Consider the following 72089-nt stretch of genomic DNA (forward strand, 5'->3'; position numbering starts at 1 on the left):
CAATTTCTATGAATAAATACCATCCTGTTTCTATTTATCATAGGACTAGATTGCATAAGATACAATAAAAATATTATTTTGGGGTTTGGACCCACAAGATCTACATTCAAATTCTCCTATCTGTGTGATCTTGAGAAACTTATCCTTCATTAGCTTCAATTTATCTGTAAAATAAAAATGAAAAACTTCACAAAGCTGTTAGGAGGGTTGAATGACATAACTTATGTGAACCTTGTTTTGAGTCTAATGGTATGAAAATCCAACTTTCTTCCACTGGCTGGAAAACAGAAAAGGCAGGTATATTCAAAAAAGGGATGAATTTGGAGTTTTCTCCAGAACTGCACTCTTCACTAAACTTTAGCCTTTTTTTTCCTCTTGACTTTCTACATGTTGTTTAAAATTCTACCTCAAATTTATTTTTTTCTAACTTGAGTTAAAGGTAATATTTAACATTTTTTTTCTCATTTACTACATTGTAAGGGTCCAAATGGCAGGGTTTATATTTATTCTGTTTTTTATACTCTAACCAGGCAAGTGTCTTGTCCAGATACTTTGTCATTTTGTTAAATACACAAATGAAGTGGTACGGGGACACCTTTATGTACGGTGATCTCATTCTATACCACGTTTATAGTAAGCACTTGTTCGAAGCCTTGATGGGTGTCATTCTCTGGGCTTATCACTAAAGTGACAAAAAAAAATGTTTGATGTCTTCAATGATGGCCTAAAATGCCAACTATGAATATACCTCTCTAAAGACTAAAGGCCGCATAACCATATACGTTCCTGAAACAATTTTTTAAATGTCATCTGTGTGAAATCCTTCTGTGCTGATGTCTCTTTTTCTTGGCATTTAGTCACTTGTTGATTCACCAAAGAAGAATTTAATTCTTAGCACAAACCAGGAACATTCTACATGCTGGGGATATAGTCATGAACAAGACTTAAAAGCCCTTTCTCCAACTCTAATGACAAATGAGGACCATGTTAAGGAAACAAACAGCAACAAACAAACAAAGTATGATTTCAGGTGGTTCTAAGTATTCCTAAGAAAATAATGGAGTGACTTTGGAGTATTGTAAATAAGGTCAACGGGGAAGAGGTGAGCTTTAATTTCAAGATCCAATGATACAAGACAATCAGGCACTGTAAAAACCCATGAGAAGTTGGATTTGGGCAGAGACAGTAAATCCAGAAGAGCATCTGTGTGGGCCTGAGGCACAGCCAGTACAGCTGGAGCCAGGGAGGAAGTAAGGCTGAAAAGTGCAGGAACCAGATGCACAGGGCCTTAGGGGCCACAGGAAGACGCTGGGTTTTATTCTTGTATTGAGCTAATATCAGAGGACTTTTTAAAAATTGAAGTATAGTTGATTTACAATGTTGTGTTAGTTTCAGGTGTATAGCAAAGTGATTCAGTTATATATAGTCTTCAGATTCTTTTCCCTTATTGGTTATTAAAAAATGTTGAGTATAGTTTCCTGTGCTATACAGCAGGTCCTGGTTTTTTGTTTTATACAGAGGAGTGTATATATGTTAATCCCAAACTCCTAATTTATTCCTCCATCACCCCCCACCTTGGTAACCAGTATGGAGGTTCCTTAAAATACTAAAAATAGAATTACCATATGGTCCAGCAATCCCACTCCTGTGCATATATCTGGAGAAAACTATAATTCAAAAAGATACATGCACCACTGTGTTGATAGCAGCACTGTTCACAATACCCAAGACATGGAAACAACCTAAATGTCCACGGACAGATGAATGGATAAAGAAGATATGGTACATATATACAATGGAATATTACTCAGTCATAAAAAAGAATGAAATATGCCGTTTGTAGCAGCAAGGTTGGACCTAGAGATTGTCATACTAAGTGAAGTAAACCAGACAGAGAAAGACAAATATCATATGATATCGCTTACATGTGGAATCTAAAAAATGATGCAAATGAACTTATTTACAAAACAGAAGTAGACCCACAGACATAGAATACTGGAGGATTTTAATCAGAGAGATAAATCATCTGAATTAGACTTTAGAAGTCCCTGTTTCCTGCTGTAAGAATACCTTTTAGGGGATGGAACAACAGTGGGGGCAGGGATTTCACTGTTGAGTCTGTTGTAATCACCTACAGCGATCACTGTGCTTTGGCATGGGTCTGTCATTGACTAGCCGAGCGACCTTGGGCAAGTAATGTATCCTCATCTGTAAAATGAGATAAAAGTATTTACCTCATAGTGTTGTTGTGGAGATTGATCAAACTAGGGTATAAAAAGTGCATATAACTTCCTGATATTTTAAATGTTCAATAAATGCTGGATTTTTTAAAAATTAGGATTACTAGTTAAAAACAGACACATGAGCCTTAATACACAGATTGATTGCAATTCTCTATTTCTCTGATTGTGTGTAGACATTAGGTATTTCCCTGATTGTGTGTAGACATTAGGTATTTTACTTTTCTAAATTTGTTTCCCATTCATTAATTGTTTACTATATTAATCAGTATAGGTTAACTATACTATAGGTATATTATGGTAATAAATAAGCCCCACTCCTAGTCCATGGGTCTTAACACAATGAAGGTTTCTTTCTTCTCACATTAGTTTGATGTGGTTACAGGAATACCCCTCCATTCTTGTCACCCCACATCTGGAAACTACTGCTTTCAAGTCTGTCTTCTCAGAGAAATTGTGGAATAAACGAAAGGTCTTATTCCCATACTACAGTGTTCATTTAGTATTATCAGTTCCCACAAATTTATAATAATTGTCATTTTCTCTAGCTGGTCATTTTTCCCTGCAAGGCTCACATTATCTCTATATGTTTTTGGCACATTAAAATGTCAGAAAGTCTGTGAGTCATTGGGAAGGTGGGTGTTCAGGACATGAGGGCTTCAGGGACCCAGATCCTTGAGTCCAGATTTGCCTTCAGCGACTGTGTGACTTTGAACAAGTCATTTAACCTTGCTAGGATTCTTCATTGCAGCTCTTCCAATAAAATATACTATCAAAATGCAAATTATTATTATATTACCCTACAAAAAATTAAAACAATGCAAATAGAATCATTTAAGTTAATCATTTTGTCTACCTCTTTGCCTAACCATGAAGGATCCCTGTGGTACATTCTAGTGAGGTTTGTTCAGTACAGGTTGAAATGACCTCATCAAAGTGATTTTTATCATTTGTTTTGAGAGGTGGTATCATTAATCTTTTATGCAACCCCCTCCTTTTTGGGCTCACTTCAGTTAAATAGGCAGGGAGAAGAGAATGTTGAACAACATTATAAAAATGTTAATTCCTAATGTCACTGACTAGCTCTTAATCACGCTATTAGACATATGTTCTGATTTAATGATCCTAATCAGCATGCAGTCAGACCAAGATTGACTTTGATGAATGTCTAACATTATTTTGTGATATGGAAGAGGTTGTTTTTATTGTTGTCTAAATCTTTCCTTAGAAATTACATTCTATTTAGAAAGAAAGAGAATGTAAAATACTTTCTTTGGTTTCCAGAATCTTCTTTCCTAAACCAGCATCTTGATGATTTGTGTTTTGATCATAGAATGAAACATTTGGGTGCAGTCATCTGTAATTATTTGTCCTTACAACTTTGGTGGCTCCTTCCTCTTATTTTTAAGCTCAAAATACTTAACTACAGTCAATGAGATAAGATATCTTTAGAATGTGCAAAAATCTTATTATTTCAAACCATTGCTTCCTAACGATGCTGTAGTGAAAATCGGATCCCTTTTCCTTGTGCCTCTTACTTGCACCCTTTTCCCTGGTGGCACCATTTGCTGAAGTCCTTCTCAACACAAAGCCTCCAGTCAAATGTCACCATTTCCATGAAATTAAAATCATTTCCATAAACTATTTCTCAGGAATCTTGGACAAAATTCATAGCTTCTTCTTCTGGACTTTCCTAGCATTTTATTCACTTCTATATTTTGACCCTAATCTCATTCTGACTTACATTTCTTTTAGCTGTGTGTATGTCCTTCTTCCTTAAATGTTATGAACTCCCTTGGGGCAGTGATAGTCTATTAAAATTTGTATAGCTAGGATATCTCCCTGTGACCTTCACACAGCATAGAATCAAGCAATAATTGAATGGAATGATTATATATATGTATATATATAATATATACACTCATAATTATTTCATTTAATCACAGTTTTATAAATCATACATATACATATATGTATGCATGTATAGGTTTTATAAATCCTATATATACATATGTGTGTATGTATGTATGTGTGTGTGTGTATATATATATATATATATATATATATATATATATATATATATATATATATATGGCTTTGAATCTTGCGTCACCTAGATGTGGAGGCTGTGACAGGTCACAGTCAATGATCAGCCATGGGAATAGTTTCTCCAAAGTTCTATGCAGAATTTCTAAAGGAATACGTGGGTGGGAGCACTGAGCCAGGAAGAGCTAAGCCAGGACTGTGAGTACTGGGGAAACTGCTCTCTAAATTTCAGGAAGATCCAAGCACCATATCTGAAGGGGACAAAGGTGGTGTGAGAGTCCGGGTTACCCTGCCAATAATTGGGACTTGAGTTGGGACAGACTCAGAGTGAACACAGATTGCGTTCAAGTAAAGGGATATGCAGGAGTAATGAAGGGTCTTCCTAAGGGACTGCTAAAATGTCGGCTCTAACTGCTTACATTTATGGGCCAAAAGATAGATAATTAGTTGAGCCAAACAGAATTGGTGTTTCTCTTTATTTTCCTCATTCACTGATGTCTCTTTATTTATGTTTCCAACCAAACTGCAGTTGAAAGCAGGACTGTCCTTAATCACTGTGTTTTACTTCCTTAGAATCCCTACAGAATTTTTGTATGTGGTTGATATTTGCTTTGTGTTTTATCAGCGATTGCCACAATAATGCTATACTGCCAGCTGCCACGGCTCAGCGGCATACAGTGTTCAGGACTTTTTCTCATGCTCACAGGTCTGAGCGTCAGGCAGGATGGCTGTGCTCCGTGTGCCACATCCTGAGGTCCACCAGGAGAGGCTGTGACCATCTGGATTGTGTTCTCCCGTGGTGTCAGAGGTGCTCCCAGGAGCAGTGGAAACATGCATGCCTCTTAAGCTCTAGACTGAGCTGACATGCCATCATTTCAGTCCGTGTTCCAGCAGGGAAAGCAAGCAGCAAGACAAAGACATCAGTGGGGCGGGGATATTTACTACTCGCGTGAGCCCATTATAACACATGCAGGAAATCCAATTTCTCCAGTGGCCAAAATTTGGAGAAAGGGTGCCGATTCTCTTCCTGACTACATCATTAGAGTCATGAATGAAAACAAATCAGTCACCCTTTTTGATTGTCAGTTTCTTCATTTGTTATGTTCCAGCTCATACTCTGTGGGGGAATAATCACAAACCTGGGACATCTAAGAGGAAAATTCTGCTGTAACCCTCCTGCTCTCAAATATATGTGTGTGTTTCTTCTTTATTCCCTATATTTCCTTTTCTTTCTTCTTGCTCATTGATATTCAATCAGTCAAAACAGTTTGCAACTTTTATACTAATTGTCAGACATGAGGAGGGGATCCCAAGCCTCAGTGACACAAGGCACTGGTAGATTTGAAAGAAAACAAAGTGTTGAGCGGCTAGGGGCACTTCTAGGGATTTAAGGCACCAAGTAAGAATTGGTAAAACTACTAGAAGGCAACATTTGCACCAGAGTGTACACAAATTGGTTTTTCAGAATTTGAGACCATTGATAATAATGCTATTAATAAGATCACAACTTTGATTCTGCTTATAAACAAAAATAATTCATGATGACATTGAATTTCACCATGTGATCAGGATTCTTGATTATGGAGGAGAGGTCTGGGAAGTGCCAGGAGGGAGAAGTGGAGAGATTTCTTCCCATATCTTGTGCCCAAAGCCAACATTAGCAAACATCTGAACACACTATGTTTTACCCTTGTGTTACCTGGACTCACACACTGGGACGATCCACCTAAGCTTACCTCAGTCCTGAAAGTGCTTTTTGTTCTAAGTAAACCCACCAGACCTCTACGCCACTTGAGCATGGCTTATCTGAACTAGTGGTTAGAAAGAAAGCAATTCATTTGAACTAGTATCCAATGATTTATAGCTGTTTGGAAATAGGTTAAATGGATTTGTACCGTTTAGAATTATTCTTTAAAAAGAAGATACAGTTAACAGACATCTCTAACTGGGATTCTAACTTAAAAGCTAACAAAGGGACTTGAAACATTTTAGACAGTGTGAAGAGTAGTATTTTGGGGTGAGTATAGTCCTTCAGGCTGTCTGCCCCCTGACTCAGCACCCCTAAGATACTTTTGTGTTTCTTAGTATTTGTTTTATCTTCTTCTCATTACTTACAGGTTCTTGGAAAACCCAGATTGTCATTCTCTTCCTACTTGCCTCAGTGACTTCCATAAGGATGTTAGTAATGAATGCAATTCAGAGAAAGTTGTTGCTATTTGTATACATGAATAATTTGTAAATTATATGTTTGTACATCAGGAGTTGTATATGAAATCAAATCTTGACTAGGAAGAATACCAACCTAGTGCCATCCTCAGACAAAAGTTACTATTCTATTTTAAAATGATAAATCATGAAAAATGGCTCTCAATAACTATTTCTTTCATTTTTAAAAATTAAACACATATTAAGTGCCTGTTGTATGCCAAACAGAAACAGACCAGTGGTTTCCAAAGAGGAACTAGGCCAAACCCCATTCAGCCTAAGGGTGTATAACACCTCTATCTCTGCCTACATCTGTTGTTTTGGATATCTTATCATCTTCTGGATAATAATTTTTATCTACTTAAATATTCCCAATTATACAAGATAACTTCAACAGATTTTACTAAACTAAACTTTGCAAAGAAAAAAAAATTGAAAATTGACAAGGACAAGACTCAAAAATAGTTTTCTGTTAACTACATAAACCAGAGATTAGAGGTTGCATCCTAGCTTTGTATGGGTTAAATATGACATACAGAGGGATTTCATTGGCCTATGCAGTATTGACCTTCATAATATTTCTTTTGTCCAAATTTTTGAACTTCAAATATTGTGACTTCTCTTTAAAAAATTCAAAAGATATGGTAACCCTGGCGTTAATCTTTGTCATGACAAAAATCAGTGTGAGGTAAGACAGGGCCACCCTGTCCTCTGAGCCAACACTCTCCCCCTCACCTTCGTGTCCACCCCTCCCCACGGTCTACCAGAAACTGAGGACTAAGGTCGGACTAATATTGGCCCTCATGCTACTATTTATCCTTTTGTAGTTTTAAAAGGAAATTAATTTTTGTATCTATATATTCAATATTTTTGGTCTAAGGTCTAGCCCAGTTTACTCAATTGTGATGCCTGCCTGATTTGGTTAGCATTTGAGCTTGTGACCCTGAGTCTAAACATTGTGATTAATAAATATCCTATTATAGAAATGCTTTTCATGAAAGTGTTGTTTATATGAGCACATGTATATAGATATCTATTTATGTGTGTGTATATATATATATATATAGAGAGAGAGAGAGAAATAAAAGGAAGGAAGGAAGAAAGAAAAAGAAAGAAGGAAAAAGAAAGGAAGGAAGGAAGGAAGAAAGAAAGAAAAAAGGAAAGAAAGAAAGGAGAGATAACAGAAGCGAAGGAGAAAGAACAGAAGGGAAAAGAGGAAGGAAAGAAGGGAGGGAGGGAGGGATATATATACATTGTACGTATGTATGCACATATGTATATATATATATGTGCATACATACGTACAATGTATATATATCCTTCGAGACATTTTCATCTCAGTTTCTGTGACATCCTCTGTGCTATTTCAGGCTTGCTCCACTCTGACTTGTGAAGCATCTTGTCTTTCAGATGGAACCCCATTGACCTGGTGGATCGGACGGTCCAATGAAAGACACCCCTACTGGGGAGGCGCCCCTCCCGGAGTTCAACAGTGTGACTGTGGCCTAGACGAGAGCTGCCTGGACATTCGACACTTTTGCAATTGTGACGCTGACAAGGACGAATGGTAATGGGCGTCCTGAACCCTCTGCACTCGTGGAGGATGCCCACGAAGGGATGCATAAAATGTCCCCTAAGATAAAAGAGAATGGATGAGAGATTCAATATGAACTAGGGCTCCTGAATAACAGTGATTGCTTTAACTTTGGAAATTTCTAGTCCTCGTACTTTCAGGGCTATTGCTGAAGTTTGTAACACAAAGCATGTTGCCACACCATCACCCCTTTATATTCTGAACATTCCATTTTCAACAGGAGAATGAAATGTAATATTTAGCTTTGTGATTTAGTCAGCATTTCTGTAATGTGTAGAATATAGGCTTTGGGAGAAGATGTGGGAGATAGGGATGTGTAATTATACAGACTGTTTCTTTATTCTCCCATTGTCCCACTGATGATCCAGTCACTGGCCTGCCCTATTATTGCCACTAAAAATAGAGAAAAGAAAATTTCTATTTATTAAACACCTATTTAATCCTCATAACAATCTATTAATTCTTTTTTTGTATTATTTTTTATTGAAGCATAGTTGATTTACAATATGTTAGTTTCAGGTGTATAGCACAGTGATATATATATTCAGTTTCTTTTCCCTTATAGATTATTACAAGATATTGAGCATGTATCTTGTAATAATCTATAAGCATATATCTTGTGATGATCATATATTTCCTGTGTTATACAGTAGGTCCTTTTTTATGATTTTTTAAAAATTTTGTATTGGAGTATACTTGTTTACAATGTTGTGTTACTTTCAGGTGTACAGCAAAGTGATGCAGTTATACATATACATATATCTATTGTTTTTCAGGTTCTTTTCCCATTTAGGTTATTATAGAATATTGAGTAGAGTTCCCTGTGCTATACAATAGGTCCTAGCTGATTGTCTATTTTATATACAGTAGTGTGCATATGTTAATTTGAACTCTCCTAATTTATCTCCAACCTCCTAATTTATCCCTCCCCTCCCCTTTCTCCTTTGGTAAACATAAACTTGACAGAGAAAACAAACCTATTAATCTTTCATAATTTTCTCACTTTTGCATCTTAAGGTAGAGGAATGTAGATTACAGAGAGGTTAAGTACTTTTCTCAAGGTCGCACAGGTCTATTAAGAGGCATATCCAGAATTTGAATTCAGGTATAGCTGAGACCAGACTCTCCCTTCCTCCCCCACAGCAAGTTACTTTTGTAGATAAAGTTTAGTTTTAGTTCTCATGGCCATCACATGTAGTTTTCCTTTGCCCTCCAGGTCAACTGCTTATTTTTTTTACTGTACTGATTATGAAACTATGCACAGAACATTTCCAAACCCACTTTGGTTTTGACTGAATTTAAGACATTCTTTGGTTTTGGCTTTATAATTGTACTTGCTTCATCAAATGCTGCTCAAGTATAGTTAAGAATTCCTATGTCAACCTGCTCTCAACCTAGTGCAAATGGCTTTTAAGTACTTTCCCTTCACTGTTTAGATTGATAACAGCAGGAATGTTTCAAATAAAATTTTAGGTCCACTTGAAACCTCAGTTCAGTGAGGAAAAGACCAAGAATGTGGTTCCATCAGGTTACACTAGATGGACCACAGCTTCAGAATGTTGTAGGGCTGCTTGGCCCACAAGTCATGTGACCTGAGTCTGGTCTCAGAGAGACAGCAGTGAGCAGTCTTGAAGCAGGATCTTAGTTCCCTGCCTAGGAACTGAACCTGAGTAGCCTGGATGAAAACTAGGAATCCTAGCCACCAGTCCACCAGGAGGTAGAGACTGGGAATAAAATTGCCCTGGCTCTTTCCCTCATTTGAAAGCAAGACTGTTTCAAGGAGGCAAAAACTGCAGAAACAGGTACAAAGTTTATTCTTAGAAACACAGCACAACATGTGGGAGAGCACACAGGGAAGCAGTTTATTTAGACAGAAGCAAAACAGGAATACACACCCCGGGAGAAAGGGTGTGGGCGTTCTCTCTAATGAGGAGGACCACAGTAACAACGTGCTTAAGTCATTTATGTAGAGGCAGTTTTTCCGGGTCTTTGTTCTCCTCTGGCCAATTATTTTGCTTCTTTTCCCACATCTGACCTGTCTTAAGGCCCGTCCCAATATGCGTGCACATCTTTTTGCCAAGATGGATTCCAGCATGGAGGCCTTTGGGAGCTTTGACAACACTTGCTATGGGATGGCGCCCCCTCCCTTTTTGACCCCAGAGGAGCCTCCCTGCACATGTGCTGTCAGGGAGGTCTCCTTGACCTCAGGAGTGATAGATGTGGCCCTCCTATCTCTTTACTCCAGCAGAGCTCAGCTCCTGTCATTAACTTTGTCCTTGGAGTGTTAGGGAAAACAGAGCCCCAATTTACTCTGTTTGACAAACTTCCCAACTGCTCAGCCCAGGGGCCCAGCTATCTTCTACCTCAGGTCCTTTCTCCTAACATTGCAATCTTCACAGCAGTCAAATCAGATGCAGTTGACTGGACTTCTCCATTCTGTATGCTCCCGCTCTACCCTGCAGAGCCCTCTATCACATCTTGGAGGCCTACAAACCAAAAATAACTCTTGTTCTGTTTGGAGACTGTGTCTTTTTTAACATTATATCCCTGAAGACCTACTCTTTGTAGAGTAGAAGATGATGGTAGTTAGCTGAATAGATGAATGTAGAAGACCTTTGAGGAGGAGGAAGGATCCCAAAATGGCACCTACAAGCTTGAGAGATGTGTGGAAAGGCTAAATGGTTGTGTGGCCAGGAAAACATAGTCAAAATCCTCTGCAGCCAGCAGCTTAGATTTGCTCAGTTTATTTTGATTTTTTTAATTTCCCTTCACTATGCTGACACTAGAAATGTATAGATTTATAGACTTACATGGAAACATGTTCATTTTATTCTGTATCATCAGAGAAGTTGGTAAGGGGGGTAGAATATAAAGAGTTATTGAGAAGGGGAAGTATTTCTCCTAAGTGCCTTCAATTCTCACTCTCTTGTTGGCTGAATTCTTGATCTTTGCTCACTGTTTCCTTTCCTTTGATGAAACTCTTTCCATACCTAATTATGCCTCAGTGCCTTCCCTTCCTAGAGTTCAAATGACCATGCCTGGGCTTAATTTAAGGAACACTGAGGAGCAGGGCTGGAGAATCACATCACATCACTTAAAAGTGGAAAATTAGACCATCATATTGAAATGCCACTACTCTCTCTTCTCCAAGACTTCCCACTGATCGTCTCTTCTACTCTGATTCCAGCCTCTCCCTCCTTTGACCTTCTTACTCGTTCCCTAACTTTTGAACCCCTCCTATTGACTTCATCATTGAGGTTGTGCTCAGAGAAACTTTTCCTCAACTCTGGTGCTGTCATACCTCTTCCAACATGGGTTATTGCATATTTCATAAGCCTTTCCCCTTCCTTTAGAGACAGGGGAAAAGCCTCATCATGTACCACTTTCTGTGGCCAGCAACCCTTTTATTTAATTTTAGATGTAGGTTTTGTTCAACAATCAACCTACGAAGGATCAAGAGAAATGATCTGAACTTCCCTTTGTAAAGATGCCCACTTTACCATGGCTGTTGAATATCTCATATATATATATATATATATATATATATATATATATATATATATTATACAGGGTATAGTATATAAAATACTAAGAACATTTCAGTGTATGATTGTTAAGTGACAATGTTTCCTAGGAGTTGCAATATAGTAAACTGCTATCTACTAAATACTATACAAGCCTAAAATCAGCTTTCTGATTCACTTTACCAATCCAGGTGAGATCAGGAATTTCCTTTTATCATTCTCATGAGGGAGCAGCTTCAGATTTAACTCTTCTAGATTTCACTGTTTTAGGACAAGTCATAACCTGTCATAAACGATTCTGGAAAATAACTTATTATAGAGGCAACTGTACGTACTATTCCAGCTGACATTTACTCATATATCACATGTCTAATGAGTGCCTACTCTGTGCAGTCAGGCAGTCTGCTGTGCAGAGAAAGTCAAGGGCATTACAATCCCTGCCCTTGAGGAACTCGCAGGACAGTGGAAAAGAAAAGGCTAGTTATTTAGCAGTAAATGTAACAGTGTGATGACTTCGGTTATAGACAGAAGTACACATGTGCTTCTGTGTCAACCTGGGGTGCCAATGGGTGGGGATAGTTCGATTTCAAGGAAAAGTGTAGTTAACTTCTGAAGGATCAGAAGAAGTGAGCTAAAGTTAGTGTAGTACAGGTAGGTGCTGCCATGTATTCAGACACGGAAATGTGAAATAATATAAAAATCACTACTTCCCCAAAATATAAGTATCTTGGTATGGTTTCTGCATGGTTTTCATGTGGGGAACTTATAGGAGATGTAGGCAGGGAAGAAGGTCAAATCCAGATCACGAAGCTTCTTGTATGTGAAATAACAATGAGAGAGCTTTGCTTTGTCTGTAACAGGGGTTGTGGACATAGAACATACATTCAGAGTGAAACACAGCAGAGCCTTGTGGAAATGCATTCATTATTTAAATATCCAATTCTATTATTTACTACAGAAAGGTAAAGCACAAAAGCTGGCACTACTATGAAATGGTCATGTTCTTTAACATTCTTTCAACCTGATTCTTAGATAACATGTGGTCCAGCTGGCTTTCCATACATTTCAAACTTTTGTTTCAGACAAACATGCCCCTTTTGGTGTCCGGGTGCTTCTAAGAAAGTTCAAACATATTTACCTTATAAACTTCCCTTAAGTTTCTGCTCTTGGTAAAGTTAGTCAGAATACTGATGTGGGCTGGTATAAACAAACTCATGGTCACCAAAGGGGAAAGGTGGTGGGCAGGAATAAATTGGGAGTCTGGGATTAACATATACACACTACTATACATAAAATAGATAATCAACAAGGACCTACTGTATAGTACAGGGAACTCTACTCGATACTCTGTAATAACCTATAATGGAAAAGAATCTAAAGAAGTATATATATATACTCATATATATATCTGAATCACTTTGCTTTACAACTAAAACTAACACAACATTGTAAATCAACTATACTCCAATAAATTTTTAAAGTTAATCATGAAAAAAAGTAAAATTAAATTACAAAATGAAAAAAATGGGAAAAAAAGTTAAGTACCGTATGCTGAAGTGTTCTTAGTATTGTATATACTATATCTCATATCATTATCCCAACAACCCCTGAGGTTGGTTTTATTAACTCCTTTCCCCAGAAAAGGAAACTGAGGCTCTGAGATGCTAAGTGGCTTGGATAAGGTCACATGACTAAGGGGGTAGAGTTGGAATTCCAGATGAATCCAAGGATGCCCTGCTGACTACATCCAACTAGATGCTAAGTTGGCATTTTGGGTTACGGCAGCTGGTGAGGATGCCAAAGAGACCTCTCCCAGGGCATCTCAGATCATATCACTGCACTGTGCATGTTGCTTTCTGCTAAGTCAGGGTGCTCTGAGAGCCTCAGCTATCTTCCAAGACTCTGGTATTTGGTAATTTATTCTGTTTTAATTAACCTCTGTAACTGAATCACCTGCTGTCATATATTTCAGTGAGGCCCAAGTAAATGGGGAAAATGAGTATGTTGTGGGTAATGGGTGAAAGTAAGGCAGCTCAGAAGTGGAGGTGGGTGGAAGAAGGAAAAAGAAGTAATTCAAGGAACACCCAAGGCACAATTCCTTCTTAGAATACTAAAGGTAAGCCTCAGGGAGACGTGGATCAGGTGTACTATGGAGCTGACTTCTCCTGGGGTTTCCATCCCAGCTAAAGAACTAAACAGGAAGAAAAATAAAAAAGACAAATGAGAAAGCTTGTCATGAATAACAATCTCACAGTAAATGATTGTTGGCAAAGGAACTTCTCTTCAACATAATGATTAAGCCTATAGACATCCCCCCAATCAGGTGTTCTCTGGTTTAACCACGTCAGATGGATGGGCTGCTGAGAACAAGAAAGGAAACTGGCGACAGCTCCAAGCCCGGGGATCACACAGGAGAGGGTTGGGCTGTGTGAGGGGTGGAACAGTCATCTGGGTAGAGGGGTACAAAATGGGACACAAAGGATGGTGGTAGAGGGATAAAAAGGATGGTTGGGTGGTGAAGAGAAGCCAGAGAGATGGTCCAAGGTGTGCCTCTTCGTGATGGCCCATGGCCCAGATGAAAAATTTTCTCATCCAGACAACCAGGTAGAGCTAAGGTGAAGCTCTCTTTTCTAACAGCAGGACATTCTTTTATTTATTCATAAGCAAGTATAGACATTCTTATGTGAGTTTTAGTAACTCTGTTCTTTGCCTCTTGCCCTTACTTCACCCTTGTATGAAGCGACATGGCACAGAACAGAAGGAGGAAATGGTATAAAGTTTAAATTCTGGTTATCTGATCATCCAAAAAAGGAAACTTATTGTTCTTGTTTTTTTTGTTTTTTTTTTTTAAGCAGGATATTTAAGGGATTTCTTTTTTTTCTCAGCATGTGGAATCCTGGAGCTTCAAACTACTCTTTAGCCCTAGAATCTACTTCTCTGCCACAGAGAAATTGTTTAATAAATGGTGCTAAGCCATGAGTGAAAGATGAGTGAATGACTCCTGTTAAATATATTTTTACCTCTCTGTCTTTTGGTACATTGGGCCATGGTGATTCTAGAATTAACTGATATTTGCTGCATTGTTGGCTGTTACCCACCTTTTATTATCTCCCCAGAAATATTTACTCAAAATTTAACCTCAACTTTTTGCTGCAGGTTGATTTTCTCCCAGCTAATCAAAGTGTAGCTAGAAGTGATCACGCTGCTCCCAAAGTTATCTTTTTAAACTTTTGTCTTGAGCTGTTCTGTTTGTAAAGATGTGTCTAAGCCAGCCCCAGGACCTTGACCTTCACAAGGGCCCTTCACTCCTTTCCCTGGAGACTTAATGAGACAATTGCCTTTAGGAAGAAGATGCTGGTTACATCCAAGAGTTTAGAGTTTTGCTGTTTCCTCACGTAGGATATTCTTTGTTCTCTCAGGCATCCTTTGATTTCCCCAAAATCTCCACCTCTGGGATCTCCACACTTAGTGCAGTGAGGATGCTTCAGACTTGGTAGTCCTAAATGGGGCAGGAATTCTGAATCCTGAAAGAAAAGAAAGACTCTATCTCTTATTTTAAAAATATTATATTGTACAATCTCAACCGGTGGCAATTTTTTTTTTTTTTTTGTCAGTACGCGGGCCTCTCACTGGTGTGGCCTTTCCCGTTGCAGAGCACAGGCTCAAGACGTGCAGGCTCAGCCCAGCCGCTCACGGGCCCAGCAGCTCCACGGCATGTGGGATCTTCCCGGACGGGGGCACAAACCCGTGTCCCCTGCATCGGCAGGCGGACTCTCAACCACTGTGCCACCAGGGAAGCCCTGGTGGCAATTTTTTATTCATGAATGTTATTTATGAGCTATTCCATGTAGAGATTAGGAAGGGTTTATCTGGATTTTTACTCACTCAGTCCCCGAATTCCACATGCATCTAGCAATGTAGTCAGAGCCAGAGCCTTGGGTTGGAAAGAATATGCTTGGCAATAGTAGGTTCTTCATACATTAACTTCTGAGTGAATGAATGAATGATTTTTTTTTCCTTTCTCCCCATACTCTCTTCCTAGAAAAATATGCCCTCCCCTTGCTAGGTATGTTCTGCTCTTTTATTCCTTAAATTGTCACTTAAAGTATATATCCTGGGGCAACTTGATACTGACTGGTTTACACTAACAATCCCACGACTGGGTTTCGGATTGTTTTTATTTTATTTTATTTATTTTTATTTATTTATTTGTTTGTGTATTTATTTTGGCTGTGTTGGGTCTTTGTTGCTGCGTGCAGGCTTTCTCTAGTTGCAGCGATTGGGGGCTATTCTTCATTGCCGTGCACGGGCTTCTCACTGTGGTGGCTTCTGTTGTTGCAGAGCACGGAGGTGTGCGGGCTTCAGTAGTTGCAGCATGTGGGCTCAGTAGTTGTGGCTCCCAGGCTCTAGAGCGCAGGCTCAGTAGCTGTAGCTTGTGGGCTCTAGAGCGCAGGCTCAGTAGTTGTGGTGCATGGGCTTCATTGCTCCGTGGCATGTGGGATCTTCCCGGAGCAGGGCTCGAACTCGTGTCCCCTGCATTGGCAGGCAGATTCCTAACCATTTCACCACCAGGGAAGCTCCTCAGATTGTTTTTAGATAGAGTGTTTTGTGGTACATCTGATAGGACATGATAGAAGGCATCACACACTCAAGGAAAAGCAAAAAGGAACAATACAAAAATGGGAAAGCACAACTTCTAGCCAGGGGTTGATCATTTAAAACTAACATATCACATCATTATCTTACAGAAGTCTAGATGGAGTAAAATAGTTAATACTTTACCAAGGGTAGCATTAAGGACTGTTTTTGTGCTTTTTGTTCAATGATGCCACCATCCTCTCGTCTATTTGGAAAATTTCCAATAAGCAATTTGAGACCTGTTGGTTCCAGAAGACAAAACATAGCTATGAAATACTCTTTTTTTATGATTATAGGAAACACAAATATAGACTGAGGCTTCAGTTGCCTCAGTTACCTGTCAAGTTGTACAACTTTATTATCTCTAAGTTGTCTGTAAAGTCACATTACACATTTTGGGTAATTGCAAAATTGTGAGTAGCAGAAATAGATAGGACTCAAAGTCAATATCAAGATTAAAAGTTTGCATTTCTTTAGTATATTTTATACAACATTTTGATTTCAGCAATTGTATACCAAAAATATTATCATTTGACTTAAGAATGCAATGAGACTTTGGCTTCTATTTTAATGTGCCTACTTGCCACTAAGTAGCATTACTCACCTAATAGTAGTTCTTACTCAGGACCAAATTAGAGGAGCTGCTTACCTTTTTGTCTGCTCTTTAAGCTTGCTTACAGCTCTCAGTTCTGATTCATCTGACTGAGGTATCTATATTTAGCAATGCCCAAGGAGAATAATTTATCCTGACTTTTAAAATTTAGGAGTTTTTTATTACAAAATAAATATGTCCTATTATTATTAAAAAAAATTCAAATATTGCAGAAATATTAAATTAAAAGGAAGCTCCTTCCTCACTATCACTTCGTATCCTCTTACTTCCACCCAACATGTAAAATTTTACACCTAGAGATAATAGTGGGGCATGTAGGGCACATCTACATATAAATATCTTCCTATGCACATACCATATTTATTAATATGAAAGTTCATTCAGTTTTTACGAAATGTGAGATTGTATTAAATGTGTTATCTGCAGCTTGTTTTTCTACATGAACTATGTCTTGAAGAGCTTTGACTTGGCATCATTAAATAAGCATAAACATGAATGCCTCCTGTCCATTTTAATGCCTGAAAAGTGAGTTGTATCATAACTTACAGTTTATCATAAAATAATAAACATTTTATTTTTACTTTATTTATTTCTTTTTTTGTGGTATGTGGGCCTCTCACTGTTGTGGCCTCTCCCGTTGCGGAGCACAGGCTCCGGACGCGCAGGCTCAGCGGCCATGGCTCACGGGCCCAGCCGCTCCATGGCATGTGGGATCTTCCCGGACCGGGGCACGAAACTGTGTCCCCTGCATCGGCAGGCAGACTCTCAACCACTGTGCCACCAGGGAAGCCCTAAACATTTTATTTTTAAATGATGTTTTAGTGTTAGAAAAAAATATTGCAATGAACATTTTTGAGTCTTGACATACTTTATTTTCATTTTTAAAGTTATTATTTCTATCGCATAGATTTCTGGCTTAGAATTGTTAAATCATCCACTTTTCTATTTTGATGAATGTGGCCAAATTGTTGAAGGGACTTAGGATTTTATACAGACCTCAAGGGAGTCAGTTCAGAACTGGCCTCCCTGAATCTGGGGTGAAATGATAGTCTCTTTGAGCAGGAGGCTTCACCACAGAACTCACTGGGGGTCAAAACAGAGCCACACAGGAAGACATTAATTACAACCTCCTTTGGCTCAGAACTTGCTGGAACCCTTCAGCAGGTGTGGACAGCCCTGACAGGACCCTGGTGACGTTGTATTCCCCTTCCGTTCTTCCTCTCAGTGTTTGTCATTTCTATCACGCCTGGTCCTGCTCTGAGATCCATGGCAACACTTTCAGCTACCTACAAATAAATACATTCTCTGCATTATTTTCAAAAAGTAGAGTCTTCATCATTAAGAAGAAGAAGGAGGAGAAACAGAGGAGAAACAGTTTTATCTCCTTTGCAAATCTGCCTTCTAGATGTTTAGTGAAAATATCATGAAGTAATACATGTAATACACTCAGAACACACACAACTGTGGCTACTTATGCTGGCAGCACCCTCGTTTTCTGGATGTAAAATATAATTGACCTCTATGTAATATCATATTATGTACTGGGATGATCAAATCCTGTATTTTTCACTTAATGACTGTCATTTAGCCTCTCTGAGCTTCAGGCTCTTGTTTGATTTAAGAAAAGAAAAATAAAACCAAAAAGAGATAAAGAATGCCTATCTCTGGGGAGTGCTGGCTAAGTTGGCATTAATTTGCTCATCTAACAGATATGCCAGGTATTTAGTTCTCAAAAATGTGTTAGTCATCATTTTTATTATTATTTTCTTTATTTTTACAGTATCTTAAATGAACTATGAGGCAATATTGACTTATAGAAGTTAAACTAATTTCTATGAAAGCTATACATACATATATGCAATAAAATGTATAAGATAACTAACTAGCATACCAAAGCAATCAAATATATCCTTCAGCCATCACACTCTAGGTGAGACTAGGAAAGAGCACTGAAGACCCTTCTCTCCAAAATGGGGCTGCCCTCTGAAAGTTCACTGGTAAAACTCACCATGTCATGGTTGGAGTGTTTCTGCCTCCATGGAAATCAACCAGGAGACTGCTTGTTAAGTGTGTCACCGAAGAGTTTGTGGACTCCCAGAATTCCTGTCAAGGTGACCTATGTGTAGTCTCAGAGAATGCAGGGCTGGAAAATCATTGCAAATTAGTCAACTGAAACCTAATCAAAGTGTATCTCGTGTGGAGAAAGCCTGTGTGAATGGAATGGGGAGAGTCAGCCCGAAACCCACAAGGACAACTCAAGGACTCAGGGCCAGGCTACTCCAGCCCTGCCTGGAGAAGATGTAGACAAATGTGGGAAACGCAGTTTCCACTCACGAGAGAGCCGTTCTCTACAGGAGCCAGACGAGGCCTGGGGAACAGGAGAGCACGCCGGTTATGGCAAAAGTTTTGCTTCCAACCCTAGCCTCTCCACTTGCCAACAGTGACCTCTGAGAAGTTGTATCTCCTCTCTCAACCTCTGTTGCCTCTGCTGTACAAGACAGGCGATGTTATAACTCCATCATAGGGCTGTTCCGAGGGTGAAACAAGATCAGGTGTAAAACTCTATTCGTGTGCTCACCTGGCCAGGGAAAGGCAAGAGGTGGCTCCCATCCTCAAGTCCTGAGATGTGAGATGCTCAGCTGAACCCCAGAGCCATCAATAAGTTTAAGAATAGCAGCCTCACACCCAAGCAGGGCCTCTAACATGTGGATCTTTTTCTTTAGGAAGAACTCCTCCAGTAAAAGGCAAGGGTGGCTTTAAATTGTATTTTATTTTCTACTCTAATATGTTAAATATTTTGGAATTTGGACACTACCTGTAAGAGATAGATACTTCTTTACAAGGTTTGAAGCAATAAAGTACATCTTGTGGTCCACATGTGTGAGTATGTTTCTGGAGGTGTGGACACGAGTGAGAGGGAGGGAGGGGGTGGAGTGAGGAAAAGTAGGGGCAGGTCAGGTGACTGTCTCCCAGACCCGTCTGACTCTGGGCCTCAGAGTAAAACTGAGGCCAGGAGGATGAGGATAGTGCACGGAACAGAGATCTAAAGTTGGGGAGTTTGGTGGAAGTTGTCGGTCAAGAATGAAGGAGGAAGTGAGGAAAAGGGGAGAAATGAAGATCCGCAGGTGTACAGCCTCAGCAGCTGAGATCCTGGGACCAAGGCATTGACAGAACTGAGTAACAAGTAGGGTGGCCGATCCCTGGGGAAGTGACCAGTGGAGGGGGTTTGGGCATATTAGTTAAGAGTTGACGATTGACGTCCAAAGGAGATCTTTCATAGGCAGTTGAATGAATATGTATTCCTCGGAAAATGCATGTGATTGTGTGAGTGTGTGTGTTTGTGTGTGTGTGTAACAGGAAAGAAGGCAGCACTCTAAAATGCTGGAGTAAGTTAGGGACTGGCATTTCCATTCTGTGGAAACGAGCGATTCTCTGAAGTTTCGGGGAGCTGGAAGGAGAAGAGGTCAATTTTGGTAGGTCTGGAAGGAGGGTGAGAGAGAAGAAAAAATGCAGACTTTCTGTGAAGAGCTTTTATGACACTACTGAATGTTTCTTTCTTTCTTTCCTATCCAGAACAGGTTAATCCAATGATGCCTAGAAAAACCTTCATCCTTGCTAGTACTTTTTAAAATCAGTTTTATACTCATAAAATCTGGAGGGCCGTTTACATTTCTTAACAATAAAGTAGTATTGGGTAAACTTTGGCTGTATTCATATACCAAGACCAGATTTTGTTTTCTCACACCTATTTGAGAAGAGCCCTATGGCTTCAGTTTTCTTAAAGTATTTACAGAAGAAATGTAGTTTCTGAAAATGTTAAATATATGCCAACATCATTTTGTTTTGCCCCTCATGTTTCTTATACTAGGGACTGAAATCAAGACTCTGGATATGGCCTGGTCAGTGTGGGGCGCAGCTAAAGGGATATTATCCTCTGGTGTGGACTTGTCTATGTGACCACAGTCAACGTTTGCACTTGCTGTTTTGTCAACCAAGTGACCCTTGAGCTCGTTGTGAGCTTCTTGTCATCTAATCCCTTAGGTTCTTCTTCTTTTTTTTTAAGTCTCAATAAGGAAGACAAAAGGGAAATAAGGCCTTAACCAAAGTTAAGATAGAATTACTGTCAAGCATTGATATGGCATTTAGACTTGCAGAGCTGTTTATGGGCCTCATCCTGGCTATACCTCTTTTGCAGCCACAGCAAATGGAGGGCTTCATGTCTCCCACTCAACAGAAAGGTATGCAGAGTTTCCTGAGAATAATTCATTCAGAGTCACACAAGGGCTTCCAAGGGACCTGAGGTCTTGAGTTCTTTGCATAATTTTCTAGGTTTATCTTCCTTATCAATGTTACCTTTGGGTGACTGAAAGAGAGAAGAATATAAAAAGGAAAAAAAAATCTCTCTTAATAAGCTCAGTCACCCAAATGATGCTATCAAAAGAATTGCAGCAGTTAACCAAAAACTGGCTGACAGAAAAAAAAAAAAAAAGCAGTATATGAGTTTTCACTGCACTTTAATGATACACTAAAGGAATCAGTAGCCCCTGTTCTGCTCTGCAAACCTGATTTTGGTAAAGTCCCTAGTTTCAGATAGAAAAACTAAGAGGAGACCACATTGGCTAATTCTGTGCCATACTTTTTCTCTTGAGAATATTTGAGTCTTTTCCTTAATGTGCATGTTTTATCATTAGGTCACATGTGTTTCTTGAGGACCATGTGTCTGTTATCTATTCTTTGTGCCCTTCAAGCTTCCATAAGCTGGGATCTTTGGCTGGCCAACAGTGGGGCACTTTTTTCTTATTTTCCTTTCAAAAATTCTTTGTATTTTACATTTTTTTTTCACACTTGACTGGGAATTTCAATAGCTATTTATTGAATCCTTACTATGTGTTAGTCAACATGTTAAGTTTTATATACATTATCTACTTTGATTTATACAACAACATCGAATTAGTATTATTATCCCCATTTAAGAGATTAGGAAACTGAGTCCCAGGCTGACCTCATGACATCATACAACCCGTGTGTTGAGGCACATGTTTTAAGCTAGGTCCGTCTGACAATTCTTTCCCACTACAACACAATCATTTTTGTACTTATAAAGTACATAAGCACCCTGTGCCTTTAGGAAGAGTCTTGTATATTCTTCCAAAGGAAGACAAAGTCTGTAAAGTGTTTGCCCTTGAGAAGACAAGTTCATACAAAAGCCAAAGGAAAACAACTTCGTGTGTAGAACATCAACTCTACAGCTGCAGTTTGTATCATTTTTTATGCCACCCCCCAAATATTCTACCCATTAATACTGTGAAACGTTTGAATCAGCCTTGTCGTTCACACATTGAATTAAATCCAAACACTATTCTCACTGTGATGCTAAGAGCATGAATGAACTTGCAAAGTCTCTTGATGCCCAGGTGGCCTGTAGGATGAACACAGCCCTCACCTGTGTTTTTTTGGGGGTTTTTTTTTTTTTGTTTTTTGTTTTTTTTTGCGGTACTCAGGCCTCTCACTGTTGTGGCCTCTCCCATTGCGGAGCACAGGCTCCAGACGCGCAGGCTCAGCGGCCATGGCTCACGGGCCCAGCCGCTCCGTGGCACGTGGGATCTTCCCGGACCAGGACACGAACCCGTGTCCCCTGAATCGGCAGGCGGACTCTCAACCACTGCGCCACCAGGGAAGCCCACCTGTGTTTTATTGGTCAGTTTTATTGCAGTGTTGATCCCCACCATACTTTTTTTTTTTTTAAGAATTTTAAATCCATTTCTATGATTTGAAAAATTGAGAAATTTTACGTTGACATTCCAGTCTGGCCCACTGGTCCTACATTCATGAAGAGCATAATTACCTGTTAGGAATGACTATCACCGTCTCCTATAGACAGAATACTACTTCCTCCCAGTCTTCCTCTTGTTCTTTCTCTCTCTCTCTTTCTCCCTGACACTGAAGCTGTTTGTCATGTCCCATTTATCACCTAACACAAAGCTGGCTTCATTCATTTTTATTACTTTCCTTGACCCTGTAGGCATTTGAGTTTGTTTCTACCACATTAAACAACTTTGGAGAGATTTTTAGATTTTATATAAAAAAGTATTTTTGGTAATATGCTCTGCATCATCAAACTAAATATGAAGTTCTTTTTCTCTGTTATTTGGAAGAGATTTTTATTCTTGGAGCAATTTTGTATATTCCAACACTTTGGCGCCAGGACATCAAATTGATACAGGCAAGATGCCATAGTGTATGAGGGAGACAGTGCTTGGCACTGCTGGACAGACTTCAGAATCTACCATTTTCACCTTGAAAATGAAAGAAGAATTAGGGAGAAATAAAATCCTATAGTAATGTAGAGTTTCTACAGGAGTTTGGTCTTTATTCCACTTTCGTTACTTGAAACTTGCTTTGCAATGTCTGCTTGAAAAAATATTAGAACATGAAGATTCTAATTTTATTCTGTGTATATGTGACATTCATAGATGTGCTTTCAAATAGACACAAGAATCTTATTCCACATCCTTTGACTGGCCTCTAAATACAGGTACTCAAATTACAGACAGTGGATAGTGCATTTCTTTACATTTTGGGTGAATAGACTTGTAAGGGTATATGTACAGGTGAATATTTGATTTGTTTATAACCAAGATGAATTAGTGCGTTTTTCTACAGATCTCAGGAGTTGTATGTCTAATCTTAACATTTAATTTTCCATAGTGTGGAAACCTCCAATACAGAATCATAGCTTGATGTATGAAAAGATAAATTGACTTGCCTGAGGCTGCAGTGATTCAGGGGCAAAAATGAGGACTCAAATGAATGTTAACACTACTATTTTTTGAGCATTTACCATAGATCAGGCAACGCGACTATATCATATCATTTAATTCTCTCTATAACTCTGTGATATGGGCATTACCTCCATTTTTCAACTGAGGATACTGTGGAATCTCAGAAATAAAATAATTTGCCCAAGCTAATGCAGGTGGAAACTGGAGATCCGGGATTTCAGAACAAATCTGTGTGCTTCTAAATCTATGTCCTTAAAGCACTTCATCACACTACTTGAACCTTGCCATGCATCCTTAATTCATAATTTGACACATTATTTTCTTTGTCTTTAGTCTCAGAGCTGTAAATAATATGCAACGGATGCTGAAATATAACATTGATTTTGAGTGTTTTTTGAGTGTTGTGTTGACGTCTTTGTGTCTACAGAGAGAGAACCAATATGAATTAGCTCCTCTGTGTTCTCATAAACAAATTGCTACATCATATACCTTGCCTTGATTGTTGTGGCTTGGTGCTGTGTCTCCCAGTTCCCAGGAACAGACAAGATGATCCATCCTGTGCTTACTTGAGGCTGTGTGGCTGAACAGTCCAACCCACCCATGTGCAATTATCAGACTGCCTTATATAATTCAGTTCAGCTCAGATTAACATATATTTATGGCATACTTGTTAAATTTAGGGCTGAGATAGACACCAAGTGACTAGACCCCTGCCCCTTCTACCCTGTGGCCATAGACAAGTTATCTCATATCTCTTAGCCTCAGTTTCCTCATTTGTGATAGAAATAATGGTACCCACTGCATAGGTGTGTTACTTTTCCCCTAGTATACTTCTGGCTCAAAATCACTGCATATTCATTCAATGTCAGTTTCCTACCTACATTTCCTTTTTACTCTCAGTAAAATAGTGTGTCCTTACCATGAGTCCAAAAACACAACTCAAAAAAAAAAAAGGAGACGCAAGAGGGAGGAGATACGGGGATATATGTATATGTATGGCTGATTCACTTTGTTATAAAGCAGAAACTAACATATCATTGTAAAGCAATTATACTCCAATAAAGATGTTAAAAAAAAAAAGGAAAACATGAATAGCTTAACCCCATTCATTTTTAACTTTCTTGTCAAAGGATGACTAGTCAGTTTCCTAATTGCGTAATTAACAGAGACAAAGCCAGAGTCATTAACTACAAAGGTCTCTAAAACAGAAAAAAAAAAAAGCAACAAACCACCTTAAAAGGTGATAAGAAACATACTAAACTGATTAAAACCTGCTGGCAGGTGGCTGAAACAAGTCCTTGGAGTGATTTTAAGTGGCTTTGTGATGCTTATTTCAAGTTAGTTACTGAGATAGCTGATCTCTTCATGGAAAGAGAGGCAATGTTTCATGTTCCATCAGCACTGCATTGGGCAGGTGGGGTGCTGTGAGCTACAAAAAGCAGCAGCAAGCTCTGTAAACTATCTGCTTTTCTGGAAAGACTTAAGGAAGATGTAAAATGCTCTTGTTTTTGGAAGCTGGCCATGGGTTTTGTAATTGGCATCCCAGACTTTCACACATACCTATGAGATGAAAGGCGCTCTGTTACTCCCCTGTTGCCCTAACCCTGCAGCAACCAGCCAAATCACTTTTGAAAAGAGGAGGCTTGTTAAAGAATCCCTAGATTATCCACATTTTCTCCTTTCTTTTCTTAAATTTATGTTTTGCAGGACAAATGATACTGGCTTTCTTTCCTTCAAAGACCACTTGCCTGTCACTCAGATAGTTATCACTGATACCAACAGATCAAACTCAGAAGCTGCTTGGAGAATTGGTCCCTTGCGTTGCTATGGTGACCGTGAGTACTAAATTGAAAGAAGATTTCTCTCTGTCTTACATAAGCACAAGATGTTTTATTCCCTTATACTTTTTCCCTGCAGTGTCCCCCAGTCTTGAAAAGTATCTACATGCCCAGTGCTTTCCTGTACGCCATTCAAAAACAATGAACCATACTCAGGATTTTTTTTCATTTGCAGGACACTTCTGGAATGCGGTATCATTTTATACAGAAGCCTCTTACCTCCACTTTCCTACCTTCCACGCGGAATTCAGTGCTGACATTTCCTTCTTTTTTAAAACCACGGCTTTATCTGGAGTTTTCCTAGAAAACCTTGGCATTAAAGACTTCATCCGACTTGAAATAAGCTGTGAGTGTTCTCATTTATGAATTTAATATAACTAGTCAACAGAAGTTTTAATCTTATCTTTGCCACCAACAACTAGATTATCAAATTAATCTCCCTGGGCCTCTGTCAAATTAACAATGATAATTTCTAGTTCCTCCTTATGCTTTTTGTTTTATTATTACTTATCAGTGTTTAAAGAGTCATTCTGTCCTCAAACTAGTGCATTCCCAAAATTCCCATAGATATTTATTTACAGTGTCTTTTATCTGATCCATGGGCATTTATTACCTATTCTTTTAAGCTTCCACACCACTGAACTTTTTCATTGCAATTTCTATGGAAAGCTGAAAACATTAGTATTCTGCATTCTATTTATACTTGAAGTCAAATTTTTGTTGTACTTTTTCTCTGCAAGTAATTTCTTGACTTATTTCCCATCGCCAGGAGTATGTGATTGACCAATCAGAATTTCCATTGTTTCTCTACCACTTCACCATGAACAGGGGTGTATCTAGTGAGTTTGGTGTCAGGATATGGATCATTTTTTAACATCCCATCTCCTATATACAAGTTATATTAAGAAATAATCATAAAGTTAAATGAAAAGTAGTACAAATGCAGATGGGGAAGTGTTCTGTTAATAAACTTCTATATGTAATCATGCCAATAAAAATATTCCAGTACAAAAAAGAAACACAATACAATAAAGAATTTTAATCTCATTCATTCATTTTTTATATAAAAGGGAAAAATACCTACATATTGGTCTGTTCAAGTAATACTAGTAACATTAAAAGTTCTGTTCCTTAGACTTGACTTATGTAAATTTGTGAGTGAGTTCATCAGAATTGATTTTCTTTGCATGTTCATGTTCAAAAGAGAGTATAATCAGATTTGTCCATTTATCTTCTCTCTTACTGATCAAAGGATACTTTTTATTAACTTTAAAATGTTTTTCACATTAAGCAATAGATATAAACATTTTAGAAAAGATTTTAAACATAAGGCTAAGTTTGATAGAGATTCATAAAAATCCCATTTTACAATAAATTCCAGAAATTGCTATAATCTCTATGTATTTTTTTCATGATCAATGTTAGCATCTTTCAAGTAGCTCTGAAATTAAAAAAAACACTAAAATATTTTTATTAGAAAATTCATCATGGGTTACTATTCTACTTGGTAAAACCTTACAGAGTTCCTAAGGTTTTGGAGTTGCTTAAGCTCTCTTTGGGTGCAATTTGTGTTCACAGCCCCTGTGGTACTATATATTCCTTGTTTCAACAGTAGATCTGAGTTAAACAATGATAGCACAGTAACTGTAAAAAGGGGAAATCAGAAATTGAGCTCTTATTCTTAAAAACAAACACATATTTTAGTCTGCATGTTCAGGAGCCAATGGTACGTCAGGAGTTCTCTATGTTAACTTCCCTCTTGAATATAATATGTGGTAGGTAATAAAATGGACTCTTTGACGCTTACACATTATTAAAAATTAATACTAACATCAGCATTTGTTACAACTTAAACCTACAAAATTTCCCCCCCCACCCCCGGTGGAGGAATGTTTCATTGCTGACATTATTTAGAATTACTGTTGTGTGGCAATAATAAAAAACAGGTCTACTTTTAGTTGCTTTTGCTAGTTTTCTGATTCTCTGCATTCAGTATACCCACTTCTTTCTTATACACAAGGTGGACTGCTCCCACCATCTAGCCCTTATTAAAGCCATGACCATGAAGACTTATGCTTTTCGTTATGTGCCTCATTTACCTGGTTTTAAATGCATGTTTTCTATGATTTGATTGTGGCAATTGAGCATATTACAATAATAATGTGACAGCATGAAATACCCTTGAAAACCTAAGTAATAATGTCTTAGCAACAGAAACGTGGAAATTTGAGACCTCCAGAAAAAGAGACAAAAGTGCTGGCTGGAGGAGATGGCTGAAGTGCATGTCTCCTGCAGAGCACAGAGCAGCTAAGTGTTTCTTCTGCAGCTACAGCCCAATACAAGGAAAGGCATCTCTTTAACTGGTAGTTGTAATCTCCTTTTACTCCAATGATTTAGACTATTAATGGCAGGAAGCTCTTGTGGCTTTAGTGTGAAATAAGATCCCTCATAGCTACCTTGGCCAGGCTTTAAATATGTGGAGTTGAGTGCCAGCCATTTCATAATATGGATATAATAACCTCAATGTAAATTTAATAACAATCAGGCCCTAAGGTCTTTCGATTCATTAAAGCAGCAGCAAATGTCATGACATATTATCACAAGGTAATGAGTGATGATTTCGTGTTAATTATATTTCAGTGTCCAATTTGTTTGAACTTCCTCATACTATATTTTGTCCTTTGGGTTGCACAAAAATATTTTCAGTGCAAGTGGTATTAAATCTGATAAAAATTTAAAATCCATTGATGTCATTGTGCAGTGCACACTTTTTCACCAGATCAGAGAATATGTATTTTTTGAAAGAGGAAGATTTTGTATAAACTTTTTTAAAGTATGAGACCTCAAAATTTTCAAAATATTTTGTTTTATTATTATTATTTAAAAGGAAAAACAAACAAACAAATGGGGCTTATCTTGCATTTCTTACTAACAGCTGCACTCAACCTATGTCTTTTACACAGACGGAATTTTCACCCTAAAGTGTTCATAGTAAGATTCCTCTACAGATCATCTTCTTAGAAAGAAAATGGCCTTCACACAAATGTAGTATATTTCTCAAGTAAATCTCTTCCTCATCCCCAAGGAGTATTCCTCTGTAACTATCTGAACAGAAGTTTTCAAAATTGATGTATCCGAATTGTTGGACAGGGAACAAGAAGTTTACATAAAATTTTCAATTTATTTCTTTCTGGGTCACTTCCAACTAAGACATTTGAATTTTGTAGCTTTAAGATTAGTCCATATTCTATGAAAGGCAAGATGTTTCATTATGTCCTCAAGTCTTAATGGATTTGTTCCAAATGAGACTGAGAAAAAAATAGCTATTTTGACAATTAGCTCATAATGGCTGTGCAGGTTGAAACAGATATTTTGGAGTGGATGGGGGATGAGAAGGAAATGGCTGTTGAGATCAGTATGGCATAGCAGAAAGAGACTACTGGTGAGAACCCAATGTGGATTCTAATTTCTGTTTCTCTAACTCTAATTGTGAGCAAGTTCCTCACCCCTTCAGTGCTTATTTATGAAAATGGAATTGTTGATGCCCATATGTCGATCAGATGCATTTGGCTGCAATTAAAAGAAAATTCAATCTTAACTGGTAGACACAAGGATGGGAATTTATTGGTACCAGGACAGGTGACCAAGTCCGGAATTGGTGGGGAACTTTATTTCTGGTTGGATTCAGGAGTTTAACAAATGTTAGCAGTGGTCTAATTTATTTATCTCCCTGCTCTGACTTCTGAATCTCCACTTCCGTCAAGGCTATCTTTCCCTCAAGAAGGAGCCACATTTCAGCTGGTGGGAAAGCACTTCTTTGCCAGCTGTCCACACAATCCTCCTGATATGCAAGTCCTCTGACTACCTAGGAACAAATGCCTCTAGACAGGGAAGTAAAGATTTCAGACTGGTTTTGCCAGAACCCAGCCTTACCCCTTGGGTGGTAAAGGCAGCTAGCTGACCTTAAAGCCTGTAGGGGAAAAAAAAATCATTTTCATTCCTAAAAGTCTGAGTTCTTGGCTGAGAACCATGTGATAAAAGACAGAATAACAAGAGGAAAAACAAACAGAAGTTTATTAACATGTATACCTCATGTAGGGATGGGAGATACCCAGAGGAAAGGAGTGACTCAATGAGGTGACTTAGACCTCCAGTCCATATGACATCTATAAGAGAGAACAATAAATTTTTGGAAAAATAATAGGATAAAGGAAAGCAGTTTTAGGCTTTGAAAGTACAGATAAAAGCTAGTTAGTCAAGTTTGTTATGTAGATTCTTCTGGTGGCATCTCGAGGCTGATAGGGTCTAACATTGTCTCCAGGTGATTAATGTTTGTCCTCTTGGTAGAGAGGGGAGGAGGGATGGAGGAACAACTAAATCTATATCTATGTCTATGTCCTCATCTATATCTATATATCTAGAAATTTGAGTTCTGACTTTCAAATGTATCATATCAATAATATTACCAACTGTGATGGTAACTTGAAGATACAATCCTCAGATCCTCCAGAATAGGAAAGATTAATTCTAACAATAATTACATTTATACTAAATGGTTGAGTACTCTAATTAGACATAGTACTGAATGTTTTATATTCATTATTTAATTTTGTTTTCAAATAATCTCATCTATAATCATCAAGATATTGCATTATTATTTTCATGTTCAACTCACAGTCCAATATGTAGATGAGGAAGGTGAGCCTTGAGAGGGTAAATAACACACCCAGCATCACCCAGTAAGATTCAGAATCCAGGATTCAATTCTCTGTTCATTTGAACAACTCCCTACTCTGCTTTGCAAAACTGTCTCAAGAGCCAAGAATGTTAGAAGGTGAGAAAATAGCATGATTTTCCTCCATGTTTTGAGGCATAGGACATTCAGCAGGTCTTTACAACTTAATGCAAAACTGTGTGTGCTTTTTTTCTGGAATAGGAGCCACAGCTGCCATCAGCGCCTCCAAGAGTCCATGTCTCCTAAAATGTTTAACAATATTTCATTTACTTCTCATTCTACAGATGAATACATGGGAGGTCAGAGAGGTTAGGAGACTACATTAAGGCCTTGCATCTTCTTCTTTATTCCATTATGGTGCCTGAGACATCTCACATGCCTGACCTGTGCAGGGCTGAGAACACAGAGATGGTGTCACAGTTTGAGGAAGGAAGAGCATTGTACCGGAGCCTTAGAAGGCATCTTCTCATCTCCTAGGACCACTTGGTGTACAATCTCTCATGCCTGTGGCAGGTTCCTCCACTTGACATGCCCCTTCTTGGTCAGTCTTCTCAAAAGTACACCATGAGCTCATTTTGTTTCATTCATCTCTGCTTAGCACAGGCCCTGGCTGGGTAAAAACCCACTGAAAGACTCCAGTGATTCCTTCGCGTTGTCTTGAACCATAGGGTGTAAATGATAAGGGAGGATATTTGTCAGACAGTTGCGGGGAGAAGATGGTAAATTCATGATAGAGGTAATGCTGCCACTGGGCCTCCAGCTTTCCCATTTAGAACCACTGAGCTATGCCCATCCCCCCAGAAAATGAGATCTAGTTGACATTGGCCTCAGGTGTCCTGTCTTCCAAGTCACTAGCCAGTGTTGGAGGTATCACCATGTACTTACATTTATTTTCATTCAGTTTTTTCCAGGCACCCATATTATATATCTAGCTTTGACTGCCAGGTAGGGACTGCATAGGTTTTGGGGATGGTGGTTTTCTCATAGGACAAGTGGGTTAAAAAGTGAGCTCCAGAGACACATCACCTGGATTTAAATCCTGACTCTGCCCCCTCTGGGTTGGAGCAGCTTCTCAGCTATCTGTGGGTCAGTTCCCTCCTCTGTAAAATATTACCTTTCTCATATGACTGTAGGGAGTTGATTCATGAATAATGCTTAGCAGAGTGCCTGGGTCATGGTAAGCGCTCAATAAATGTTAGCTATTATTATTGCATTTCACTGATTCTCCCCTAGTTCTAGGAGAAGTGAGTTGAACATAGTAGGTCTTTAATAGTGACTTGAATAAAGTTAAATAATAATAATTTTAGAAGGTTTTTAAGGAACCTAACACCTTGGTATAAAACTAAAAAGAAAGAAAGAAAGAAAGAAAATTACAAAATTGCATTTAGTGTGTACAGGGTAACATTTTAATGAATTAAATTTTAGTTTGATGGGAGCTTCCTGTATACAAGGCCCAATCCTAAGTTCTGGGTGTCCAATTCATCTATAAGTTGCAGACTAGCTGGGGAGACAGACTATAACCAGATCATTATACAACAGAGGGATAAATGCAGGGGCAGAGATAAGTGCAGACCAGAAACTAACAAGGAGGTAGTGGTGACAGGGGGTGGCAGGCCATCACAGCAGTGGAGCAAGCCTTCCTTCCACAGAGATGTGCTATCTGCATGGAACTGGATATCCACAAGCCCAGCTTTGCAGGAAGGCTTTTAGCAAAATCTTTAGCATTCCTCCCCTTCAACTTCAAGAGTTTTTACCTATGTTTTTAGAGAGAAATACACTTATGCTCAATACCTCAGTAATTGTTTATTTGGTCTCAAGATAAGCAGGGCTGCAAGGTAGCATTGGTGGCCTGATAAGAAACAGGCAATGGCTCAAAGGGCCAACTTCACTCTTATTTAATCTTTCAATTGTTGAATCTGATTTGCTCCCTTCAATTCTGTTTCCGTTAATGCATGGGTTTATGAGCCAAAGACAACTGACGTGGGTTGGTGAACCATGCCACGGTGATGATAATAATAATGATAGCTATCATTGTTGAGTACATCCTACACGCCAGGCACAGTTCTAAGAACTTTGTCGGGATGAATTTATAAACAACCTGACAATTAGGTATTGTTTTTATTCCCATTTTACAAAGGATAAAAGTAAGAGGTGACAAGCTCGAAAACTTACCTCAGATCATGGAGGGTGCCAGAGTCCAGGTCTCAAATCCCATTTGTAAAGCTTCTATCTTATTGCCTCTCTTTGCAGTCAGGGCTCACATTCACCAGGAAGGCAAGCAATTCAAACTCTCTGCTACTTGAAGTTCTGCATATTGGGGGCTTCTTATACCAAGGCTGGCTTTCTGTTAGGGTTTAAAGCCTGAGAAAGGAGTGGTCCAGGGTGATGACTGACCTTTGGTATTGCTGAATATTCAGATCTGTTAGTTGATGACCTTGTCAAAGAAATACACATGTCCTATCTCGGGTGTAAAGGAGGGGGGCCATCACAAGGTGCTGATAAGGAAGGGAAGGTCTGGAATATGAAGGCTCCTGTTCCTGAGAGAGGACTGTCTTCCCCTCAACTTTAATTTATAATTTACCTCTCCACATCCTTCAGATTTAGAATTCTTACATAATGAAAGAAAATACAAGAAGGTATACTAAAATAGAGAAGAAAGATGGAGATTATACTTTTGGAGTCAGATTCTACTTACTCTCTAGGCAGCTTCAAGCAAATTGTTTCTATTTCTCTGAACTTTCATTTTCTCACCCATAAAATGTGCATAAAAATGAGACCTTTCTCATAGAGTTGCTTTGAGGATTAAAATGAGAGAATCTATGGGCAGTGCTCCTCAGAGTGCATTGTACCACTGTGCGCTGCTACTTCTCTCTCTCTCTGTTAATGGTGCTAACACCACTGTCACCATCCCCATCATCACCACGACCACCGCCATCACCACCATCACCACCATCACCATCACCACCATCCTCACTACTACCATCACCACAATCACCATCACCACATCACCTTCACCACCATCAACATTATCACCACCATCAGCATCACCACCACCATCAGCATCACCACCACAACTATCACCATCATGACCACCACTATTATCTTCCTGTCACCATCATCATCACAGGTAACATTACCCCTGACTGGCTCTTTCCTGTCTTGTACGATAAGCAGATTGCTATAGAAGGACGGAAAGGGTCATGGAAGGAGCCCTGCATGGGGAGTTGGGGGGATAGGGTTGTGTTTGTTCCCAGACACTGCCACTTGCAGTGATGCAGACAAGGCACTTAAAATTTCTGAGCCTCCTTTTAAAAAAAAAGTCATAGGAATAGCATGAATTCTTGTATCATATGTATTGATGAAATAATACATTTTAGAATAATAATATATATAATACACATAATAATATGTTATATATATATATATATATATATATATGAAATACATTATTATAACATGCATAATGAATAATACCAAGCACTGGACTTTCCAGGGTGTGGTCTTCTCCTCGCAGGAGTGTAGCTGCTTAGCTAACCAAGTATCTATAGCTGTCCATGAGGACACAGTTGAAGTCAGAAGAGATCCAGAAAACCCAGAACCTTGGAGCAGGTGCATTTTGTCAGATCAGCATCAGTGACCCTGGTCCCTATCCTATTTCTTGAATTCTCACAATGAGAACCAACTGGGACAAAAAAAAGAGCTTGAGATTTAGTAGTTGGTAGTTATTACCATTAATGGTAGTTTTTATACTGAGGGGATTTCATCTGAAGGCCTCTCTACCTAGCTGTTGATGTACGATCGTTTTTATCATTTGTTCAGGGTATGCTTGTGCCCTAAATGCACTGACAACTCCCTTCATCTTTTTACCTGTTTCCTTTTTGGTTTCAGCTCCTTCCGAGATCACTTTTGCCATTGATGTTGGGAATGGCCCCATAGAGCTCATAGTCCAGTCCTCTTCTCCTCTGAATGACAACCAATGGCATTATGTCCAGGCCGAGAGGAACCTCAAGGAGACCTCACTCCAGGTGGACAACCTCCCAAGGATGACCAGAGAGACCTCAGAGGAGGGCCATTTCCGGTTACAGCTCAACAGCCAGCTGTTTGTAGGTAGGGGACATCTTAAGGTGCCCTGTGTGCTAAAAACCCTACAAGACCACTGTGGAACCGGGCCCAAGGAAAATTACTATTTTAATTTAGACCTGGGAAATGATTAAAATATTCCTTAAGGCATTTATAATTATAAACGTAATTTCACAGATTCTTCCTTACTAGATTTATTAGCTACAACAATGGAAGATTATGTCATCTCTTAGCAAAGTTTGAGGGGTTTTCAAACTCTTTGTATCTTTTCTCCTTGTACATATTATATTCTCAGATGTCCGGGAACCTCTACTACTTTTCATCCCTATAATCAAAACCTACTCTTAGAGAAAAGATGTATCAGCTATTTAAACCTTATTAGAAGTTGACTTTAAGTCAGTGGGCTACCATTCACCCTTCCTAGTGATACCTGACTCCAGATAATTATTGATAACCATGTAATGAAATACATTACAGCATCTCCAAGGGATTTAGGGCATCAGTAATATGGTGGTGGAGGGAGCTACTGGTTTTTAAACTAGGCGCTTCTTTGATACTCCCTGAAATCACGTCACTTAGGCAGCTGCCTGATAACTTGCACAGAAAAGCAGCCCTGGTCCCTAAGCAGACGTCTCTCCACTGGTCATTTCCACCATGAGACTCAGAATCAACCTTTAGATAAGTTGTTCCTCTGAACTGGCTGCCACTGCTGGCAGTAGGGCCTGGGAAGGCTCAAACATCATTCACTGAATCATTCATTCATTCCGTAAGCAGTCAGTGAGCACCAAAAACAAATCAGGCACCTTGTCAGATGGTGGGAATTGAAAGATGACTTGTGCAATGAAACTTCTTTTCAAAGAGCTCACTCTGTGTGTGTGTGTGTGTGTGTGTGTGTGCTGTGTGAGAGAGACAAAGAGGCAGAAAGAGAGAGGGAGAGAGAGTTTAGCCACATTAGTCCAGGTAGGAAACGTCCGCCTTATAGCTACAGTTTAGAAAGGATTTTTTGAAAGTAGGTTGAGCAGGGCTTATAAAGCTTTAAAGACAAATAGAGTTGTAAATGTTAGGGATATTGTATTATTATCAAAACCAAGGCACTGCTCTTACATAAAACTTGAAACTCAGACGCTTAGAACAGTAGCATAAATTAGGTGTAAAATTTGCCAGTATACCCAGATTTACTTTTCTTTCCTTATGTATTTATTTTACCAACTCTCACACTACATAGCTTTACTGCTAGTAATGAAATGCCATCAGCGATCAATGGGTGTTTCTTACTTGCTTCTTTTAAGTTTGGGTTTGTGCAACTTTTAACTCTGAGGGAATCTGTCACTAAGAACATACCAGCTAAAAGAAAAGAAGTAACAGAATCTGTAATCTCTCTTTCCAACAGGAATCATATTTCTTTCTTCATCTATCATGTTTTACCTATCCATCAGGAGCTAAGATATAAGTGATTAAAAATGATTTTATGATGAAAAAGTACTCAATTAACCTACATCAGTGATATGATTTAGTATTAAAATATTTTTTTTAATTTATATTGATGTTTTCATTCTATTTAAACATCACATTTTATTGCTCTGAATAAGTTTGCTAGTCATCAATATTTAATGTCTTTTTTGGTGTAATCAATTCAAGTAGTTTGCAATTTTCATAAATTATATTCCATGCCAAAGTTTAATTTATCTTCAGGCAGTACTGATGAATCTTTCTGGCTGAAAGGTGTATATAAAGATGGAAATTTTTTAATCCCTTCATGCAAATTTCATGTAGTTATGAAATTATCATATGTGAATGATATGAATATGTGACAAACTTTGTGCAAGTCGAAAGGGAAAAGAGGCAGCTGTGTTTCCTTGCGGGTTTTTATCTCTAGATGTTTCTGTTAACTGATCACAAATGCAATGAGTAAGAGTATATCTATGGGTCTGGAGAAATACCTTGCTCTAGCTGGAGCCAAGGTCAGCTGCAGCAAGAGCACCTGCTTCTGGTATGTTTCTTCCCAATAGGCTCCATCTCAGATGGTACTCTGATTTATTGAATTTGTCTTAATGTACTTGAAGAAGAAAAACATGCTGTTGGAGGCCATTTTAGTCTGTTGGTTTGAATTTTGTTGTTTAGTGTTCAACCTGTTTAGAAGTGTCAGGTGGCCAAAAATATTGAAGTCCCAATATTTCCAGTTTGTATGATTCAGTGGTTTAAAAAAAAAGGCCTCTACTTAGCTAGAGCAGCCAAAATGACGAATTGCATTCTCTTTCATTCAGAAAATTTGAGTCACTGGATTTTTATATTTGCTAGGCAGAAAAAGATATGATTGCGGTGTGCTGTTTAAAATTTTTTTTTACTTAAAGTATATTTGATTTACAATGTCATGCTAATTTCAGGTGTACAACAAAGGGATTCCGTATACGTATACATGTACACATTCTTTCCCAGATTCTTTACCCACATAGGTTATTGAGTATAGTTTCCTGTGCTATACAGTAGGTCCTTGTTCATTACCTATTTTTACTGGGATAGATTGATTGTGACAGTACTTAAATATGAATTTGGATATGTCTGTCTAGATACCTTTAACCTCTGAAGGATCTTTCAGTCAAAACATAGCATCGTTCAAGTATGGTAATCACTGGCATTGCTGCTGTGCTTGTGAGTGCTTCCCGAGTACCAGAAACAGGTTGAATTTTATAGAATGGATATATCTCTTAGCACTGCCCCTGTCATTGGAATGTGACAAGTTGAAGTGCTGATACCTGAGTCAATGCATGCTGGATTCCCAGAATCAATATTTTAACTTCAAGCTTTTATTTCCCTGATAGTTAGGGACAATTGCAACCATGCCATTTCACTGGTCGCATTTCTTGAATAGAGTAGGAGAAGCTTCATAACACAGAGCTTCTGAAATGTGCACTGCAAGCTTGGGGTAGTTTCAGCTTTAAAACTCTTGGCAGTATCATCCCTCGCTTTGCTCTTCCCTACTAGCTTTTCAAGTTAATATGAGGAAAAGGCAAGAGAAATCCAAGAACTAGCACTTATGGCTGAAAATGAAATGAAGAGATCTGGGTAAGAACTCCAGGTCAACTGCCAACAGGCCATGGGACCCTGGTAGAGAAACAACTAGCCTAAGTGGATTCATTGTCTTTATTATTTGCAGAATGAAATTGATGAGTCTGGTAACTGATCCCTTACAACTTGAGGATGTCCCATCTCCATCTGTATATTAAGCATGACAATCATCCTTACCCTCATGCCCATGTGGATGTCACAGCAAAGAAAGTATTTCTTTGTCCCCAAATCGACACCCCATCTTTCCAAATATGTTGCAATTATAGAATGGACATTTTGTAAAGCTGTGAGCCTGTGAGTCTCATTTTTGTGTTGCTTTACTTTCTACTTATATTTTTGGCCTTTTATGGACCTTTTTCTTTATTTTTTCTTTTTTTTGGCTCAGCTGCTTTATTTGTGTCAAAATAAACTGAAGTAACTCCCACTTAGAACTCCTTGGGGGAAGTATTTCACTGACTTGGTAAATCATAAAGTTGAAGCGATTTCCCCCCTACCCACGGTGCTGCTCCTGATTCCACACTGGTTGGGAATTATTATTATTATTTTCAGGTGAAGCGTGTCAAAAGCAAGGTCAGCAGTGAAACCAGGAAAGGTGGGTCTCATTTGCTCTCTGCCCTGACACTTCAGAAACTGCTAGAGTCTCTCTGTGGAATAGTCACTTATATTTACACTTGCGAGTGCCCCACAAGGATGGCTTTCCTGACACAGGCCAGCAGAGTTTTCTGTCTGGAAGATGTACTGTGTCTCAAAGCACAGGAAGAGATACACATCCTTTTCATGTTAAGGAAGAACTGGAAAATCACCTTTTAGCATATTTGTTACATAAAACCATTGCGCATGGAGGATATCAATGGTGAAACAAAAAGTAAAGAAATTGTCTTTTCAGCATCCTATACATTTCTGATGATAAGGTCTGATTTACCAACAAGTTTATTTTTCCAAAGTTAACTAATATGTCAAGTATACTTGAATCATCTTAGTAAAAAAATTAGCTTAGTAAAAAAATTAATACATGATTTCTGATATTCCCCATAGTAGTTAAATAAGAGAACGTGTCCTGATTCGTTTAAGAAGTTTTAGGAGACCTCAGAACACTAGCGGGCAAGTCCCGTGAATGCTTTGCTTCCTTGTTACCTACCAAGTGGCAGTCACTCAACGCTTCTACAATGAAAAAAAAAAAAAATGAGGAAGAGCCACCTGCTTCCTCATGCATTTTTTTCCCCCAACACCACTTCTGCTCCACATAATCAGATTCTTAGAGCTTGAAAGTGCTTTGAAGGAACACTGGTTCTTTTTATTTTCAGAGAAGTGAATGATTAAATGACCCCTTCCACAAAATTTTGTCTCATCTTGCAAATGTTGAGAGTTGAGTACAATGAACCCATCCCAATAGCCCATGTTAGTATTTTCTGCCCCCTAATATTCCAAAACCCTTTTGGAAATGTTTATCTACAATCTCTTATGCTTTAATTGAAGCTCATTTCATCCTATACTGGCCGCATTAGATTGGTAATGTGACATTGAAGGAGAATGTACAATTTTCTTGTACAGTTTCACTTTTTTAAGTTTTAATTCTGCCTTTGACAAAACATATCTCAAAGCATACTATCTGTTTTTGAAGAAAGGTACAACATGGCATCATGTTCTCATGCAGCCCAGGCAGAAAAGCCCTGAGATTTGGACCTCACAAAAACTCAACGGTAGAAGCAGTCATTCTAGTTACTGTGGCACTGCCATTCATCAAAATCTGTAACTCAGTAAAGAAAGGGAACATTAAGACAGCACCGTTCATGTGGAGCTAGGGTGATAATTATAAAACGAAATTCAAGCCAGATATTTCTGGAAAATAAAACAGTACACTCTGGATGTTCAAGGACCCAAACTGAGGGAGGTGAGAAGTTGTTGTGTCTTTTCCAAAGCCAAGGCGCCATTGAGCTGATGTAACCAGGACAACCAGGGAAGCTCCAGTTTAGAAAAGAGTGGGCCCAGCCTGGTATACTGATGCTGCAACGCTGCTGATAACCTGTTTCCATTTCTCCAAGGCTCTGGAGACAAAGCTGATGACTCAGAGGAGGAGGTGAGAAAGCCTTAGAGCAGAACAATGGTGGGGAAGAAGATGTAGTCAGAACTCTCTGAACATGTTATTGGTAGATTTACACTCTGTTCTCATTGTGTTACCAAGTTTATTCTGATTCAGAGAGAAAAGGATTTGGCTTCAGAGAAACTTGAGTTGGGGAAGGCAATTTTGTAGAAGAGGTGAGAGGTGCCATGTTTTAATTCAGCTTCCTGCTTCACCATCCATGTCTCAGGCTGAAGGGTGAGGGTCGTCTCAGGCCCCTGTGTAGAGAGGCTTAGGAACATGCATAGACTCTAGGATGTGCTGCCCAGGACCCCATTCAAGAAGGCCCTGCTGCTGGGAGTGCTCTTGGAAGACAGTCTCCCTCTGCCCCTTCAGCTACTGCATCTCTTCAGGACAAGGTCCCGTCCTTCCAGGGAGGTCCACAGACAATAGTCACTTGAGTCCAGGGTACAAAGGCACAACCATTTTGGCCCAAGGAAGCATATCTCTGATGGACTTTTCTAGCTCCAGCATTCTCTGTGGGGCTGTTCTAGACTGTCAGACCTGTGCCAGAGCTCACTCCTTTGCCCACTTCTGCTTCCTGACTCTCTGGCTCAAAAGTGTAGTTCCCAATGGTTCCCCCTGAAAAACATCCTGCCCCTTTAACTTCATCTCACAGCCTGTTTGCTGGAGAACCCTGCCTGAGGCACAATCACATGGATGTATTGTGCAGTACACACACACACACACACACACACACACACACACATTTTTTAATCAAAGTAATTTTTTAAGATAAATTTATTTTTCATTCCTCCCAAGAATTAACCATAAAAGAATGCCTCCTTTTCTCCCACTTTCTTCTCCAAAACACCCTTTAAATTCAATTGCTTCCTTAGAGTCGAGTTTGCATTTTTTGATTCACATTCTCTTGATGGTCCTGACTGTCAAACTAGGATGGGCAACCCCACCCTTGATCTACCTGGCAGACTCCTCTTCAATCATGTTTACAAAAGACTAAAAGTTCTGTAGATATCTTAGTATTTTATTATTATGTTATTATTAGCCCCAGTTATTGTGCACTGTGTGATTAAGGCCTTTCCATAAGTTTCATATTTTCTAATGATAAATAACACCATTTTAACTGATCCTGGTAATATGTGTTAAAATCTAATCTTCCAAAAGCTAAAATGAATTTCAGGTGAATAGAAAATAAACATGAGTCAAAGATTTTATGTCACTCTAATTAATGAGGAAGCCATTAAGATGTCATGATCAGTTCAGAGAGCATCTAAAAAGCTTGCATATGTATGGAGAATTTAACAACACAAAAGTTAGAATAAAGTTGTAGATTTAAATATAAACCATTGCTCACCAGGCCATCTTCGGAGTTATCTGTTACGCTGGAAAGAAATTATCTGCATCTCCATTGGACAAATATCATCCATTTTTTGCTTTATTTCCAAGTTTCAGGTAATTTTTCTAAAAGGAGAGAGTTGCTTCCCACATTTGATGACGTATCCCTAGTCATATAGCAGCCATCACTTCCACAAAAGAAGCTGGAATAAGAAAGAACCCCAAAGTGATTACTGCACACATGCATCAGAAAGTCAGGACAATGTTAGTAGACTGGATTGTGAGAACTGTTAGCCATGAATTGCCACTGTTACTATCCCGTTAGTGAATTGTAGGCTCCATTTGTATTTCAGAGTCTCCTGAGCTCAACCATAAAATCACTCTAGGGCAGGTGGGACTATTAGGGAAAATTCTTAAAGCTTATACGCTTTTACTTTATTGACGTATTTCCTTGAATGGGTCTGTGGTTCAGCTTCTGAGGGAATCTCTGTTCTCAGCAGGGCCTCCCTGGAGAAAACTAATTAGAGTGATTTCCACGGGCCCCAACTTCCAGGAAATCCTGAAGCTGCTGTCATCTGGGCAATCACTTGGCCTGGCAGCCAGCCTGGAAGAAGCAAGTAGCTTCTCCACTGACTCTAGAAAAGACCTGGAGCTCCTATGATATTTCTTATCCAGTTGCTCTTGCAAGGAGGGTGATTTAAGGCTGTTTTTGATAGTGATTTTCTCAGTGATTTTTCATCTTCAAAAACGGTGGCAGAAGGAAGCAAAGTGAGGGATGACTGTGCTCTCATCTTTGTGAGATGGGAGATGGGACTCATCTGGTCAGACTGGCTCCTGTCACTATTCTAGACTCTGTGATGAGGATTATGGCAGACTTTCCTACCACATCATCTTTTTTTTTTTTAAATCATTTGACAGAACGTTTTTTTTTTTTTAATTTTCATTTTATGATAGAGTGTAGTTGGTTTACAATGTTGTGTTAATTTTAGGTGTATGGCAAAGTGATTCAGCTATACATATAGATATATCCATTCTTTTTCAGATTCTTTTCCCCTATAGGTTATTACAGAGTATTGAGTAGAGTTCCCTGTGCTATAAAGTAGGTCCTTATTGTTTATCTATTTTATATATAGTAGTGTGTATATGTTAATCCCAACACCTAATTTATCCCTCCTCCTCACATTTCCCCTTTGGTAACCATTCCCCTTTGGCTTGTTTCCTATGTCTGTAAGTCTGTTTCTGTTTTGTAAATAAGTTCATTTGTATCATTTTTCCAGATTCCACATATAAGTGATATCATATGATATATGTCTTTCTCTTTCTGGCTTACTTCACTTAGTATGATAATCTCTAGGTCCATCCATGTTGCTGCAAATGCCTGCCCCATCATCTTGATATTCTCTCAGGGGTATCTCCAAATGAGATGCAAAGCAATAATTCAGAGGCTTCTTTAGCAAGACAGTTGGACCACTACATCAGACACCTTGAACTGTGGTGGAACTAGTTCCCTACTGCTCCACAATTCTGTGGGCAACAGAAACAGGCACAATTCAATTGCTTGCTTGTTTCCTTCGCCTCCCTCTGAATTGTAAATAATAACCAAATGGGGATTTCCATAGAACATCCATATAGTGCTCTGAATGGGCAAAATCTTGTGCCCTGCCACCATTCTGCTACAAAGAAGGCAAATGTTTGTTTTTGGTCTGTAGTCTTGGGAAAAAAACAGTCTTTGCAGAAAACCCATATATACTCCAACCCACCTCACAGGCAAAATCATGCTGATTCTGGGGAAAGTGTTTGCTAATATCCAAATACCACATATATTAATAAAGAATTTTTAGAGATATACATAATTCTATAACAAGGAGTTTCTTTTGAAACTTGAAATAATTTCTTAAATGCCTCTAAAAAAGATAAGCAGGATTGTACATGATATACATAATAAATGAAAACATTTATTTTAAATTATACAGTCAGTACACAAATACATGTTTGCTGTAAAATTATTCAATAATAATCTTAGGGCTCTTCTTAGAGACGACCAATATTAGCCTAGTATGACACTTTCCAGGCATCAAAGTAGTTACATACATTTAACTACCCTTAGGAAACACCATACAATGTTATTATTTGTGGATATATTTACTTAATCAATATACTTCTGTGTATTATACCACAGCTTGCTTGCTGTATTTTTGTTTTCGTTTGCTTTTTTACTTAACATATGCCATGGGAAACTTAGCATGTCAGTATAAATATCATATTATTTTAAACTGCTATATAATATTTTATCTAATATTTTTAGTTTTTGTGTCATTGTTTTGTTTGTTGTCATTTTTATGTCTTTATTGCATGTGGAATTTGTTTAAGGTTTTGAGGTAGGATTGTAATTTTGTTTATTTCCCCAAATATTATTTGTCATCTCCATTTATTTCATGGTTCCTCTTTTACCTAGTTACTTGGACCTCCAGTATATATTATAAGGTTTAAAATCTCTCTGTGTAAAGAATGTATTTCTGAATTTCCCACTCTGTTTTACTTACATAGTTTTTTCCAGGTGCTGTGCCAACATCATACTTACAAAACATATTTTTTTTAATTTTTTCAATACTTTAATAATCATTAAGGTATACATAATCATAACTTTAGCAACTGTACATTTTGATGCTTATCAGAAATGAATTTTACATAACAAGAAGGAAGAAGCTGCCAGGGCAGCACAAGTGCAGCAGACACTGGGTACAGAACATATTTTGATCTTGATTAGGACGATCCCTCCCCTCGACCCCACAAACACACCTGATTCCTTTTCTTAACACTCTGTTAACTATTATCTACCACCTTCTTTATGGATTTTAGAATTAGCTTTTCATGTTCTATGAAAATAATTTTTCTTGAATGTTACAAATTTTCTTGGGTTATTGACTGGGATTGTATTGCATTAAAGGAAATAATTATACATTGCTAAATTATATGGAAACATGTTCCATCTCTTTATTTATTCTTTATGAGCCAAGGTAAATTGTTATTACTTTCTTTTTTATAGCCATAGATCTTAAGTTAATTTCTAGATGTTTGGCTGCTTTTGTTGTTAAATAGGATTTTTTTCTTGCTATCACATGGTCTAATTGGTTATTGTTGCTCTATAGGACCATTATTGATTTGGTATGTTGATATTTATACCCATCCACATTCTTATACTTTAATTTTAATTGTAATAATTTGCCATTATTATTTTGGGGGGATATTATAGATATACAACTATATTATGTGTGCAAATAATGAAGTATTAGTAATGACTATGTATAAAGCCAAATTAAATATTTCTGGGTATAATCATCCCCCAGCTCCATTTGGAATATTTATTTTAAAATGTGGGTAAGGCCAATGATAATAATGCTTTAATGGCCCTCGATAAGTGTGGCTGAATTCTTCTTCAAAAGTTTTTCACAGCATTCATTTCTACCAAACAAATGAGGGAACAATTTCAATCTGTTGTTAACTGATTCTAAATCATCAACAAACCCTTTTCCAGTTTTCTGAGGAGACTTGGTATTCTGTTTGGGTACCACAATTTGTGGTAAGAGTTAAATCAGAAAATGCCTATGAAATGCAATGGGTAAAGGTGCTTGATAAGAAGTAAGCTCTTAGTTCAAATTGGCTCTTACTATCACTATTTTACTTTGTAGACATCCAGTTAGTGCCACCTGCATTATTACATCGTGTGTGTTTATTGATTCCTGTATCTGGCAAAACGTAACCAGATGCATGCCTTATCCTTAGGGAAATTATGTTTTGGAATTAAAGCCTCCACTAGGATTTCCTTCTGATACCAAGATTCTGCCAGTTGAAGGGGCAGGATAAAAACAGAAGATAACTGTCGGTTAGTGCATTTGTTTTTCTTCAGCATATACATGCTAAACCTGCTCCCACTTTAGAATTTGAAATCTAGATGGCAATACACCTGCACTTCACTCGAGTCTTGACTTTAGGCAAAGTAGTTCATATAGAAAACAACTGCTCCAAATTCAAGAAGAGAGAGAGAATGACACCGCTTATTTTTGAGAAATGGGAGCCCAACCTGGCACATTCAACGTTGTTCCAAAAAAAGAGTTCAGCAAAGGAGTTTTGTTTGAGCATGTATGATCAAGACAGCAGGCACATATGAGAAAAACAGAGGCTCTTGTTCAAGGAGGGCCCAAGGAATTGAGATGTTTTTCTGGAAGCAATGAGCATTTGTCGAGCTGACACATGGAGGTTTTCTAAGACAGGTTTAGAATGATCATGGTAACATTTTTAAGAGTTGATTCATACTCAGTCCAAAGAATGAGCACACTTGATACCAAGGGCCAACAGAAGAGAGTCATACAAAATTGCTTCTAGCTAGGCTGGTGAACTAATGGTCTAAGAAGATAAATGCATATGTGTATATTACTAGGTGGGAGAAACCACATAAGAGATGAGAAAAAGCAAGTAGAAGCAGCACTTAGTTGTAGTACTGACCCAAATTGTTACTGAAAGTGGAGTCTGTCTCCTCACCACTTGAAAGCCAGTACTTGAGAGGCAAGGTTGGTGAAAAGGAAAGTTTGCTTTATTTCAGAGACTGGCAACCGGGGGAGAGGGCGGACTCATGTCCAAAGTGACAATCAGTGGGCAAGAGCTTTTAAGGGGGAGTTTCAGGGTTTTATAGGCAGAGGGAGGGGCTACATGCAGAAACAGCACAGTCAGCTCTGGCGCTCATCTTGAAATTGGTCGTGCCATGGTCTCATCTGTGTCATCTTGATTGTTTTGAGTACAGCTAATCTTCAGTTCCAGGATCTGTTTGTTCCTATTTCTTTGACACCAGTTTTCGGAAATGTGGCAGCTTATGTCATGGCTACAATCTGGTCATCATGTAGTTAACTTCTTCCACCTGGTGGGGGGGTTTCAGTATCTACAAAACATCTCACAGGATACGGCTCAGAATATTATCCATAGCCCTTGAAGAGGAACTAAAGGTCCTTGACTTTGCTTAATGACTAAACGATTATTATTTTGTCCTGTTTGACTGTTTTTCTTCGCTTCTGCATTTTCTCACTTCTCTGATTAAATTTATTCTTTGACTAAATTTTTCTACAGACAAGAGGCAGGCAGAGAATACGAGGGCAGGCAGGACCCTAGGATCTTGCTCCATTTCAAACTTGTCTAATCAAATATCTCATTTTAGGATTTTAGGGCTTTGAAGGTATTCAGGCTTTGAAGGTCAAGAGATCCCAGTCAGATTTCTGGCTCTGCCACGTAAAATCAATTTGATTCTTGACTTTGGCCAAAACAATCTCTCTGACACTGTTTCCTCAACTATGTAATGTCAATAATATGAAGAATAACTTGTTTCCCACTGAGTATTGAATGAGTTAATTATAAAGTTTCTATCATACGGCAAGTATGTTTAATTTTTTTTTAGAATTAGAAGCATTGTTCGTGTTCTTAAACAGCTTGCAGATTAAGTACAAGACTCCCAAACATGACTCTCATCTGCTTTAAGGATAATGCTACATTTATTTTTGTTCTTCTTTCAACTTTATATTAAATTCTAGGCAAGAAGGAGATAAAAATATATTAGAGCATTAGCTGAAAATTCAAATACATGCAAGGGTCAGGAAAGCAGTCTAAATGAATGAAGTGATCCTGGTGGGGAACGTGGCCAAGTGGAAAGGGCACGTCCTATCTTACAGGAACTTCTCCCAGTGCAGCTGGGCTTTGTCATGCAGGAAAGCAGCTTTATTGTTAACAGGTTTTCTGATTTTTCAATGAATGACTTACTAGAATTTTTTAAATAGTTCATGTTCTATTTAATTAAATTAATTAATTAATTAACTCTGGGCCAAGCCCAGTGCTAACATAAGGGCACGGTCTTTTTTTTTTTTTTTAAATTGAAGTATAGTTGATTTACAATGTTGTGCTAGCTTCGGGTGTACAGCAAAGTGATTCAGTTATACATATTATACTCTTTTTTCAGATTCTTTTCCCTTATACGTAATTATAAAACATTGAGTAGCGTTTCCTGTGCTATACAGTAGGTTCTTGTTGTTTATCTGTTTTATATATAGTAGTGTGTATATGTCAATCTCAAACTTCTAATTTATTCCTCCCCACCCCCACCCGTTTGGTAACCATAAGTGTGTTCTGTGTCTGTGGGTCTATTTCTGTTTTGTAAATAAGTTCATTTGTATCATCATTTTTTTTAGATTTCAAGTAGTTCATGTTTTAAAAACATTGGCAACTAATTAAAATAAATCCTGGGTAGGCAGAAGTATTGATGAAAGGATGCATGTGTGCGAGTGCCAGTGTGTGTGTTTGTGATTGCAGGGATGGACTAGAGTGAACAGTGGAGAGTAAGAGGAAAGCTGTGCCTAATACACCACATAAATACACAGGACAGGGCTTCCCTGGTGGCGTGGTGGTTGAGAGTCCGCCTGCTGATGCAGGGGACACGGGTTCGTGCCCCGGTCCAGGAAGATCCCACGTGCCGCGGAGCGGCTGGGCCCGTGAGCCATGGCCGCTGAGCCTGCGCGTCCGGAGCCTGTGCTCCGCAACGGGAGAGGCCACAACAGTGAGAGGCCCGCATACTGCAAAAAAAAGAAAAAAAATACACAGGACAGGAGGAGGTCCGAAGTTGAGAGAGACCATGGTCAGTGGGGAGACACTGTAGTTCAGAAAGCCTGGTGCACTGAAATCAGGGCAGGGAGTGCAGGAGGAGCGGATGAAGAGGTAAGCAGAGGCTAGATCTATGCAGTACCATCTAGGCTAAGGATTTGATCTTGAACCTCAGGATGATGACTAGTCTCTGAAGGGCATTAAACAGGACTAGCAGGATCAAATGTTGACATCTGGTTGGTCTCTCTGATTGCAAAGTGGTGAGTCTGTGGAAGGAGTCAAGGCTGAGGGTGGTAAGATCCGTTAGAAAGTGGTGCTGTTACCGACCAGGGTTCTTGGCCTACACCAATCAATAAAAATTGACTATAGAGGCCACACAAGAAATTCAGGCAAGGCTTTACTGGGACTCAGGTGGTTTGCCCACCCTTCGGTGGTGCTGTATGCAGGGGGCACACGCAGTGCCCTGCTTTTGCTCCCAGCTGTTCAGAAGTGGCAGTTGGTCTTTTTGGTCTTTTTGTATCTTCTTGTCCAGAATTTGCCCCAGCTGCACATGCACGCAGTTATTTTTAGTCCCTCATAGTTTCTTTGCATCTGTTGCTTGAGGAGATGTTTGTCCAGGTGCAAGTACTGTAGCAAAGGGTCCCAGGTCCCCGGTCCCAGCCTGTTTCAGTTTAAGGGATTCAAGTGGGGGTGAGAGGGATTCAAGACATGGCTCTTGGTGTGGGAAGAAGCAGATTGATTCGGAGATACCCGGGAGGGCATATCCACAGGACAGAGTTGGGGGCAAAGGGCTGTGAGTGAGAAAGGGGAAGGAAGATTGGGGCTGCCTTTCTGTACAGTATTCAAGTTTCAGGGAAGATTCTCACCTCCATCAACACAACGCATAGTAGGTAATGTCAGAAAATGGAGAGTGCTAACCACTGGATTGGGTGTGTGTGGGTGGGAAGCATCTTTCTAGAAGCATTCTATTCTTGGTCTACAATATTACCTCTCCATGAAGAAAGGAGAGCCTAACCTCTAAAGAATAAAAAGAATAAAAAGCAGTCAGGCTAAAATGGAAATTGAGTTCATTGCGCAATTTGGTTCATGTTCTTTGTGTCGTGTTTTATCAGAATCTAGGATTGAAAGGATCCCCTTGTTTGGGGTCATTCTCACCGTACTCTTTATGTCTCAAACGTCAAGGAGTGTATTTCTGCCGGAAAAACCACCCCAGCTACTTCTCTGTTTATAAACGTGTTGACTAAGTCACATGCAAGCAGATGTGCAATAGATCTTGCATTCTCCACCTCCGCTTAGAAGAAAAATGCCACTAACAAGATTTATGAAGAGTTATTCTAATCCACCACAGGGAGTGACTACAAAATAAAGGGGAAAATAAAACAAAACATTTGACTACATAAATACTCCTCTCTTTATTCTACACCATCTCTAGGAAAGAAATAATGAACCTTTCCCTATGATCTGCTTGTATTTATAATTGATTTATCTTGTAGTTAAAAGGAGATTTACTCATTAAAATTGAGGCAGACAGGAGAAAGCAATGTGGGTTTGACCTTCTGGCTTGCTTGGGTATCACTTATCAGAACTGAAAATAGAGTGGAGTTTTATCACGCCTTCAGAAAAAGAGACTAGATTAATTCTTTAAAAACATTTTGTTTCAGTCTTTTAGAGGAAGCCAATGACTACCATACATATAATTATGGGTCTGATAACCTGGGGTGATTCAGAAAAGACAGAATTCTCCCTACTTCCAACCCTATTGCTAATTATTATCTTGTCCACCCTGCCAGGCTGACATGCCAGAATTATTATTATTATTTTTTTGCATTACAGTTTCATTTATTTAACTTACAGCTTTGTTTTTTGTTTAACATGATATTCCAGGTCAGAGATAATACATTTGGAATTCATATTTGTATCCACGTTGATGGGAATATATTTTTATCCGGTCATCTGCAAGACCAAGTTTTAATAAAATTGTAGCATGAGGGATTAAACGTAAATGAGGCTCAGAAATGAGAGATATGTACAGTAAACAAATGACACATCAGTACTGCCCTTGTTTTCTTTTTTTTATTATTTTATTTATTTATTTATTTTACACACACACACGCACACACACACACACTGTATTTTATTTTTACAAGAGATAAATCAACTGACACCAAGCATTGTAAATGGATGACCACAACAAAAGCAACAATTATTTCAATTACCAAACACGAAACACACATAATATTGACTGCCCTTGTTTTCTAACACCTTCTCCTTTCCATTAGGGCACTCTGTAGACCTTGAAGACTTGAGTGTGTCCTCCATTTATCCACTTGAATGGACTTGAGGCCAAAGCATTTTATTTCAATTAGAATTTGTGTTTTGTAAGGGCAGGCTGGCCCTGTGTCTTCTCTGGGAGCTCCCAGAATTCCCAACACCAAGTCAACATGGTGTCGGAATTTGGCTTATTTCTTGGTGTGTTGTCTCTCCTTACACATTTTTCTAATATCCTTTGATTTAGGTTGGTAGGATTCTAGGTTTCCAACAGTAACAAAACACTCTGTCACTTTGAGTCTCCTCTGTTCTTAAATAATTTGCAACAAGCATTATGAATCTCGCTGAAATCTTCAAGATATACCCTCAGCAGAAAGTTGGGTTGCAATTCTATTCTGTATTCCAGAAGGAAAAATTTATTTTCTAAATAATAATTTGGGGGTAATCAATAGTATGTATATATATACAACCTACTAGTTCTAGCCATTTTGAGGGCTCAAGAGAAGGGATAGTGAAGACCAATGATTACTAAGCCTTACCATGAACACGTGAAATAGACTGATTCTTATTTTACAGATCAAGGAGCTGAAGCTTAGGGGATCCAGTGGTCATTATGTCTAATGGGTTACTGGCATGGAGTTTGACACCATGTCTGTCCGGTCCTAACATACACCTCTTCATAGTACATGACACTCTGCTGCATAAGCTTTACAACACTCATTGCCTTTTCTAACTCAGTGCAGCTAACCTACCTTGCTTCTAACTTCACCAGAGGGACAATCCCACTCTGTGCATTCACCTTCAGATAAATGTCTGCTATAGACAAAGAGCACATTTTATTTTATTTGCAAGGAATGGGGCCATCTGAAGTTTTGTATCTTAAACATGTCAAGTACAGGATTCCACATGAATCACAGTCTTTTATTTATTTATCTTTTGAGTGGGGGAGTTCATTTTCCAGCCAGGAAACACATGCCTTTTCCCCAGATTCTTTGAATTCCTAATTCTCACCGGAAACTAATAGAAAAGCCCAACACAGGATGCCAACAGCACAATAATTAACTATCACCACTGCTGATATTAAACCTCAAAAATGTGAACCCTGTACCTTATATATTTTTTTCCTTTTATTTTTCACTGCACAGGGGGAACATCATCAAGACAGAAAGGCTTCCTAGGATGCATACGCTCCTTACACTTGAATGGGCAGAAACTGGACCTGGAGGAGAGGGCAAAGGTCACGTCTGGAGTCCGGCCCGGATGCCCGGGCCATTGCAGCAGTTACGGCCACATCTGCCACAACGGAGGCAAGTGTGTGGAGAAGCACAGTGGATACTTCTGCGACTGCACCAATTCACCGTACGAAGGGCCCTTTTGCAGAAAAGGTACAATAGAAACTTATGTTTTCCCCATGTGCTGTGTTTTAGTGCCTACAGGTTGTAGTGAAGTCATAGGAAACCCATGCCCTAGACAGTCCTTATACAATCATTTACTCTTCCTCAGTTTCCCTCTCTTTAGAGACTCTGCATAGCTCCTTAACATAATTACATATACTCATTCTTCTTGTGCATTGATACTGGCAGTCCAGTTGAACTGGATGGATAGGAACAGGAAAACACACTTGACGTGACCTAGAGCCAGTTGAGCCCCGGGAGAGATGGACTGTCATTTCTGTTGTACTAACCTTTCCGTTTCCAATTTCTCCATCCACAAATGTAATCAAAGAATTATAGAATCTAGCCTTGGAAAACCCTTAGAGACCTTGAAGCCATTGTAAATAATTTTACAATGCGGAGAGTGTAGGTGAGTTGGTAAAATCCACATCATGTATTTAGTAAAATCTCCCTGTTCTGCAGATGACATGAGTGGGGTCTGAGGCTTTAAAAGTCTTGCCCGAAGATTCACATTAATTCCTCAGGGGGCTGAGAATAGAGCACAGGAGTCAAAATCCCTGCCCCAGGGACTTCCCTGGTCATCCAGTGGTTAAGACTCCACACTTCCAACGCAGGGGGCACACATTCCATCCCTGGTTGGGGAACTAAGATCCCACATGCTGCGCCCTGTGGCCAAAAAAAAAAAAAAAAAATTCCCTGCCCCAGTGCCTTTCCACACACCCTCCTAATCTTATGAATTCATGTCATTGATAAAAGCTAAATATGTTGGATATACACCTTAAACAAGGAATGATGGTTATGGTGTAAATTCTCTGGATCAATTAAAAATAACTACAAACTGTAAAAACTCATTATTCAGTATCCATACTTAGTATTTTTCAACTAGAAGGACAAAAGATTTGGTCTACTATCAATCTTCGCAGAATCTTTTAAAGTTTAATTTATTGATGGAAAAAAAGTTTGTTGACCAAGAATGTAAACAATATTTCAAGAGAAGCATTTAAACTATTAAAATAAAATGTTTTAATCACTTTGAAACACCATTTACATACAGACAATGATGGCAATTACAAATAATTCTTGTCAGTTCATTAAAACACATTTTGCAAGCACACCCTTAACAAACAATGCTTTATTTTAGTTCAACTTACTCTTGGAACTTAAAGACAGCAGGGGAAAAAGCACCCAGTGTTCTCTTTGAAGGACTATAATTTAAGCTCTTCATTCATTGACACTGGCCTCCTCCCCAATTAGTTTGAATTACTTGCTTGTTATTGCTGGGAAGCATTGAGCTCCTCAGGAGAAAATTAATGGTAGAAATTACAGGGCCAACAGAGTGTCGGTCCTACATGGGAGTTCGAAATAAGAGATCCCACCCCAGTAGGCTCTCTAAAACAAAGTGCTCCTGCATTTTCACACTGGTGGAAGTCTCTGGAATAACTTCCCCTGAATTTTTTTTTTTTTTTTTTTTTTTTTTTGCGGTACGCGGACCTCTCACCGTTGTGGCCTCTCCCGTTGCGGAGCACAGGCTCTGGACGCGCAGGCATCAGCGGCCATGGCTCCCGGGCCCAGCCGCTCCGCGGCATGTGGGATCTTCCCGGACCGGGGCACGAACCCGTGTGCCCTGCATGGGCAGGCGGACTCTCAACCACTGCGCCACCGGGGAAGCCTTCCTCTGAAATTTTGAATGCCACCCTTAGACTGGCCCCACAGGGTAGAAGAAGCAAATGCAGAATAAACACCACCAAACCCAGTCCCTAAAATATACTAGCATTATTTTACAAGATATATACCCAGTGTCTATTTGGGAAAAAAAATAAAGAAAAACAGTAGACCTCTCTGTATTTCTCCAGAGACATTATTCAAACATCTCATAGATCATCTTGCTCTAAATTTAGCCTAATTTCCCATTGGCTCCTTTCTCTAAAACAATTCCTATTCATTATCTTCTGCCCATGCCACTGCATCTTTTGACTGTATTTTTTGAAATGTCTGCTGTGCTCTCTCCCCATGTTTTAGTTTGACAGATATTTGCTTAGCCTTTTCAGCTTCCTTCATATTTCACTGTGAACTTTTCCCCCATCTCATAAATCTAAGGAAATGATTCCCTTTATATTCAGCAGTTGCAAAGTACGTGAGATGAACCTTTTAAATGCATCTTTGAGCAATGCCAGTTGGCTCTGAGAAGTGTGGCTTGGGACTCAAATGGGAAACCTTAGCTCCAATATTGTCCTGGATAAAACTGTTCTCTGTTAGGGCAGTCTTTTATGTTAACTTTCCATGGCATGTACATTTTAGGGGATGCCAATCCTGGAAATATCTGGTGTAGAATTAAGGACATTTGTCCATGACCAATGACTGGGCTAGAACCACTGTCTATTGACCCATTTTCTGTTTCTGAGTGTTATACAAAGGAATGATAATCACAAACTAGCTAGCAGTTATTGACTGCAACATTTATTCCTTATCCCCAAGCTAGGAGGGAAGAAGCAATATTTGCATTTAACATGTAAAAATACTGACCATCACACTGGTTTAGTGATTGCTAATAAATGTCAGAGCTGGAGGTTCATAATTTTTTGATTCCTTTTTCCCGTTTTTGACCCTAATTTCATCCTGTACAGGAATGTGTTAATAGGATTCAAATATGTAGGGTTTTTTTTGTTATTGTTTTATGTGTTTCTCTTTTTTTATTTTTGGATGTAATTTACATACCCCAAATTCACCCTTTTCAACAGTACAATTCAGGAGTTTTTACTATATTCACAAACTTGCATGACCATCACCACTCCATAATATTAGAATGTTTTCATCATCTCTAAAAGGAATCTCATACCCCTTAGGAGCTATTCACCTTTCTCCCAGTCCCTGGAAACCATTCATCTAACTTTCTGTCACTAGGAATTGCCTATTCTGGATATTTCAAAAAATATATAGAATCATACAATAAGTGGCCTTTTTGTGTCTGGTTTCTTTCACTTAGCATAATGTTTTCAATGTTCGTCTATGCTGTGGATTTTTCAGTGCTTTACTTCCTTTTATTTCCAAAAGAGTATTCCATTGTGTGGTTGTGCCACATTTTGTTTATCCATTCATTAGGCGATGGACATGGGATGTTTCCATTTATTTTGGCTATTATGAATAATGCTGCTATTCACACTCATGTACATTTTTTGTATCAACTTATGTTTTATGTTCCCTTGGGTATATACCTACAGATGGGATTGCTGAGTCGTATAGTAATTACATGTTGTCTAACTTTTTGAGGAACTGCCAAACTGTTTTCAAAGTAACCTCTCCGTTTTACATTCTTACCAGCCATGTATGAGCATTCCAATTTCTCCACATCTTCACCAACACTTGTTACTATCTTTTCCATAAGACACATTCTGCCGTGAATGTGTGAAAGAATATCACATTGTAATTCTGACTTGCATTTTTTAATAACTGATAATGTCAAACACTGTTTCATGTACTTATTGGCCAAGTGTGCATCTTCTTTGCATGTCTATTCAAATCTATAGCCCATTTTTAAACTGGGTTATTTTTCTTTTTATTGTTTGGTTGTAGAATTTTTTAATATTCTGAACATAACTGTCATAATAGATATATGATTTGCAAAATGTTTCTCCCCTTTTCACTTGCTTGACAATATCTTTTGAAGCACAAAATTTTTATAAGTCCAACTTATCTATTTTTTGTTGTTGGTGGTGGTGTTTTGGTGTTATATCTATGAAACCATTGTCTAATCCAATGTCATGAAGATTTATGTCTATGTTTTCTTCTAAGTGTTTTGTAGTTTTAGGTCTCACATTTAGTCTTTGATAAATTTTGAGTTAATTTCTGTATATGGTGTAAGGTAGGGGTCCTACTTTATTCTTTTGCTTGTGACTATCCAGTTGTTCCAATACCATCTGTGTACTTGTCTGTAGCCCACCTCTACCTCAACCACTATATGAAGTGTCTAGGTATGACGGTCATTTAAATTTTTTGAATTAAAAACTCTAGATAATATATTTGGAATTCTATTTGAAAATACATCTGGAAATCTAGAAAAATAAAAACCAAGCTAATCATTCAAAGACAACCATTAAAAAGGAGATCTGATATTCTTGTAGCTCTTTTTTTTGCATTTAGTGTAGCTGAGATAATTCTGTCCATTCCATTTTATATTCTGAATTTTCTTTATTTCATTTCATAGCCATTCCTATATAATTCATCAATTTTAATAATTGCAATATATTCCATCTGGTGGAATTGCTTCTGTGTATTTGACATATTATATCACAGAGCATTTTAGTGTAGCAGTAGTAGAACTCTGGTACCAGTCCTGCCTGTGTTCAGATTCTGGCTCATCTACAGACTACACTGTGTGACACTGGTTATGTAATTCAACCTCACGATTCCTTGGTTTTCTTGTCTGTAAAATGTGGAAAATTCAGGAATTCTTCATGAAAGATTCTGATGGAAATTTAGTGAGCATTTCACATAGCAATTGAGATAATGCCTGGCCTATAAAGTCTCAGTAAATGCTCTTACTGTTGCTTTGGAATTTTAGATTGCCCCAAATTTTGCACATAAATAATGCTGTGATAAACACAATTATTGATTATTCCCTTAACAATGGAATTTCAGTGAAGACATAGTATATATATTTGGGTAATTTAGCAATTGCCAAAAACCTGTTGAAAAAATTCTATAATATATACCTTCCTGCCAACTTATATTTTTTTTTTTTACTTTTTATTACAGAAAAATTCAATCATGCACTATAGTAGAAGGGTTTCAGAACCCCCATGCATCCATTATTTAGCTTCAACAACTATTAACTCATGATCATTTTTATTTCGTCTACAGCCTAACATCCCTTCTCCTATTATTACTTTATTTATTTATTTGGCTGTGTTGGGTCTTAGTTGCAGCATGTGGGCTCTTCATTGTGGTGCACAGGCTTCTCTCTAGTTGTGGCATGCGGGCTCCAGAGTGTGTGGGCTCAGTAGTTACTTGCCCCGCAGCATGTGGAATCTTAGTTCCCCAACCAGGGATCGAACCCACATCCCCTGCATTGGAAGGTAGATTCTTAATCACTGGACCACCAGGGAATTTTTATTATTTTGAAGCAAATTCTAGATATCACATCAGTTCTATAAATACTGCAGTATGTATTGTTAAAAGATGACATAAAAATATGTATCCACAGGACTGTTATAGTAAGAAAATTTTAATAACTTTTTAATAATATGAAATATCCACTCAGCATTCAAATTCCTATTTCTTTCATTTATTTTCAGTTTGTTTGAAGTTATTCTGAATTACTTACAGCCTGACTGATTTCTATGGAAACGCTAGCCTATTCATTAAGGCCTGGTCTTTATACTTATTCTAATTCTAAATCTATTTCTATTACTATTTTTAAGACCAGCTGTTGTTTATTGAGTTCCTACTGTGTGCTGTCCCTTTACATCCTCTCTTCCAACCCGTCTGCCTGCCACGAGATTGAATTCATCCCTGTTTGTGTATGAATAGCCAGCAGTTGACGGGATCTCATGAGAAAGCAGGAGGAGCGAACAGATAGGGTCCAGGCCCATGTCAATCTGACTCCAAGGCTGTCTTGGAGATACACAACCTCTCCAGCACCACCCTGACTCCTAGCATCCGCTCTGAGTTCATTACACACTTTAAGGCCTAGTCAATACCAAGCTCCTCTTTCAGGTCTTCTCACGCTGCTCCCGCCCACAGAGGCATTCAACTCTGGGACTCAATGTCTCCGTCATTCACAAATCACATTCAAGGCCACCTTCCATCGGTCTTATTTCTTTTCATGTGTGTCCTGTCTTCTCAGAATCTAATCAGCAGTTTCTTCCACCAGGTAGGTACTCAACCAATGTTGCTAATATTGGTTATCATGGCCCTAGAGTAGCATGATGGTCATTGGTAATAATCACCTTCAAGTGAAGATTTTTCTTTCATTGTGCCCAGTTGTTTCAGATGTTCAGATAAATCAATCAGAGAGCTTAAATATGATCAGAGAGCTCAAACTCTTAGATTATAAAAGAAAAGAAACTGAGAGAATAATCAAATCTAGGTGTTTTGCTGAATTTAGTTTTAGGTTGAACTTCACAATATCTAAATAAATAAAAATACAACTGGGGCTGGGGAGGAGGGAAGACAGAATTTGGTAGGACAGCTCTAGTTTAAAAACTGCTTTTCAGGTCTTCCTTGGTGGTGCAGTGGTTGAGAGTCTGCCTGCCGATGCAGGGGACGTGGGCTCGTGCCCCGGTCCGAGAAGATCCCACATGCCGCGGAGCAGCTGGGCCCGTGAGCCATGGCCGCTGAGCCTGCGCATCCGGAGCCTGTGCCCCGCAATGGGAGAGGCCACAACAGTGAGAGGCCCGCATACTGTAAAAAAAAAAAAAAATGCTTTTCATTTTAATTTCCTGTCTTAAGTATAAGGAAAAAATGTAATATGAATGCCTGTATCTAATATACTATTCATGACAGAATGATCTGAATTATACTTACATTTGAACACACACACGAACATCCCATAAAAGCCATTACTCAGTTAACTAGGAGTTAGTAGCTCAAAACGCAGACCAAATGTCCCCAAGGAAATTCACTTGAGAAGAGTGCTTGAATCCAGCTGATGATCAACTAGAACCCTCCTGTCACCAGTTTCTGCACAGATCTCAGTCATCAGGAAGACCAATGATTTTCTAACCTGCAAAATGCAGAACACTTTCTCTGAATCTTTAGTGAAAAGGAACCGGTATTCCCAGTCTGCTAAGCAATATGCATAAATATGCAGCTTTAATTTTTTGGGCACCGTGACAGGCTGTTACAGAATTTTCACAAAGGTAGAACAAATTTGCAATGGAATTAGGAAGCAAAAGCCAGGTTTGATCATGTTCTAGGTGCCACCAACTCAATCAGAGTACTTCATGGGGAATTGCGGATACTCAATCTTTCAGAAAGAAGAGAAATTAATTATGCCAATATAGATTCATGTGTTTTTCAACCAACAAAGACGTATTGTATAGCACAAGGAACTATACTCAATATTTTGTAATAAGGGAAAAGAATCTGAAAATAATAAATATATATGTATGTATAACTGAATCACATTGCTGTATACCTGAAACCAATACAACACTGTAAGTCAACTATACTTCAATTAAAAAAAAAGAAAAAAAATAGATTCATGTCTAATGTGCTGTTTTCATAGCAGAGGTTTGTTGCAGATCCAAGCTCTGTTGTTCTACCGAGGAACCTTTGCTCCATACCCTGATACTGTGTAGAGATAAAATTGAAAGTAAACATAAGAGCAGCCCTGATTCAAAGAAAAAAATATCCCAGCACTTGGATGCATGTGCAGTCATTAAACAGATATATTTTATGATGGGCATTAGTTGGGTTGAGGTTGAATTCTCTTCCAATACGGAGAGTCTGTGAGTTTAAACTACCGTGGTAACTCTCTTAAGAGCTTTTAACATATCCTCTTGTTTATCTGCCCAGAAATATTGTTGAGGGAGGTGTTATGTTTCCCATTTGCTGGATGAGAAAACCATCTCTATGGGTTTGACTAACTTGCCTGGAACCACACAGCTAGTATGAAATCAAGGGAGGCTTCAGATCCAGTGGTGAAATTGGATCCTTGCTGATTCCACTGAACAAAAATGATAGCAGTTGGAGTGAAGACATTATACAGGGAGGATTGGGTGATTCCTGCTCCTGCAAATTGAATGTCATCAGTCTGTAGAGGCTTCCCTTCCTAATGGTGATGGCAGATCTGTATCCTCTATGTTGTGCTGTAGGAATTGTTTCCCATGGGAATGCCTATTTGCCAAAGTCTTTGCTCTTTTATGGAACTGAAAACCAATTCCCTAGGTATTTAAAATCATTGAGTCCAAAGGGGAAAGGGGGGAGAGATAAATTAGGATTTGGGGGTTAACCTAAACACACTACTATATATAAAAGAGATAACCAGCAAGGACCTACTGTATAGCACAAGGAACTATACTCAATATTTTGTAATAACCTATAAGGGAAAAGAATCTGAAAAAGAATAGATACATATTATGTAAAATTGAATCACTGTGGTGTACACCTGAAACTAACAAAATACTGTAAATCAACTATCCTTCAAATAAAAAAATAAAATAAAATAATTGAGTCCAGGAATTGGATACCTGTGCCTTTCCTACTCTTTCCACAGATTTTCTCTCCTCCATTTCCATGGGTCCTCACACTTTCCCAACACCATAGAGAATTACTTTCTTTCCCAATGTACTACTCTCAGTAGTTTTGAGCCCACTCAACACCCTCCTGACCCACGAGAAAAACATAAACCAGAATTGTTAGGATTTCAGTTTTGAAAGTAAGATAATCCTGGTGCAATTTCTCTCTACTATGCAGGAGGCCGGGACATCTCCTCTTTGCTTCTCGAGAAATCAGCCGGGCACGTGGTAGTTATTCTGCAGACATACATGAAACTGGTCCTACATTTCACAGTGCACATCTGAGCTCTCTCTTCTAGCCACACAACCTTGTTCAAGGTGCTTAACCCCGGCAAGCCTCATGTTTTTCATCTGTAAATAGAAATGGTGATTTCTGCCACTTCAAAATTATTGTGGGAAGCATATTCTATAATTCGTATAAAAACTCTCACAGAGTGACCGATGCATAGGAAACAACAAACAAGCAATGATGGCTCTCCTGCATACTCGACCAAATGTTTTAATGTGTGCTTTCCCCTCTGATATTTTGCAGAGGTTTCTGCTGTCTTTGAGGCTGGCACTTCAGTGACTTACATGTTTCAAGAACCCTACCCAGTGACCAAGAATATAAGCCTCTCTTCCTCAGCGATTTATGCAGATGCAGCCCCATCCAAAGAAAACATTGCATTGAGCTTTGTGACAGCCCAGGCACCCAGCCTCCTGCTCTGTATCAACTCTTCTTCTCAGGACTACCTGGCTGTCCTGCTCTGCAAGAATGGTGAGTTATGTTGGCATGAAGCCTGATGGAGTGTTATTCTGTGCTGGAGGGCCAGTACATACCCTCCAGAACTCTGCATAATTTCAACTTAATGTGGTCTCACCTGGGCAGTGTCTTTCCAGATCTCCAGTCCAACCTTTGATTGTGCTTTTCCTTTATGAGTTGCAATTGGTATTCAGGAGCTATGTCAATTCACTGCTGAAGTCTCGAATACATTGACTTTAATTTGCTTCAACTGTGTAGCAGTCATTCTTTATTATTTATTCTGTGCTGCAATCCATTAAGTGTAAAGGAGCAGATCATCAGCGTATCTGAATTTCAGAACGACACTCGTCACATACATCCTGTCGTCTTTGCTGCAGGATCCTTTACTGAGGACTGTTAAAACAACTGGCGTAAATGCACACTGTATTAATAAAAGCTGAATGCCTAGGTCTTAGAGAGAAGTAGTATGTGTGAGTCATAACCTTGTGAAGTATGGGGCTGGGTGCTGAGAATCAGATTTTGGAAAGAATGTGGACAAAAGGAAATATGTGAAGATTAGAATGATAAAGGGGCTAGAACCCAATGAGTACAAGGACCGTTGAAGGACATCAGTTTTGATGGCTGTTAGCAGAAGCCAGGTTTGCTCTTCACACTACTTAATTCTACCCTGCAATGATGAGGACAGTTTCTGTAGTCACGACCAAGGACACTCAGATCAAACTCCTGGAGAAGAGTTGGAACAGGCGAAGAGGGCAGATGTGGACATCCCTGTAGTATGGTCTCAAAGAACACTTTCCTATGATTGAGAATTTCTTTTCCCCTCTTGTAACTTGCTATATAATGAGATGAGTTTGGGCTTTTGAACCATCCACCACAAGGATGGACTGTGGCACTGGTGGGGAGCATACAGGAAGCTGGGGATACACAGCACACACTGTGCCCTCTCTAGACCTTATGTGGAAACTTTAGAAATTTCTCTTGCTCTACTTTTACTTGGGTTTATTCTTCCTTGTGTCATCTTGTTTTCCAACTAGGTATGAACTAGATAATGAAGAATGATATGTGGGCCTCAAGCAAGGTTCAAAACTGGTGGACCTGTGGGTTGAATCGGGCCTAATTTACAATAATAATAACAATGGTTAACTCTAAAGGACTCATTCATCCTGAAAGCAACATGGAAGGGAAGAAAAAAAGGAGATAGAGAAACTAGGATAATGAATGGTCATCCAAGACTGTCTGGTCTTGAAAGACTCTGCAAGAGAAAAGGAAAACCTTATGGGTTATTAAACCTCTTATTTATCAGCAGAGCTCTGTATGATTAGGACCATTATAGAAACATGTCAGTTTTTAACTCTTGCCCCTAAAATGTCTCTGTAAGGTCAATAAGGCTGGCTGAGGAGAGTGAGGCATGGATTAACGGATTAACCTAGGCCAGCCAGCTAATTCATGTCACAGCTAGGGCCAGATGCCAGGTCTCTAGATAGTCAGCCCAGCAATCTTTCCTCTAAACTAGATCATCCTGCTCTGTTGGGACTGGACTATAGTCAGATGGTTACAGAGCACTGAGATGCCAGATTTCCCCAAAAGCACCTTTTGGATGTGGTTCTGCAGGATCATGCTTATGGTTACAGACTGTGTCACAAAAATAACTATATCACATTACATATATATTACTCCGTACATTCTATTATAATAGAGATATTGAACTCTATGCTGGGCACTATTCTAATTAGTACAGAGGACTTAAGCCTCACAATAATCCTGTGTGATTACTGGTATTAACAGAATCAGTATCTTAGAGTTGTAGAATCTAAGGCATATAGACAGACATTAAATAACTTGCTTAAAATCCCACAGCAAGTAAGGAGAGAGCTGGGATTCAGTCTTCCCTCCCCAAGTCTAGTAGGTATTCTTGACCATAAGGGGTAAACTAAGAGTGTTATTTTTTGAAAGACAGCATATTTTAAATAACTTTAATTGAGAAGGCATCCTTTTCTCTTTTTTTAATTGAAGTAGAGTTGATTTACAATGTTTTGTTAGTTTCAGGTGTCCAGCAAAGTGATTCAGTTATACATACATATATATCTTTTTTTTTTCAGATTATTTTCCCTTATAGGCTATTACAAAATATTGAGTATTGTTCCCTGTGCTATACAGCAGGTCCTTGCTGGTCAGGAAGGCATTCTTGAATTCTGCCTTAACCTTTATTTTCTTATACTCTAATGCCTCACTTCATTGAAGGCTCTACCTGACCCCATAGGCATTTACATGTTTTAAACCCTGGCTAAATGCAGGAAGCAAGGAGATACTTGTGCCTTGTTTTTTGGTTTAAGGTTAGATCTCAGGGCTAGTGTAAAAGTACAGGCCTTGCAGCTCAGTCTAAGATACAGGAAATGGGTGTCCAAGCCGTGGTTAGTAATGGAGTGTCCCCTACCCCCTTACTCAATCTCAGAGAATCACTATCCCCACCCACCTCGCCCCACCACGATTGCTCTAGGGACCTCTTGTTTTAGTAGGTAGTGCTGGGGGACTCAGTGATTGAGGATGCTGGATTTTCCTGCCATCTCTTTCTCCTACAGAGACACAACTAAGATAAGTGCTCATTCATTCATTCTTCTATTGATTCTCTGGGTCATTGATTCTCTGGTCATTAGTCCCCCTGCACAGGATCGGGAGACTGACAAAAGTAAGCAGGATACAGGATACTGTGCTCTCTCAACACAATCAGGAAAAAGAGAGACTCAGACACTACCTTAAACTTTTTGAAAGATAATCTAAATACATGAGGGAATCCAGTTGCCCAGATTTCTCAAGCAATCTAACTAGAAGTGAGATTTTGCCTAACTTGAAGGATCAATCTCCTAGGAATTCAAAGATTACAATGGTAGAGTAAAATGCCTTGTGCGACAGTGAATTCCTTGTCATTGGAGGTCTTTGAATAATAATTGCATGATGATTTGTTGGAGAAACCATAATAAGAATTCCAGCAGTGTGTGGCAGAGAAAAGTAACCTCTTAGTTTCTTGGCATGTCTTAGATTTCGTGATTCTCTGTTCCCTTCCTGTGTCGTCTTACATTTATATTTCTTTCTGCTAGGGCTTTATTTGCAGACTTAGAAATGCTTCTATAAGGAGTTAAGAAGTGGTATGCTTTTCTAAAATTTTTTATTTTATGTTGGAGTATAGTTAATTTACAGTGTTGTGTTAGTTTCAGGTGTACAGCAAACTGATTTAGTTACACATACTCATATATCTGTTCTTTTTCAGATTATTTTCCCATATAAGTTACTACAGAGTATTGAGTATAGTTCCCTGCACTATACAGTAGGTCCTTGTTGTTTATCTATTTTATATATAGTAGTGTGTGTGTGTTAATCCCAGCCTCCCAAGTTATCCCTCCTCCCCGACCTTTCCCCTTTGGTAACCATAAGTTTGTTTTCTAAGTCTGTGAGCCTGTTTCTGTTTTATAAGTAAGTTCATTTGTATTATTCTTTTAGATTCCACATATAAGTGATATCATATGATATTTGTCTTTCTTTGTCTGACTTCACTTAGTCACAGAGAATAATACCTGTCTCCTTCATAAAGCTGTTATTTTTTAAATTTTATTTATTAATTTATTTATTTTTGGCTGTGTTGGGTCTTCGTTGCTGCACACGGGCTTTCTCTAGTTGCGGCGAGTGGGGTCTACTCTTCGTTGCAGTGTGCGGGCTTCTCATTGCAGTGTCTTCCCTCATTGTGGAGCACAGGCTCTAGGCACGTGGGCTTCAGTAGTTGCGGCACGTGGGCTCAGTAGTTGTGGCTCACGGGCTCTAGAGCACAGGCTCAGTAGTTGTGGCACATGAGCTTAGTTGCTCCGCGGCATGTGGGGTCTTCCCGGGCCAGGGATCGAACCCGTGTCCCCTGCATTGGCAGGTGGATTCTCAACCACTGCACCACCAGGGAAGCCCATAAAGCCGTTATTAAAAAAGATGAGTTAATATGTGCAAAAGTGCTGCTTCTATATATGTACACAATTATTATTACTGCAACTTTGTAAATAGTAAGCCCAAATAGTCACTGGCCCAGACTTTTATTATTAGCCTCATTTTGCCCACGGCAATAATACAAATAAAAATGATCTTATTTCTCCCAGAAAAAAAAAAAAAAAAGAAGTGGTATTCTTACAACTTGTTCCCAATACATTCATAGTATTAGGTCACTGGCCTAATTGTCAGTGAAAAATATGGGGGACACTGAATTGTAAGGAACTAGAAATATTTTTAACACAACTCTGATACATTTCAGTGGAAAATATACCTCTGAAAATATTAATGGAAGTAAAGAATACTTACAGATTGAAAAAAAAAAAAGATTAGGAGGGCAAAGACAGTAAAGAGTTAACTTGGGTAAGTCTCTGGAAGGGATTTTTTAAAAAACTTTATTGGAGTATAGTTGATTTACAATGTTGTGTTAGTTTCAGGTGGACAACAATGGAAGGAATTTTATAATAAGATTGATTCGCACCTCTCTGATGTGGAGGGAAGAGTTTTCTGTTAGCACAGCTTTCTTAACCTTTCTTTGATTTAAGACACCTTTGGGAATCCGGTGGAAATTAAGAGAGGGTTACTCTTAAAAGGAGCCTTTTTTGTTCTCCCCAAGAGGAAGAAAATGCCCACGGCCACATCATACATAAAATGGCTTCAATTTCAGCACTCTTGGTTAAGAAGCCAGGGCATGGAGACAGGGCTTGCAAATATATTTAATACGGCGGCCCAGGCTGGGGGAGAAAGAGCAAAGGAATGCAAAGCCATGCTTGTGAATCTCTCCCCGGCAGGGTTTGATCTGGCAGGTTTGGAATTCTTCTTTGTCCTTGATCATTGTTCTTGAATTTTCTCCAATTGGACATTCAGGTTAAGCCACTGCTGTCTTTTCAAATGAAAACAGGTGCTTCCTAAAGGAAGAAAAGGATTTTAAGTTCTGAGATGGAAGAACAAAGGCAGAAAGGGAGACATTTTGGGGTCAGAGAGTCCTTAGGAAAGAGAAGGCAATTGTGCTTCAAGAACCTGGAGTTTGGGACCACAGGCAACTTCTCAGAGGCAGGGCAATTGGAGAAGGGGCCGTTGAAGGAGGAAAATGGTCTAGAGAAGGAGATGAGAATGTTCAAGAGACACAGCTTTCAGAGCATTTTATTGAGTGTTGGCTCTGCCTTCCCCACAGTACGGGGCAGCTCTCCTTCATGCTTGTTATTTAACAAATATTCACAAAGCATCTTCCATGTGGCAGGCACTATTTCCTGTGTGGGAGAGACAGAGATAGACTGGATCCTGTCCTGCCTTTAAGGAATCTAGTCTGGTGACAAAGATAAAAGCAAGTAAGGCAACAATGTATCAGCAATACTAGCATAGAGGTCTGTTCCAGGTAGAGTGAGCAAGTCTTTCTTGGAGGGAGGGTCAGAAAATTCTTAATGGAGAGTGACCCTTGAATTAGTCCCTGAAAAATAAGTCAGTGTTCTCTACCTGGATATTATATTTTTTTAAATAAAATAAGTTGTTTCTTTGATTGTTCCTCATTTTCTCCTTTTTATTCCCATCGCATATGAAATATGATTTTTATTTTTTTACCAATCAATTCCCTTTTCTACTCTTTTATCATCTGTCCTTCTTGGCTCCCTGATGGTAGAAATTAAAAAGAAAAATTAAATTTAGAATCTGTGATCATTCTAAGACCATCAATCAAGGGTGAAATCACTTGGGTACGAAATCCAAACAGGATTCCTGGTCACCTTCCCTCGGTGGCTCCTCAGCTGCCTTCCAGCACCAAATAGTACGTCTGACTTTGCTTCAGCATTTTCTTTTTATCAGTCTTTTTTTTTTTTTTTTTACCATATATATTCATAAGATGCATTGTCTGCATTTGTAATTGCACATACCTTGGAGGAAATAGTGATGAACCCAGACACTTCGCCTTCCTGTCACTTCATCAGGAACAGACTGACTCAAGGGAGACAGGGATGAAGAGGAATCCAGAGAGGGAGTGTCTTCAAAGTACAATCCTCAACAGCTGTTTTCTCACCGGAGACCTTCAAAGGTTCACGCTGCCCCCATCACTCCCTCTCTGACCCTGGCATATGCTTGAGATCCTCAGAGCCACAGAATCCTGATAAACAGCCTGAGAAAAGCATGCCTCAGAAGGCGTGTCTCCTTGGCCTTACTAAGCCCTGATCACTTTTGTCTCTGGGCTTGTATCAAACAACACTTTGATGCTTGGAATTTAAAATTCCCATGTCTTTTGCTAGCACCCAGACTTTGTTTAGGTTGGTTCATTTCCTACATTTCTGAGCTTTCCAATCATCTCTTGCTCAGGGATACTAGGTCCTGCTAGACTTCTGTCCTCCACTTCACAAGAATATGGCTATAACACAATGTGACCTGGAGAGGTCACCTTTCCCTCTAGAGGAAGGACAGTGATATGGGCAGAAGGAAATGGCATCCCCAGTATCATCACTTACTTAGTCCACCAAGCTGAGGGGTGAGCATGAATGGAGAAATGCAGGCATGATGAGTAAGACTGGATGTCAGTCATCGTTTCTCTTTCTCTACTCCTTGTTGTGGGAGATCCTTTATTTTGTAGTGTGCTCATAGGTTCTTGACAATTACTGTGGACTGAATCATGTCCTCATCAAACTCATATGTTAAAGCCCTGACTTTATTGTGTCTGTATTTATAGTAAGAAGGTAATGAGGTTAAATGAGGTCATAAGGGGGAACCCTGATCTGATAGGGTTAGTGTCATTGTAAGGGGAGACACCAGAGCTTGCTCTCTCTGTCTCTCTGTCTCTCTCTGTATTTCCATCTCTGCCATGTAGAAATACAGTGAGAAGGTGGTCGTCTGCAAACCAGGAGAAGAGCCCTCACTAGAGACTGAATTGGCTGGCACCTTGGTTTTGCTGGCCTCCAGGACTGTGAGAAAATAAAGTTCTGTTGTTTGGGTCACTCAGTCTACAGTATTGTGTTATAGCAGCTCAATCAGGCTAAGACAAAGATCAAATGGGATGATGCAAGAGGATGTGCTTCATACATTGTAAAGTACAAAACACGGTGTATATTTTCTTATTGATGATAATAAAATAATATGAATTATCTGCATGCTTGGGTGATCAGAGCATGAGTGTAAAGTGCAGGTTTCAGGATAACTGGGATGCAATTTGAATACAAAGAGGGCATAAGCATTGCCCATTCCCTGGAGGCAGAGCACCTAATGAGGGGGACATTCCCCCAGGAAGGAGAAAGATGAGATATAGGGTGCCCACCCTGCACATGAGCTGCTGTCACCAGGCACAGGCAGCAGCTTTTGATGTACAAAAACATGACATGGAAAAAAAAATTTTTTTTAACCTTAAGAATGGCTTTTTCTCAAATGCCTTCTGAATCAGACCTTTGGGAAACTTGTCTGATGTTTCCAAAACAAGACAGAGAAAGAGGGGGGAAAAAAAAGAGCAGGGTATATGCAAAGGACTAATGAACTGTTGAAGAGGTCTGTTCCCTGCAAGATCAGGCTCAGCAGGATGCAGCTGGGGAGATGCAGTTAAGCACTTGGGAGATGCCCCCCTTCAAGTCCAACTCCTCTGGCTATGGAGTAGGCTGGGCAGCATGCACCAGCGTCAAGGAAACCAAAATAGGGGGACAGCAGCTACTGACTCGGTGTTCCAAGCCCCTGAGAGAAGAGTGGTAATCAAAGACTAGTATGGAAATAAGGTGAACAAAAATAACAAAGTGCAATTCAATCTATGAACATCAGTTGAATACCTACTGTATTCATTGGCTGGGGCGCCATAACAAAATGTCGCAAACTGGATGGCTCCATCTACAGAAATGTATTTTCTCACAGTTCTGGAGATCAAACGTCTGAGATCAGTGTGTCAGCAGGGTTGGTGTCTGGTGGGAGCTCTTTCCTTGGGTTGCAGACATATCTTCTGGAAAGAACATTCTTCCTGTTAGATCAGAGCTCCACCCTTATAACTTCATTTAACCATAATTACTTCCTTAGAGGCTCCATCTCCAAATACAGCCACACAGAGGGATAGGGCTTCAACATATGAATTCGAGGGGGATACAAACATTCAGTCCCTAATACCTATCATAAGCTGGATGCTATCCTAGGTGCTGAGAATAGAAACATGAATATAGTGTAGTTGGCTTCTGGGAGATTCTTGAGGTTAGTTTCCATATACAATTGATCTTTGTAATGTTAGCATCTAACAGAGTACCTAGCACATAGTTGGCCTCAGTATTCTTGGACGGAATTCTGTATTTTGAATCTAGTGGGAGAAGGATGTATGTACCTAGTGTGGGAACACCCTCCATGCTCCATGAAAAGACTTTATAGGATTACAGTGGGGCCATATTGGGGAGAGAGGGCAGCTCCTCCCAGGGCATCACAAAAGACACCATAGTGAATATGCACATGACTATAAATTCTGTTAATTGAGTAGTAATGTCCTTAAAAGTGTTCTTCCTGAGATTCTGCTCTGTCCCCTGTAATACACATGTGAGAGGCAGTGTGTTTGGGCAGTGGGGTTCTGTGGAGCTGGCTTGCTTTGATTTTCTTTTTTGAAGGCCTTTGGGGTCTTCTCACCTTGTACTTTCCCAGTTTAAATAACTCTTCAGAAATGTTCCAGGAATTGAGCAACTGTTTGTTATTGCAACAAGGCTGGTTGCTTACAACTGTCATGTGTATGTAGTGTGCGCATCATGGGAAATTATCATCTGTCTTGTTGGTAAGGAGAGAAAAGGCCTGCACTCGGTGCCTTGTTTTCTTCATCTGTAAATTTGGGATAATTGCAGCAGTCAAGGGCCTCACAGCAGTGTTGTTAAGGATTAATGAGATCCTGTTTGTAAAGGGTCTTAAGGAACTCAGATGAAAGATGTGGGATAAGTACAAAGAAGGGTTATTACAAAACAGACCAAAGAGGTGGCTGGTGACTAAGCCACCTTGTTTTTTTTTTTTTTTTAAAGCCTGGTGGAGAGAGTTGGTGTGTAGGGGTGCTGAATATTTAGCTTTTGGACTAGAACTCTAATTAGAGGCTTAAGGATTAACAAAGTAGTTGAAGTCTGTGTGAAGAAAGCTTTTCTCAGAATAAAAGACATGTTTTTATTCTCCTTTGACTACTTGAGCCGTAAATACTTTTATCTCGAGATGTGGAACAAATTCAGCAGAAGGCCACAGTCCAGGGCACGTTCAGGGTTCTGTGCTGGTAATTGCCTTTTGTACAACAAGTCAGGCTTGGATTATCATTATTGCTCTTAATTTAAAGTTATTGAAAATGTGTTTCCACTTTAATAAATAGCTTGACCTCTTGATGCCTAGAAATGAAGGCTCTGAAAACCGGATCCTCTAGCTAGCACTGCAGTGGGGTTCTAAACCTTCGAGTCCAGTTTAAATTCCTGCCACCACTGACAGGAGACTTCCCTCGACCTCTTAGTTAGAAAACAGTTAATAGCAGCCAATATTATAAAGTGTGTCATGTGTGCCAAGCTGCAGGTTTAGCACTCTGCATATGTTCATTCATTCAATTCTCACACAATGGCTATGGAGTCAGTGCCAACATTTCCCCATTTTACAGATGAGGATACTTAGGCACAGAAAAGTTAAGTGACTTGTTCAAGTTCACACAGCTGAGCCAGTGTGGCTGAAAATTGAACTCTGCTAGGCTCACTTTTTATCTTGTAAACTATTCTGTTCTATGCTCTGACCTCTCCTTGTATTGTGTGTACTACTCTCGTGGAACCTGTCAGTTTCTCCTTGGTGTTTGCATTAGCTTTCACATAGTGTGTGTGCTCTGTTAGGAATGCCCTGTTCACTTCACAGTGCCTAGCTTATGGAACCCTATTTAAAAGGTGGGCCAGATATGGATGGACCTAGAGATTATCATATTAAGTGAAGTAAGTCAGACAGGGAAACACAAATATCATATGATATCGCTTATATGTGGAAACTAAAAAAAATGATATTAATGAACTTATTTACAAAACAGAAATAGACTCACGGACGTAGAGAATGAGCTTATGGTTATGAGAGGAGATGGGGGAGGGATAATTAGGACTTTGGGATTAACATATACACACTACTATATATAGAACAGATAAAAAACAGGACCTACTCTATAGTACAGGGAACTATAGTCAATGTCTTGTAATAACATAATGGAAAATAATCTGAAAAAGAATATATATGTGTGTGTGTATATGTATGTATATATATGTGTGTGTATATATATATACATATATATATAACTGAATCATTTTGCTGTACACTTGAGGCTAACACAACATTGCAAATTAACTATACTTGAATTAAAAATAGTAATTAAAAAAATTAAAAAGGTGGGCCAGACAGAAATGATGGGGCAAAATACGAGTGCTAAAACTCCATTGGAATATTTAGAAAAGCGCTAACAAAAGAGGTTGCCAGATATCTCTTATATTTGGCAAATTGCACTGTGGTGCACATTGAAGCACACAGGGCTATCGAGTGGGAAAAAATAGCATTCCTTATTGACGCCAATTTCTGCAATGCAAGTTGCAGGGACTAGGTCAAGCCCCCAGCTCTGAGACTAGCCAGCTAAATTTGGCAGTCACTCTCAATTGAAATTTTGAAATGAAATAGCACATGGGGGGGGTGCTCCTTTCTCAGAACAAGTGATTTTACAATGATTGATAGGGCTTAGCAAAATTTTAGGGGTTCAGAAAATTCACATGTAACAAAGGCGTGTTCTTAATTAAACATGGAGGATGATCAGGCACAAAGTTATTGTCACTGCCTTCTTAAACTCCTCCACTGTGACATAAAGAAATTTTTAAATTTTAAAAAGTTGGAGCTCAAAATGACAAAGAGGACAAATGAGAGAGCTTAGGATGGGTAAGAAATAACACAAACTTTTGGAAATTGGGCAACAGATGGAGGTGAAAGCTGCCTCCTTTCAGGTCTCTTTGAAGGCATGCTAACAAAAAGGCATCTTGGGAGAGGTTCAGACCTGAGATGGTTTGTGCACCATAGAGGCTGTATTGAGACATGAAGTTGGGGGAAATAGGGCAGAGTTTGTACAGGGAGCTGTTGAACTTGGACCCATTTTTCTGTGTCCAGCCAGGGAAGAAAATTCCTTCTCTCCTCCATCTCAGGAGACCAGAGACTTATTGTGTAGCTTATAGGAATTGAACCAAAGGGGGTCAAAGCTGTTGGGGGGCAGGGTTGAGAGAGATGCAGGGTTAAAGGTAGAAATAAAGTGACACTGTGTACACTGGGCACTGCATCACTAGCCTTATTTTTTGCCCTCTTCCAAGAGCTCTATAGTGAGGGTTTTCTTTCTGCATGCAAGAGATGGGAAGTTTTTTCCGTGAAAGAACTGAACAGCCCTATTAAAAATATATGTAATAACTAGAATTTTAGAGATGCTCCCACTAAAAAAAAAAGTTTATCCATATCATCACCTGACAGGGAAGCCCATTTGTTGAAAACGTCACCCTGTGCACATGGAATCTTCAGTCCAATTTGTATTGCTGCAGTCATGAGTCTGAACAGATAACAAGCACCATCAGATATTTCCATCGAAGCTCCAAGATGAAGGGTAAAGAACAGAGTGAACAAACACAGATAATTAATGAGAACAGGGATAATGCAGGAGGCATAAGAAACACTAAAGACATATCTTCAGAGAAGTGGGAGGATATAAGAATTCAGGAAACAAGAACATGGTGCTTTAAAATAAAACTGGCAAGCCATAAGAAAGAACTCTCAGAAATGCAACAGAGGAAATTTTTAAAAACCTGGAAAACTGGAAGATAAAATTTGAGAAATGTCCCAGAAAGTTGAGGAAAAACACAAAAAATCAGCCAGTAGGAGAGCAGAAGAGAAAATCAGAGGGTCAAACATGATGTTTCAATGTCCAATAGGATTTACAAGAAAGAGAGAATAGATGTGGGGAGGGGCCATTAGCAAAGTTGTAATTGAACACACTTTATAGGATAAAAGAAATCTGATATAAAATTTTGCTACTCTACA

Source organism: Delphinapterus leucas, chromosome 8, assembly GCF_059928025.1.
Source record: "Delphinapterus leucas isolate spDelLeu-1000000601 "Yukka" chromosome 8, BTC_Dleu_Yukka2, whole genome shotgun sequence".
Classification (NCBI taxonomy): Eukaryota; Metazoa; Chordata; class Mammalia; order Artiodactyla; family Monodontidae; genus Delphinapterus; species Delphinapterus leucas.